We start from the raw sequence: 72,089 nt of genomic DNA, 5'->3' as shown, positions 1-72,089 counted from the left end.
TTGTATCAGAGTCCCTGGAAATACCAAAGTATAATTTTTCAATAAAAGCATAAGATTAATTCAAATATAAAAAATTTAAATTTAATTATTATCATTACTGTTACTTGATTTTTACCAAGCATTGTGACCCTAATTCCCATGTGACTAAAATCACTCTTACTGAGGGGTGATCTTGAAAACGTGCTGCTTTCTTGGAAGCATACAAAAGTATTGGGTCTAGAGAAAGAAATTACCTTGATTTCCGGTACAATCATAGAAAACAAACATCAAGATGCAAATCATTTTAAGAACCAATCATATATTATAACCAAAAATCCCACAGGGTTGTGGGAAGAGAAGACTAAAACCTGAGCAAGTTTTGTCCTGAATGACTTGATGGACAAGTTAAAAGACAGGTTGGAGCAGGTTAAATTCCCAAATGATGTTCCAAAATGGCTACGTAGTGATGATTTTCATCATCATTAGAATATTTAACACGAGGAGCTGATCTATATCTAATTCAGAGATTCTCTAACACTTAAAAACTACATAGTGTTTGCATGCTATATCAGATGATGGTCATGAAGACGAGGATAAGGGTATCCAACGTATTTGTTTCTGATTCTTGATGTACTGAAAAACACCTCCGCTTCCCTATCAAAACTAATGATCTTAATTGGTATCACTAAGTATAATAGGGCTTTTGCTTTGTAAAATCTAATTTTTACATAACTCAAAGCCCCTCTTCTTTCTTATATCCTTATAAACTTAGAATGTGCTTTCAACAAACAATAATCAGCCATGAATTGTTTGAAATTAATTTTTCTTCATTCCTTTCTGTAACATTTCCAAAATCCTCTGAAATCCAAAACATCTAGGTTTGCATTTGAAAACCTCAATAGCCCAAGCCTCAACCTCTCTAGTTTTTGTTGCTTAGCCTCCCTCATTTATTCTGCTTTCCCTGGTGTATTTTTCAGATGCTGGTGCTTCATGTCTTTAAAATGCAACTCGATTTTTAAACCTAGATCATCCCTCCAGAGATTCCCTCAATGAAGACTTATGGAGCCTGTACTGGGATCAGTACAAAAGACATGCTAATCAAACCGAACAGGCTCAAGACTCCATTAGGGCTGCAAGTGAAGAGGGCACATAAACTCTTACTGGAGAAGTCATTTGGGGTGTGTGTGTGGGGGGTGGGGGGAGACAGTTACAGCTCCATGCAAAGAGGGAGAAAAATTGAGCCCTCAAGTCAAGGAAATACAAGATGTTCAAAAAAGTAACACAGGCAGATTTGAACAAAATACATCAATTAAGTTTGCATGTAAACCAAAGGTGGCAGAAAATGTTAAAAAAATTTTTTTTTGATGTTTATTTATTTTTGAGAGACAGAGACAGAATATGAGTGGGTTGGGGCAGAGAGAGAAGGAGGCACAGAATCTGAAGCAGGCTGCAGGCTCCGAGCTGTCAGCACAGAGCCGGACGTGGGGCTCGAACGTGAGATCATGACCTGAGCTGAAGTCGGACACTCAACCGACTGAGCCACCCAGGCGCCCCGGCAGAAAATATTTTTTAAAAAATTTCTACGCAATACTGGTGTAAAGCTTGAAAATACAACATTCAGTAAAAATATTTACTTGGCCCATGTGAGAAAAATGATACCTGTCAATTAACCCTTTTATATAGGTAAAGTTGAATTAGGCATTAAATATTTCCATAGGAGTTATATTCTTTTTCCATGGTTGTATTTTTAAGTAATCTCTACACCTAATGTGGAACTTGAACTCACAACCCTGAGACCAAGAGTTGCATGCTCTACCGACTAAACAGGCCAAGCACCCCCCATATGAGTTATATTCTTAATATAATATAGATGAGTGCCATAGGCCACAAAGAATACCCAAACAAAGCCATTTTACATTTATGAGACTGATGTAATCTAATCCAAGGATGAGTCTATAAAAAGTCTAGTATGGATTATAAATAAATCTTTAAATTGAAACCCGACAAACTGTATTCTAATGATCAGAGTGCTTTATTTACGTACAAACTTCAAATTTTTTACTTTTTCTATGTATGACATAATATTTTTATTCCCAGGCCTCATCTTCTGCAGCAAGGGCACCTGGGTGACTTGGTTGGTTAAATATGCAACTTCAGCTCAGGTCGTGATCTCACAATTCCTGAGTTCAAGCCCCATATTGGCTCTCTGCTGCTGTCAGCTCAGAGCCCTCTTTGGATCTTCTGTCACCCTCTCTCTGCCTCTCCCCCACTCATGGTCTCTCTCTCTCTCTCTCAAAAATAAAAATAAACATTAGAAAACTACAAAAATTAAAAAAATCTTCTGCAGCACTTGACGTAAGTCTCTTCATTCCAATTTAACAATTACTATCCACTTGCTGACATACATTTATTCCTAAATAAAATAAATTTTTCAATGACTCTCAATTTTCTTTGTGATAAAACAACAGCAACAATGACAACAACAACAGTGAGCTACCAATCTGTTAGGGCAATGCATCATCTTAATGATAAAACCAATTACTGTCCTTGGTAAATTCAATGAACACCAGTTAAGTGGAGGACAGAAGCCAGATAGAAATCACTAATAGAGATAAAGCACAGAGTTAGCAATGTCCTTTGAAATTGAATATGTGCACTTTAATGGGCATTATCCGCCTTCCATGTTTTTAAGAAAGATATATTAGGCACCACTCAGTACTCCAAGAGAAAATCTTTAAGGAGTTTTATAAAGTATGATTTGTCATACCTAGTTTTATTGTAAATATTTATCATGAAGTGCTAACATCATGTTTTAAAATAATCACAAGAGAATGAAGCACACTGGCCCATCAACATGCATATATTCAGCAACTGTAATGTGTAAGGCACCGTCAAACTCAAAGCCTGTTCAGATCTTAAGTCTGAAATTTGCTCTGTGTTCCCTCACGTAGTTCTTCATCATGTTTTAGGACCTCAAAAACTATGAAGTTGGTAATCACAAGACTTTGCCCTTTTTAAAATTCGTTATTGAAGTATATTCCAACAGACATCCAAGAACGTATTTTGTAAGTTTACATTTCAGTAAACCTTCACCAAGTATACAACTATATAACCAACGTCCTGATTAAGAAACAGCTTTACACACAACCCAGAAGCTCCTTCTTCTCCGTGCCAATCATTCCACCTCCACAATTCACTACTAACCTCTAACAGAAAAGGTAAGCTTTTCCTTGATACTGCACTTTATGTAATAAAATCATATGGCATGGGTTCTTTTGTTACTGGCTTCATTCATGTGACTCCATGTAATTATAGATTGTTCATTTTCATTGTGAGGACAGAAAGACAAAAAAGGAAGACAGAAAGAAAGAAAGATTATATATATATATATAATACATATATTATTATTATATGTAATAATATATACATATATTATACAATAAATACAGAGTGAGAAATATATATATATATATTTCTCACTCTGTATTTATTCATTTCTCTTTTTTGGAAATTAGAATGGCTTTATTTTGGGGCTATGTAAGTAGTGATGCTAAGAGCATTCTAATGTATATCTTTTGGTGAATATATAAGTATATAATTAGAAATGGAATTGCAGGGTCACATATCCTTATGATATTGTAAATACATTTTCAAAAATGGAAAAATAGAGGAAAAACCAGAGCAGTAAAAAAAAATCACTTAAAAGCTCACCATTTAAACACACGAAGTAAGAATTGAAAGGAACCTAACTCTAAGCTATTTCTTGCCCCATGCCAGACAACCACATTTAGCAACCTGATATGACTCATCCAGACTTTTTTTGTGCTATGGAGAATTTAAAAAGGCAGAACAACCATTAAAAGTGACAGTCAGGAGTGAAATTGTAGCGAGTGTTGAGTGAGAATGTTAATTCGCATTTCAAAAACACCTCATCACCAAAGTACAGGCAATATTTCTGACCACATCTAAGTAATTGAACTGAGAAGCATACACCGTAAGATTGGGAGGCTATTGCTATCTCCACTAGCAGATAGCCAACAGCTCAAGAAATGAGTTTACTGACATTTTAAGGTGCTTTCAATGAGCTCATAATTTGAATTGCATTCAACTGTGATCTCTGACAGCTATAACAAACTTTTACAGTTTTATGGGTCTTTATCATACAAGCATCTAAATGAAAGCACTTCAGGTTCAAATTCTAGCAGATACACATCACCAGAAAAAATAAACCTAAGTTCATCATCCTTAATTCTGTGTGCATTCATATCCAATTTTTTTTAATACTGAAATCCAAATATTTGGCACTATCTCTTCATATAAAGAAATACATACATTTTCACAATGACAGCCTTAAACAAAACAACAACAAAAAAACCACTTGCTTTTCTGGTAGACAATCGAATATTTTTAAATACACCTTCCACTGTCAATGTGCAATGACCTTATCACTGTCATCTGGGTTTCTTGCTTATAGAAAAAGCAGTTCTGTTTTCTGCCACTATTGAAATCTGAAGTAAAACCAGTGGCTCTTCCCTTAGTTTTCTTACTCCCCTATACTATGAAATTCCATGAAGCTCTTGAAATATCATAAGAAAATAGATGGTAATACCATACTTTGTAATTTAAGACTAAACTACAGATATTTTGAAACATCTTTGCACTTTTAGATAAAACACTGCATCAAGCAAAAGGTTAATTCCCCCAAAGACCCTTAGAAGTCTCTTAGTATCTAAGGTAAGCACCCCATCTCTTTTTCTCAAGTTACTTGCACATACAAATTTTACCTGAAAATAAAATTGACATCAGAGAGTTTTAAGAACAATTCCCACTTAAACCTAATTGAACAATGCTTTTTTAAAATTTTTTTTTAATGTTTATTTATTTTTGAGACAGAGAGAGACACAGAATGAGCAGGGAAGGGGCACAGAGAGAGGGAGACACAGAATGTGAAGCAGGCTCCAGGCTCTGAGCTGTCAGCACAGAGCCCGATGCGGGGCTCGAACTCACGAACTGTGAGAACGTGACCTGAGTCAAAGTCGGACGCTTAACCGACTGAGCCACCCAGGTGTCCCCCTTTTTTTTTTTTAATTTTTTTTGAACAATGCTTTTAAGTAAAGTACATTTTCCTTCATACTCAAAATTTATTGAGTGTTTACAAACGCCACATCCTAGCCCAAGTGCTTTATATCTATAATCTCATTTGATCCTCACTGCAAAAAAGGAAGGAAAGTTTTAAGATAGAGACTCCTCCTGTGGTAGTTGATGTTCTTGTTTAGTAAGTAAGGAAAATAAGGAATAGTGCAGTTAAGTAGCTTTGCTAAGACCATGCACTGTCAAATACCAGGGCCAGGATCTGATCGCATGCAGAGTGACAACAAAATTTACCAGTCTAACCAGCAACCCCTGACTATAGCTGCCCGATTCAAACATATGTCTGTATATTCAAAACACTTGTCATTTGCTTACTGTTGCCACACAGGACTCTGAAAAACAATAAGAAATATCTTCAACACTTTAGATGTAGAATAATTATGTTTAGGAAGCTCCAAGGTCCCTAGAGACTGCTTTGTCAAAAAACCTAGATGACCCATTGACAGCAACATCCCAACACTGATAGCCCCTACAGGTGGATCCAAAAGGAAGAGCAGACAATTTAGGTCCCCATAGTCCAAGAAAAAGATCAAAACATGCAGAGGTGCAGTACTTAAAGGGGAAGAACAATATGTGCCAAGATTCAGGAAAAGCACATACAAAAAAGATAGGAATTAGAGCATGGGAAGCAAACAAAGTAATGAACGGACCATCAGTACTTAAAGCTCAGAAAAGGATGCTTGCTAACTTACTACAAGAGGCCTACATTTCCTACTCAACCCCTAAGAGCCAATGCTGAACAAGCCCACCTTAACACTGATGGGAGGTAATCCTATCCTTTCGATATGTGTGGGCAGGAAGCCAATCCCATTTAGGAAGTTTTCCTAATGCCAGGCTAGCATGGGTGTCCTGGAAAACAGATGGGACAAATCAATCACTCCAACACACTTTGAGTGGAAGAAAGGCGCAAATTCAGGTGTCAGACCCACTCCAGGTAGACTTCCCCTATTTAACAGTTTTACCTGGGGCCAGCCCTGAGCAATACTCCATGTTGGTGGGATCCCATATCAGTGGAAGGTCAAAAAGTATAGGAATGCCTGTCTGTATAAATAGCTTGGCTACCTGTCCCTTCCACTGCCTTTTCCCTCCCTTTTCCAATCAGAAATGAGTAGAGGAAGGTCTGAAAAGAGGGGTAAAGGTTGAGAGGCTGAATTTCTGGTGTCGTCTGGAACAGCTACGGGAGAATGAAGAAGGACTACAATATGGAAATGAGATGTGTCCACTGAACAAAAGGCGTCTATTCAGATCACCCTTTCACTGTGTGCAAGCTGCACAATGTTCTAGGGCAAATGACTTCATAATTGCATGCCTTAGCTCTCTCATTTGGAAAAATAAATACAACAATGCCTTCTCCACAGGGTTATGAGAAATTTAAATAAGACATGACAGTATCTGGCATGTCTTAGGTACTCAAAGACGGCAGCTGGCTCCTGCTCTTTCTCTGAGTACTGTGCCAATGTTTACACCTGTCTTCAGGCAGAATTCACTTCCTCCTCTGCATCACACTTATTTCTACATGCATCTTATCTCCAGAACTTGTGTCCAAACTCACCCAGAGCAGGATATATGCCCTATTCATGAATAGCTTTCTTTACTGGCATTTAGTCAACATTTCTTTGGATGGATTAAGTAGGAACCATTGAAAGACAATGTGGAACTTAATCATAATCAGGCAAATGACGATTAGGAATGGAGATGTTCACGGCAGGCAATATCTGGCCACTTAAACCAGAGGAGATAGAGCGAGAAAGCCCTTGTCAGGGATGAAGGTACCCATGGATTGTGTTCATGGGAAGTAGGCAAGATGCTAGGGAGAGACACTAGACTGGGTTTTAAGTTTGTGACTTGAGTATACTTCAAAAAGTAAAAATAAAATTACTGGGCAAAATGGGAGGAAATAAATGAACATATGCATAACTTTAATGTCAACAAAAATAAATAGTTTTTAGAAACAATGACTGTAGTTCTCGAGTTAGGGAATTCTGGGTTTGAATCTTTAATCATTTATCGTAAATGATATTCTTTCTCATGTATAATATATGCAGAATAATAGTACTTATTTCAGGGGGATAATGAGGGGATTAAAAAGATAATTTATGCTAAAGCACTTAGCACAGTGGCAGCAATGTAAGTGCTCAACAAATGTCAGTTTTAACAATCACACTTACCATTACTGCTTTCATTTTACCAATGAAAAATACAGAATCTCTAAGAAGTAATTCTCCCAAGGTCACATAGCTAGTAAGTGTTGGAACCTGGAATGAAGCCCAGGTTGGGCAGTGAGCAAAGTCTGTTCTGTTTCTACCATATTGTGTCAGACTTACAACAGAAGCTTGGGGTTTGGACACATGAACAAAAGAATAATTCTTAGAAAGGCAGAGTTGGCACAGGACTGACCTTGTTGGCAGCGTGTATTCTTCTGAACTGCTCTGCCTGACAGAAGGATTAGTCTCATAGTTGGCGTGAGGATGCCTTCAACCTGAGGTCTCTGGTCCTGGCCCTGACCATGAGGGCTAGAAAGAGGTAAAAACAGGGAGTCAGCCTGGTCACTTCAATCTTCCTTAAATGTTCATGATAATCAGGAAATCTATCAGTCAGGACAATGTAGTTTTTTAATCTTTATTTATTTTTGAGAGACAGAGCACGAGTAAGAGAGGGGGACAGAGAGAGAGGGAGACAGATGATCTGTAGTGGGCTCCACACTGACAGCAAAGAGCCCAATGTGGGGCTCAAACTGATGACCTTTAGAAATGGGAAAATGTTAATGAATTTGGCTATTACTTTGGATCTATTACCTACTGTCATAATTAGCTGCTGCTCTTCATCCACATATCACCTGGACTTAGACATATGGGAATGCCATCATCTGGAGGTCTTCAGTTATTTTGACCTTGACTTACTGGGAGTGGAGCCATTGTTTTTAAGGGAAAAAAAAAAAAACATGTCCTGTAGGTTGACTAAAATAAAAATGTATTTAAATTAAAAAAAAAAACATATCAGGTTGCAAAATAATCTCTTAAGAAGTCTAAACTGTACATATGGGCAAAACGCACATTCTCAAATGGAGTAAATTTACTTGAAATATTGATTTTACATAAGCTTAAAAATTTATTCCTAAGATACAGAATAAGCTCACTTTATTTTACAGCTGCTATTGAAAGCTTACAGTGAGTAATGAATTGTGTTGGGTGTTGAATTATATACAGTGATAATTACAGTAAAGGCCCAGACAAATGAATAAACTTCATACCATTCTTACAAGACAGTTAAGTGTTAAACCGAGGGGTAAGAAGAAACAAGATGCAAATAAGTTTATGTTAGATGTTTAATTTTATCTAATGGTATCAAAGGTCAGCCATCATACTACCTACTGTTGTATAATATCTGCATCAAAGAACACCAGATGCTTCAGAAAATAACCCCCAAACCTCAGTAACTTACCCAGTCAATGTTCACTTCTCACTCATGTAAAGGCCAATGTAGATGTTCCTGGTCAGGAGATTCTCCTCCAAGTGGTGACTCAGGGATCCATTTTCTGACCATGTAGCAGCTCTGTGTCTTGTTGGCTGGTAAAGAGAAAGATCATGCAGAACAGTGAGAAAAAAATTAAGAGTGCAGGCCTAGAAATGTAGCCCAATATAATGCCCAGGGCAAGCCAAATGACTCCATCCATACGCAAAGATGTTTAAATTAACAATACGCATTAATATACAATGAATATATATGCAGAAATTAGAATTTTACATTATTAAATATAGCTTTAAACTTTGAAAAATGAGACTAAGAGTCCTCCCAAAATATAGAACAAATGATAACATCCTAAAAAGCATGGGGAAATGTCAAGTGGAATGTAGAATAAATCCAGAACTTTCAATTTCCATATATTTCCAAAAAGACATCATAGAAAGAATTGAGCGAGAAAATATAATGCTTAGGAATTTCTCCAACCTGAGAATATTTGCTATATTCTAGATTGAAACAACAAAAAATTACAGAGCAAAGTAAGGTTAAAAAACCCCATTCCTAGGCATGTAAGAGTGTCATTTCAGATCAACAATAGAAGGGAAAGCCAGATTACTTATAATAATTTTTAAAAATTAGCATTAGGCTTCTAGTCAGAAACATTACAAATAAAAAGTCTGTGAAGAGAGCTTAAAATCAGAGAAGATAAAAAGAGAAAAACTTTGAACATACGCTTGTATGTCTCATTAAAGAGAGAAACAAAAATATTTTCATACATACCAGAATTCAAACACATTACCATTTATGAACACATTTTCAAAGAGCTAATAAAAGATGTGTTCCAACAGTAACAACAACAAAAAACTAGAAATAAGTAAGAGGATGCAAGTAGCAACAGTAAACAAAGCAGAACAAAAATCAGGAACTCACTGTGAAATCTAATTTAAAATAGCATGCTTACTGGGGCACCTGGGTGGCTCAGTTGGCTAAGTGTCAGACTTCATCTCAGGTCATTATCTCATGGTTAGTGGGTTTGAGTCTTACGTCAGGCTCTGTGCTGACAGCTCAGAACCCGGAGCCTGCTTCGGATTCTGTGCCTCCCTCTCTCTCCTCTGCCCCCTCCCCCATTTGCACTGTCTCTCTCTCTCTCAAAAGTAAATAAACATTAAAAAAAATTAAAAATTACAATTAAAATGACATGCTTCTAAAAATCTGGAACTAAAACACTGAGTAGTAGCAGCATTAGATTTCAAAATGTAAGAGGAAAGAGTGGACAATAATGAAACCATGTTGAGTGTTTTGACTTTTTGCTGGAGAAGTGTAATTACATATTTATTAGAAAACTGCAAGATTTTAAATATTTGAAAATTTAAGAGAAATGTGCAGAATAAATATTAGAATATTAGAAAATTAGAATGGAAAATTAGCAATTTGAAAACAGGAGATGAAAATCAACAAATTCACAAAGTCCCAACAAAAGGCCAAAAAGGGAGGAAGTAAAGAATACAGAAAGCATACTGCTCCAAAGAAGGAAATAATAAAAGTTAGCAAGATTAAATTAAAAGCACAGTCTATATGAAAGTTTCAAAATCTCTCCTTAAATCCCCATAATGGATTTAAAGCAAACAGGGGAAAACAGCTTTGAAAAGTTACATATAAGGGAATAGGAAAACACGCACCAAATTTAAAAAAATTAAAAATTATTATTAGGCAAAACAAATTATCAGTATAATGGAGAGAGTCAATGCACACTGACAAATGGAGTGATTTATCTAGAAGATGAGACAAGTATAAATTTTATTCACTAAACAAAATCATTTTTTAAGTTTTTATTTATTTATTTTGAGATACAGAGCATGAGAGAAGGGAAGGAGCAGAGAAAGAAAGGGAGAGAGAAAATCCCAAGCAGGCTTTACACCGTCAGCACAGAGCCTAACAGAGGGCTCAGTCCCAGGAGCTAGGAGATCACAACCTGAGCCAAAATCAAGAGTCAGATACTTAACCAACTGAGCCACCCAGGCGCCCATAAACAAAATCATTTCTCAATGTGTAAAGCATCAACTCTTACAACTGCAGCCACAACTTAGTAAATTCACAGTAACCATCAGACACATTAAAACAACTCTATCACAACTCATTACGTCAGGGGCACAAAAAAATAAGAAAGCTCAGAAACTTGGATTACAACATTAACAAGCTTGACTATGCACATAGTTACAGAACTACAATCAAATCATACATATTCTTGGGGCGCCTGGGTGGCGCAGTCGGTTAAGCGTCCGACTTCGGCCAGGTCACGATCTCGCGCTCCGTGAGTTCGAGCCCCGCGTCGGGCTCTGGGCTGATGGCTCAGAGCCTGGAGCCTGTTTCCGATTCTGTGTCTCCCTCTCTCTCTGCCCCTCCCCCATTCATGCTCTGTCTCAAAAATAAATAAAATGTTAAAAAAAATTTAAAAAAAAAAAAAAATCATACATATTCTTTTCAAATGTGTGTATTTATAAAAATAGACTAAGAGCTCAACTACAAAAAAAAAGTAAACCGTCCTGAAAAATAAGTATCCCACTATAGAAACCAACAATCAAAATGGCGGTCAAAAACATATTACCTACATATGTGACCACTTACTTCTAAATGATTCATGAGAACCCAAATAGAAATTTAAAATGACTTAGAACTGGGGTGCTCGGATGGCTCAGTCAGTTAAGCATCTGACTTTGGCTCAGGTCATGATCTCATGGCTTGTAAGTTCGAGCCCTGCATTGGGCTCTGTACTAACAACTCAGAGCCTGGAGCGTGCTTCGGATTCTGTGTCTCCCTCTCTGTCTCTCTCTGCCCCTCCCCTGCTCATGCTGTCTGTCTCTCAAAAAATAAACAGACATTAAAAAAATAAATAAAATGATTTAGAGCTGAATGACAACCAAGACTGCATATATCCAAAATTGCTTGATATAACAAGTGATACAGGGGAATTTATATCCCTAAATATGTAAATGAGAAAAAATTCTGGAGAGTATAAAGTAGTTAATTACCTAAGCTAACTTGAGGTGAAAAAAAATTCACCAGATGGCTTTTAAAGTCAAAGCTTGTAAAGAGGGTTTTTTGTAAGAAATATTGAGAGCTTTATCCTCATGTACTCTCAATGTACTCTATTAATCCTTTATTATTCAAGTCATGCATTTCTGAAGGGCTTTTGCAATTGTTTTCAGTTGTGATTTCAATTTATCTTTGTAGCCCATGACTGTCAGGGAGCATCAACAGAACAGACACTAGTGCTAAGCAGAGAAGGATTTGGGAGGTTGGGGAGAGCTAACAGTACAACTCTTCTTTTTTTCCTATTTTATTGAGATATACAACATTGCATATGTTTATGGTCTACAACATAAGGATTTGACAGATGTATATATTGCTAAATGATTAGTACTGCCCATCCTTCTCAAACTCTTTCAAGAAACAAAGAGGAGGAAACACTCCCAGACTCATTTTTATGAGGCCAGCATTACCCTGATACCAAAGCCAGATAAGGATACTGCATGAAGGAAAAAAAAAAAAAAAAAACAAAACTACAGGCCAGGATCCCTGATGAACACAGATGTTAAGATTCTCAACAAAAACACTAGCAAATCAAAATTCAACAGCACATTTAAAAGAAAAAATGTATTCCATGATCAAGTGGGATTCATTCCTGGGAAGTGAAAATGGTTCAATATATGCAAATCAATAAACGTGAAACACCACATTAACAGAATAAAAGATAAAAATCATATCAACTTAATATATGCAAAAAACCATTTGACAAAACTCAAGATCCATTTATGAGAAAAATCTCTTAAGAAATTGAATAGAGAAGGAATATACTTCAACATAATAAAGGTCATATAGGCATAACTATTTATTTATTAGCAGACATTTTAATGTTGCAGTGACTTTCATTTTCCTATAATATAACTAAGGAGGGAACTCTGATGATGAACACTCAGAAAACTAAGACCCACTATACTCAGTTACCTTTGGCACATTTATATACTGCTAAAGGTACAGAATAGCATCTAGAAAAACATCTAGCACTAGCATATATGTAGACACAAATGGGCTAATTATCTGTCAGCTCTGTGTCAGTGTTGATTTATCTCCTCCTCATGGGTCTTGTTTTCCCATACATTTGCATGCCTGGTAAATTCTGACTGTATTATAGACACTGATTTTTACCTTGCTGAGAGCTGGATATTCTTGTATTCCTTCAACACTCTTCAGCTTTCTTCTGGGGTACCATTCAGTTTTCAGAATAGTTTGATCCTTTCAAATTTTCCTTTTAAGACTAGTTTGGCAGGATGAGATTAGTGCTTAGTATAGGGTATATCCTGGCTCCCTACCAAGACAAGAATTTTCTGTGTATTCTACCTAATGCTGTATTCATCAGTCTGATGGCAACAGGCACTGCTCCCAACACTGAGTATGTATCAAGCCCTTTCATCTTTAATTCTTTTAGCTTTTTTCTCCCCTGTCTTGAGTAGTTTCCTCACATGCATGTGAGGATCAGTGCTCAGCTCAGTACTTCAGGGGGATCCTTCGCAGATTTTTGCGGAGTTCTCACTCAAAGAAGCTCTCGCCTAACAGTCTATACCACAAACTCTCATCACCTTGGTCTCCCAGGACCCTCAAAATCACCAAGTCCACTGGATTCTGCCTGGGTTTTCGGTCCCAGAGTGGCACCATGGCCCGGAAACCCTCTGAAGATACTAAGCTAGACTAATTATATGGCTCTCATCATTTGTTTCTTATTCTTTTGTTGCGTGACCTCGAGAGTTTCATTTTTTTCCTGGTTACTGTTGTTTCAGGCATAAGGATAAATCAAGTCCCTGTTATTTCTTCTTAAGTCCTCTGTATTCAGTTTTACAAGAGAAGAAAAAGGAGAATACCTATCTACACATTCATCTGTTAGTGTGTGTGTGTGTGTGTGTGTGTGTGTGTGTGTGTGTGTGTGAGAGAGAGAGAGAGAGAGAGAGAGAGAGAGAGAGAGAGAGAGGAGGGAGAGAGAGAGAGGGAGGGAGGGAGGGAGGGAGGGAGGGAGGGAGGGAGGGAGAGGGAGAGGGAAGCAGGCACATTTTAAACCAGAATCCCACAGGTGGCTTTGTTTTCTCTCAGATACTGTTAGAGGTTTTAAATCAGCTGCTAATGATTCAGTCCTGGCAGCTACAATCACCTCCTGCTTGGGGACCAACTTGTGTGTCCTTTTCTCTTTCTGAACTTGATTGTTGTTTTAAGCTTCTCCCAAGAGGAAAACCTGGATGTAGCTTAGAGTTTGGACCTGGCATCTCTAGGATGTACTAGAGGAGAAGCACATGAGATCACGAAGCATCACACAATAATGCCAGGATTCTCATTCCCCAGAGACCCCAGCCAACTTTCCCACAGAGGTGAGGAAGCTTTCTTTTACTTTGTTTAGGACTTTCTTAAATTCCTAGAATCCTAGCATCGTGATCAAATAATTAGTCCACAGACTGTATCTTCTGATTAAACATCTTGCTCCCTCCACCTTTCATCACCCAAGTTCTTCAATGTGCTTAAAGTAGAAAATTATATACATTAAAACCTTGGATTGTGAGTAACTTGTTCTGTGAATGTTCCACGAGATGATCAAACATTTCTAATAAACTGTAACTTGATAAAGGAGTGATGTCTTGCAATAAGAGTAGTACATGATGCCGAACATCCCATGATCACAACTGAGCCAATGGTTCTTGAAATTCACTTTGATATAGAAGTGCTTTGGATTACAAGCATGTTTCTGGAATGAATTATGGTCACAAACCAGGGTTCTACTGTATTTTAAATTCCTTATTTCTTCCTATGTAAATGGATACTTGCCACATGTGAGGTATTTTCCTGATGAATAATTTAAGTTTTTCCCATGCGAAAGGGAGATTCTAACTCTACTGAAAATTTAAAGTCTCCTTATGATCACAATACATGTAGACAGCATTTTATTGCTCTGAAAAACGAATGGAACACATTTAAAATTTCCTGTGTGCAATGTATCAATTCACCTTCAATAACATAATTGGAAATTTTATCTTCTGTTTGTCCCTTCCTTCCCAGGTTTGATTCCTTTCTACCCTTTACCCCTTTAACTTTCTTGTGTGTTTGAAGAAGATTTAGTTTACTTGTATCATCCTGTCCCCTTTAACTCCTCAGCTTCTTCACCCACCTCTGGGATGCCTTTGAAGGCACTTGGTATCTCTACAGAAAAGTACTGGTAACAACTGAAGACTTTATGTTATTTAGCTTACCTTTTCCTAACCCGCTAATAATTGCCTACTAGGCCCATAAAACTGAAAGCTGTGAGATTGAATAGCACATTCTTATTTGTTTTATCCACGGAGAAATAAATCTACTTCTAAGAGTTAATCCTAGAATCCGATAAGAAATTGGTTTAAATGTCGTTGGCTTCTCACAGTGAAGTCAATTCTTTCAATGTAGGAAGATAATGCACCGAATATCATGAGAAAAATCTTTTTTCACTTTTGGATTAACAGTATTATCAAGAAATATCCATTTAAAGCATACTCAATGACAGATTCTAGTTTAAACAGGAAGAGCTATTCATCCCAGATTCGTGTTATATAACCTTTTAGACTATGTAAGTGTGTGTGTATGTGTGTGCGCGCACATGTGCGTGCATGAGTGTGTGCATATTGGGTATTACTTATAGGGGAAATACAATGTTTATGAGAATATCCTTTATCAATGGATGGATGGCACTGGAAGAAAACATCAATTACTTTCATATAAAAGGCAGTACACACAAAAGCTTGAAAATATTTACATCAGGCAACATACGCAGCAAGTTTAGTTTTACCACAATCTTTACTATTGATTAAACTGGTAACCTCACTTTGGTGAGGCTAGCGTAAGGGAGATGAGCAGCCAGGGACCAGGCCTGACAGTCAATCTATTAACAATGATGGCTAAAAAGCATAGATTCTGGAAATAATTAAAGAAACAAGTCTTTAGGACCTGGCTAGGAGTCAAAATATGTGTGAAAGCAAGGAAATGAGAAATCAAAGAAGAGCCTAAAATTAAATGTTGGAGTACAGTAACAGAAGGAACAAAGAATAATGAAGATGAGACTTAATGAAAATGTGAAAAGTTCAATTTCCCAGGGAATCTTTGTGAGACCCTGGAAAAGAGAACAAGTCCTTTCATGAAGATATTTAAAACAGACATATTCATTTACCTGAAATGGTTTCAAAGAAATTCTACCCAGAGCCAAGAAAGATTAACTGGAAAATATTTACATTTTATTTTCATGTGCTTGCTTTTATTATGTTTTGTAAAATCAAAGTATAATGGACATGTAACACTTTAGTTTCATGTGTACGACATGATTCGATATTTGTACATACTGAAAAATAATCATCACAGTAAGTACAATTTTTTTATTAGGGTAAGAAATTTTAAGATCTACTCTCTTAGCAACGTCGTTTCCTTCATAAATGTAGCAATACACCAGCAGCTGTAAGCATATGGACTTAGGTTTAGGCTATGTAAAATAAGTTACTGCTTTATCCCTGCCCCTTTAAACATGGCACCGCTTACACCCCATCTCCAGGCACACAAACATACACACCACTATTCATTCCAGCAAAACCCCTAGCAATAGTAGAGGTAGGTTTCCCTAGGAGTTGTTCAAATGTAAGGAAGGGCAAGACCCAGTCCTTCTCTACTCTCTTGGGTGCAATCCCCTGAGGACAATATACTATTCTAAAGAGAAAACCCAAATGCAGTTATAAGCTATGAGAGGGATAGAGTATGGGTTAACAAGGACATCAAACATATCCTTGGAATTATGAGAAACTCTTAACACGAAAGCTAGTGGAACACAGAGAAGGAGATCAAATTAAAGTGTTCAGAATTGAAATGCCTAATGATTTTATTCATGATCAATAAGATGGTCCATTTCTAAGATTCCATTTTCATCCCAATAGTTTAATCTCTTTAATAAACCAGCAGAGGATAATCTCTCAGAAAGAGGACAGAAAAGATGGTAAAATGAAATGTAATCCCTGGCTATGTGCATGATTGCGTATGTTCATGTAGGTATCGCTTAGAAAGTAGACATGAGAAGTAAAGCTTACTTGAAGATTGCAATCTTAATCACATAAAAATTAGCCTCAAGTTTTGTTTCCATTTATATTTAAATTATTCGATGGAAGTTGTTGTGAGAAGGATTGTGTAGTCCAAAGGAATTCCTGCTGTTTTTATTAAAATGCTTATTAGGCTCTGCTATAATTTTTCCAGGGGCATTTTTTTTTGTTTCCAGGTAAAATGCCTGTAAGAGGGTGACAAAGTATCACCATTGTACAAATATTTGTTTCACAACTGTGAATAAAGTATAATGAGAGGAGAAAAGCAAAATAAACAGAAGAAATTAAGATCACATGAGACTCCATTATGTGTTCCTGCCATAAACAAAATACATACTCTGTGACCCCCTAATTACCATGACTGAAAACGTAATATACATAGAAAGGTTTGAAACCTATTGCATATACTGCAAAATAAATAACTTAGCTAATATAAAATTATTCATTTTTCCAAAAGAAAATTGTGGGAATTTTTTTATCAATACCTTTTTTATTCTTTGTTATTCTGCATATGCATCATCATACACTGAAAATTTTGAAAGAAAGCATTTCCCACTTAGAAGGAGAACTGTTAAGTGGCATTAGCAAGTTAATTTTTAATGAATTTTTTGCAAATTATCAGATAAGCGCAACTATACTGGTAATTACAAAAAGCGGCACCCACCCTCAAGACACATACAACTACATACCACTGAACATTCCAGCAAACCACCTAGCAATGGTAGTGGTAGGTCTCTGTTCTGGATAGAACTTGTTTGTGTGACTTGTCATGCATTTCTGCCCAGAGCCACATGTCAACAGTCATGGGGGCCTTAGTTGGCTTGCGCTCCTTTTCTGGCCTCGGGATCAGAGTTGGTCCTTCAGTTCTTGACGCCAAGAGGGATTAACTTGCCTCACCTCCTTGAGCCAGACCAGGCTGGCCCCCTGGAATGGATCAGGGAGGGAAGCGAAATATGCAGATGCCCAGGAACCTAAGATTGTGACATACGATAAGAGAAACAGAGAAAAAAAAAAAAAAAAAAAACAGCTTGCTCAGGACTACACTTAGGCAAACTTCAGGACTAACCAGAGATCACACACGAATAGTATATATATTGTCCTGGCGGGAAGAGATAGTTGGAAGCCTCACCTGAGGAGCAGATGCTCTGCCCAGGACCCTCAATCTGGGTTCCAATCGGGCTGTTCACCACAGGGCTTCCCCAGCCTGAAGGTTGCATGCTGTGAGTACCCGAGTTGATGTATTAACCCTTCTTTGTTGTTCTCTATACACCTCTTCCTCTTTATGTTTACTATAAACGTTTAAATCCATATATTCCCTTTCCCTTACAATTAATAAAACTTTGATCCACCAAACAGCAAGTGCAGCTATCATGAATTACTATTACTATTACTAATAATTACTATTATTCAGAACAGTCTCCCAGCAAAGTGGTGCAAACTGGTGCCTGGCTCAGGTCGTTTTTATTGGCGCACCTCCATTCTTATGACAGAGTAGAATAGCTCCACACACCTGATGTTCTGCTACGCCTCCATCTTCACAGCAGACATTCCCTAGGCCTTTGTTCCTGCCTAGGTGGATATACGCCAATCTAAAAAAGCACCTACTTTAATTCACCAAGTAAATATTTCCCATATTTTGCCCTCAATCCTCTCACTTCCCAGTGGCTTTCTACCATTCAGAGATGGCCTGAACAGCAGTTATGGTCTGCCATCAGATAATTTCCAGGAGCTACCGATAGTAGGAGCTATCTGGTTTTATTAACCAGATTTTAAGAAGAAACTGAAGATGAGAAAGAACAAATATTTTACCGAAAATCACACAAATGTGCAGATGTAATCCAAACCCCTTGTGTGTCCCACTGAAGAGACCAAGTACTTAATTACCATTACTCTGCTTGGTGTGTGCATGCAACTAAACATACACTGGCTATGAGCCAGTTTCTGATGGCCTGAGGCTAAACAGAATATAGTGAGGATGACTAAGAAAATTCTAGAATTACAGAATACCCTAGGACCTAATTGGTTGCTAGACATTTCAAGTAAGGGGTCTCAAAATAAGCTTCAATAAGGTGGCATGAGTGAGAAGTAAAAATTCAAGTAAGGACCTGTGCCTGGCCACAGTGAGTGACACTTAAGGAGCCTTAACAGCACGTGGCTCAGTGGGCATGTGATGATGGCACTCAGCTCCAGTTTCAACTGTGAGTTTAATATATGTCTATGTGAAGTCAGGCAGTGAAATATTCTTAGGTCACTCTGGGCACATAGATCATTTACCTCCCCTCTTACGTCTCAGTATTTAAAATATCCGTTATTGATACAAATTCAAGTTCCACACCAGACACTTGCCTAACTTTAAACTTTGTGAAATGTTTATAATATGCTGGCTATTTTCTGAAAAATGCAGAAGATTTCAGTTTTGTCTATTACTATAAAATCCTTTCTTATTTTACTTAGAAAAATACATTCTTTGCAGGAGCACTAGTCAAATAGAATCTGATATACTTCGGGACATTTTGGAAGACGTTCAGATATGGAAGAAATATCTCAATAAATTCTTTCCTGCCTTCTGAAATGGCACCTGAATAAACAGAGCTGTTCTTAGTCATTCATCTTGCCATCATCACAGATACCAACGTAGCACCGAGGTGTGACTAGTCCAAGTAGGTTCATCTATGCACCCATAGGATGTTTTTTACTCATAGCACAAAAATGTCACAATACAGACACATTTTCAATGCTATACAGTAGAATTACCATGCATGAGATAATTTTCTTACCAATGAGTGACCCTGAAAGCTCTGAAGACCTTCCGACTCCACACTTCTCACAGAATATAAATGGCAGATAGATGTCAGTGAGAAAAGTCAATTATATTTTCCTGCAGGTTCACCATCATATGTTTGTTAAAAGTCCATTGCCAAGACTAGTTGGTTGCTAGTCATTTTCCAGGTGTTCTAAAGAGGGACTTTATTCAGTTTCTTTTTTTAAGTTTATTAATTTAAGTAATCTCTACACTCAATGTGGGGCTCAAACTCACGACCTAGAGATCCAGAGTCGCATGCTCCTCTGACTAAGCCAGCCAGGCACCTCTATTCATAGTTTCTATATTGCTAAAACTTAATCACTCAATCTTTTACCAAGTCCTGAGAAGGCAGAAAGTAAATAAAGGCTTTACTGAACAAGAAGAAAGTTAATGAAAGGTTAGGGAGGGGAAAGAAAAAGAACAGGACCCCACAGAGAAGAAACAGAGTTGCATTTCCTGCATTTAGTTCTGATATATCATGAAAAGTAATGATATAACTCCCATGAGCCGCATGCAAATCAGAGCATTAATCTCTAGCAAAATGGTTTATGTTATAGGAACCCACAAGCAGATTTCCTTCAATGGCAGTAAATCAAACATGGTGGGTAGTTTCTGTTTGACTGATGAGTACACATGTCAGTGGCAGGAGGGCAGTGACATATGGAAGAGCAATAAATATTTTTTCTGACACTTCAGCAGCCCTTGTTCAATGACACTAAAGGAAGATAGAAGACTTCAGGAGAAAATGCAAGCCTGTCTCTATTAGCTGTTGTGCCACTGCCGAGGCAGCAACTCCAAGGTGATTTGGTGTTCTGTGGTGTAGCTTGCACATTTCGTCTTAAACAAATGAATAGCCTGAAAGCAAAGAATCGATAGTTCTCTCAGAACAGTGTTTGCATTTTCCTTCCAATTATGGCATTCTACCAGTAGCTAAGATATCCTTCAATGACAGCAATTTGAGCAATCTTTACATTCTATGACCAGTGCCCAACCAAATTTTGTCGAAGCTTTTGTTCTTTGTCCTCCTTGACAATATACTTCATGTGCTTTCTGTCTGCACAATTTCCCATTTCTAAAGGGAAGAAAATCGGTGACAAATGTGTGAGAATACATTATGTTATAACCCATGTCCAAGACATCTGGAGGTATTTATTTCCAAACACCGTGTAGTAATTTTTTAATGATCTCAGTTATTTCTCTAAACCTCCCGAATGTCATGATTTTGGCACCCACCAAGTACAGTTATCAATGGCTACTATGTTTCCCTCCAATAGGCAAAATACAATAGGTATTAAACATGTAAACACAATGGTTTCCAACTTGACCGACGTGGCTTCAAATTCTTTTTGAATACCTACTGCCATGTACCAAAACTCGTACGGTTCAAACACATTCCTGGGCCAGGACTGGAAAGACCTGCCACTCAAGACAGATCCAGGGAGCCAGGAAAATTCAGGGATGCTGGGCAAATCATTCATGTGGATGTGGGCAGCAAGTTACTAGTAAGAGACAAGATATTCATTTTCAGATCCAAGAAAAAGAAGTGTGGGCGACATAGATGCCACATCATGGTAAAAGCAGTGTAAGGTTCTTTGGTCATGTTTCTAGTACCTGTGTTGCTTGCTGAATAAAAGCCTTTATTCCAGCCTCCTGATTGCACTAAAGAGAAAATAAACCATTCTGGCCTGGCCTCACATTCATTCACAATCTGGTTCTTTATATGTAGGAAAACAGTGGAGTACTGTCCATTAAAAAAAAAAAACTCAGGAAAATAAAATTCAAATTTTCTTCTACCACTAATTATCTTTATGACTTTGGGGAAATCACTTAACACTTGTAATTTTTTATAACATGTCTTGGTTGTGTTAAATTAAACCTACGGTTGTTCTGGTTCTCAATTTCTGACTTTCTAATTCTACTACTTATCGAACAGATATATTTACAACCATCCATTTCTATTTAGCTGTTGTGTCATCATCACAATTCAAAATTCACAAACCATTCTTGATTATAAATTATGTTATATAGTCTCAATTTTATAAGATATTTCAAGATTGAAAGTTGACATGCATTCCAAGTATCTTTTTTCTATATACCTAATATGCAACTATTAAAGAACTAGACTAACATTAACAACTCAGGCAACAACAGATGTTAGCGAGGATGCGGAGAGAGAGGATCTCTTTTGCACTGCTGGTTGGAATGCAAACTGGTGCAGCCACTCCAGGAAACAGTATGGAGGTTCCTCAAAAAATTAAAAATAGAACTACCCTATGTCCCAGCAATTGTACTACTAGGTATTTATCCAAGGGATACAGGGATGGTGTTCCAAAGGGACACATGCACTCCAATGTTTATAGCAGCACTAGCAACAATAGCCAAAGTACGGAAAGAGCCCAAATGTCCATCGATGGATGAATGGATAAAGAAGATGTGACGGGGCGCCTGGGTGGCGCAGTCGGTTAAGCGTCCGACTTCAGCCAGGTCACGATCTCGCGGTCCGTGAGTTCGAGCCCCGCGTCGGGCTCTGGGCTGATGGCTCAGAGCCTGGAGCCTGTTTCCGATTCTGTGTCTCCCTCTCTCTCTGCCCCTCCCCCGTTCATGCTCTGTCTCTCTCTGTCCCAAAAATAAATAAACGTTGAAAAAAAAAAAAAAAAGAAGATGTGGTATATATATGTAATATATAATGGAGTATATACAACGGAGTACATATAATCGAGTAATGCTGCAATATATATAACGTAGTATTACTCGGCAATCAAAAAGAATGAAATCTTCCTACTTGCAACTATGTGGATGGAACTAGAGGGTATTATGCTAAGCAAAATTAGTCCATCAGAGAAAGATAAATATCATGTGACTTCACTCAGACAAGGCCTTTAAGACACAGAACAGATGAACACAAGGGAAGGGAAGCAGAAATAATATAAAAACAGGGAGGGGGACAAAACATAAGAGACTCTTAATATGGAAAACAGGATTACTGGAGGATTCATGGGAGGCGGGATGGGCTAAATGGGAAGGGGTATTAAGGAATCTACTCCTGAAATCATCTTTGCACTATATGCTAACTAATTTGGATATAAATTAAAATAATAAAATTTAATTTAAAAAAAATCAAAATAAAAAAATCAAGAACTAGAAATTAAAAATTAAACCTACTATGTAAAAGTTAGAAAATCTGCAATAGATAAAACTAAAGAGATGAACCTTCACCATAGTAAAAGTTAATGTGTCATTCATATGTTCATACATTCATTCAACAGACAATTACTAAATGAATACCACGAGCCAGATGTTATAACAAATGGCTAAAGACAGAGCAGTGAATAAGAATAACATGGGCCTGATCTTCATGGACCAGGCATTTTGGGGGAAAATGAAATCAGTTAGAGAAAATTAACATCGTCATTTATAAATGTCTTGTGTAGCATAGTCCCTTTCTTCATAAAACTTTCAGTCTAGCTGGGAGAAAATGTTAAATAATTATATGAATACTTTCACTTGTGACAGTTGTTACAAAGAAGTACAAAGTATTGCATGATTCTTCTCTCTTTTGTTCAGCTTCATTGTTGTCCATTATCTTTTAGCTCATCAATTCATTTCCTCTGCTTCTCGCGGCCTGCTCTTCATTGCATCAAGCCTATTTCCAGTCTCATTTATTGCATTCTTCATCTCTGATTCTTTTTTAACTCTTCTCTGTGGTAAGGGTCTCCCCAACGTCTTCCATTCTTTTCTCAAGCCCAGTGAGTATCCTTGAGATTTTTGCTTTAAAATCTCTATCAGGCAAGGGTGCTGCCTAAATTTTGATAAAGATTGCCATTACTTTTTAGATGTTTGGTAGAATTCACTAACGAAACCAAGTAGTCTTGGGCTTTTCTGTGCCAAGAGATATTGATTCGTCCATTCTTATTATTGGACTAAGAAAATTTCCTATTTCTTGGATTCAAGATTCATGATTCACTCTTGGAAACTTGTGCATTTTGGGGAATTATCTTTTTTCCCTAAATTATCTGATTTGTCAGTATATATTTTTTTATCGTCATCTGTTATCACATTATGCATTTCTGTGGTTACGTGCTGCTTTGGTTTTTTCTTCCATTTCTCACTTCGGTTTTTGAGTCTTCTTTATTTTCTTAATGTTGTTAAAGCATTGCCAATTTTGTTTATACTTTTGGAAAAACTGATCATGACTTTCAACATTATACTATTGTTTACTCTGGTCTCCATTTTATATATATCTCATTTTTCTTTGTCATTTCCTTTCTCTACTAAATTTCAGCTAAGTTTCCTCTTTTTCTAGTTCCTTGTAGTACAATGTTTATTTCAAGTTTTTTTCTTAACACAAGCATTTATAGCATAAATTTCACCTAACATTTGTTTTTTATTTATTGGTTGATTTTTGAGAGAGACAGAGTAAGAGGGGGAGGGGCAGAAAGAGAGGGAGAGAAAGGATCCCAAGTAGGCTCTGCTCTGCCAGTGCACAGCCCCACACAGGGCTCAAACCCACGAATCATGAGATCATGACATGAGCTGAAATCAAGAGTTGAATGCTTAACCAAGTGAGCCACCCAGGTGCCCCATATTCATAGCATCTGCTTTTGCTGCATCCCATAGGTTTTGGAATATTGTGGGGTTTTCTGTTTGGTTTTGAGACATATTTTGATTTGCCATTTGATTTCTTATTTGGCCTATTTTTTTGAGCAGTAGTATGTTGTTTACTATTTACATACTAAATATTTAATATTTACATTGCAGATTTTCCAACTTTGTTTTATTATTGACCTTTAGTTTTTATCACTGTAGTTAGAAAATATACTTGGTATGATTTCAATCTTCTTAAATATGCATTATTTGTTATGTCTCTTTTTATGCTATTTAACCAGGGGATTCTTCTTGTGTGTACTTGAGGAAAATGTGTACTCTATTTTTCTTGGATAGAATGTTTTATATTTATCTTTTTCGAACCATGTACTCTGAAGTATGCTTCAAGTAAAAAAAATGTTCTTAATGGGGAAAAAAACCACTTTGATTGAGGGTAATTATTTAAAATAAAGAAGGGACACCTGGGTGGCTCAGTCGGTTAAGCACCCACCTCTTGATTTTGGCCCAAGTCAGGATCTCACAGTTCATGAGATGGGTGAGATGAAGCCCCGTGTCAGGCTCTGTGCTGACATTGTGGAGCCTGCTTGGGATTCTCTCTCTCTCCTCTCTCTTTGCCCCTTCCCTCACTCGTGCTCTATCAAAAATAAACATTTTAAAACGTGTATTTAAAATAAAGCACATCAGAGGGGAGGTGGATGCAGAGATGGATGAAATAAGTAAAGGGAATTAAGAGTACACTTATCACGATGGGCACTGAGTAAACACGTAGAGAACTGGTGAACAGTGATTCAACTATATCGTACACCTGATACTAATTTAACAGTGTATGTTAACTATACTGGAATTAAAATTTCAGAATTTAAAAAACCTTAAAAAAAGAAGTGCAAAGAAGCAGGAAACATATAAAACAGTGGAAATAAACTCACTCTGGGGATCAAAGGATGCTTTTCCAAAAAAAACGGCTTTATCCTATAAGAAAAAGAGGAAAATTTGTTTCTTAAAAGTGAGAAGAGAGTGAGGCGGGATGTTTTGGGTCAGAAGCATATGCAAAAGGCTGCATCACCAAGGGCTTAGCTGCCTATGTCACACTTCTTTGATTTTTACAGTAACACATTTTAAATATAACTCAACTTACTTAAAATACCGAGTCAAAATATTTTCCACATATATCTAGTTTATAAAGTGAAGAAAAGTAATAGGTAAAACTAATAATAAAAATGATTGAAACACTGACGTTCAAGGGAAGTTCCAAGCATTACATTTACATAGCTCATAGGCTAAAGAGCCAAGAAAAATAATCTAAGGTGTGTAGCCCAGATTCTGACTTAAACACTTTATTTTTCTTCATCCAGGAGCTTAAGCCAAGTGAACACAATAAGGAATCCAGTCTTACTTCTTATAAGTTATCTTGAATAATAATAAATTACTCATATACACAAGGGAAATAAATTAGCCTCCCCCAACGGTGCATCATGAAGACATATGCCTTTTATATAGACGAACTCTCTGCAGGATTGACCGTAAAATGTACTTAGATATTCCAAGGTTTAAGCTTTTAGACAGGACACTTGCAAAACTAGATTCAATGATGAGGACTGGCATGAAAAACAAAGCAGTGCTCCACCAGAGTAGCAGGTGCCTCTAGATCATTCTATTTTCTAGCATGTCCCGAAAACTTAACTGCTATGACATGAATTTACACCCCTTCCTTACATTAAGCGCAAGGTAGGAACACACAGCCATAAATTGATGACGGAAACAGGGCACTTTGAGTGTAAACATTTCTTTCCAAGGTTTTTAAGCTTCCCATTTCCATTCCATTAAGTCTAGCTATATTTCCACTTCTTTTCTTCCACAGTTGTTCTTCTGATTCATCCCCTCTAACACTGGTAAGTGTATGAAGTAAATAAATTTATTAGTTTATTTTTGTGTAATATAATGTCATGCTGTATAAAATATGGGCTCTAATTCCAATTCTGTGTCTAGCACTATTTTCACTCTTCCTATTTTTTTTCCAGAACCAGTAGCAGGTAAAGTCAATCTAACACATTTTAGACTCGGCCTGTACTCCTTAGGATTAAGGTTGGTTTTTTTTCTCCTCAGATTTTCATTCTCCTTATCTCAAAGAGAAAATTAGGGATAAAAAAAAACAGTTTTTATCCTCTATATAGCAACATGTTAAAGAAAACTGGAGTTTCCAACACCAATGCACAATAAATGTCGAATACCAAAGTGAGGCATCAGATTATAAATCAAAGATAACTGTTTTTAACTCATAGATGCACACTGGCATCACCTGAGGACCTCAAGAAACTATTGATGCCTGTATTCTACCCTGAGTAATTGTTATTTTGTTCAACAGGGTGTGTGAGCCAGGGAGGGGCATAGAAAGAGGGAGAAAGAGAATCCCAAGCGGGCTGCATGCTCATCACGGAGGAAGATGTGGTGCTCTATCTCACAAACCACGATATCATGACCAGAGCTGAAATCAAGTGGGATGCTTAACTCACTGAGCCACCCGGGCAGCCCCAGAATTGGAATTCTTAAAAGGCTACCTAGGAGATTCTAATGTTCAGAACTGCTATTTTAGCTAATATGAATGATTTAGAGAACATTTAGGGGGTCACACTTTCCAGATAATTAAACACTGTACTTGTTCATGTACTTGTTCAATAAATATTTGTTGGATTAAATCAGTGACATGATACTTTAAGGCATTAAGTGCGGTGAAACATTAATGTAGAAATTATGTTTAACCTATTAAAACCGTATCTTTCAGCTGATACTGCTTAAGAATTTGCTAGGAATAAAGCCGGCTGTCTTTATGGAGTCTTTTTCCCATAGGGATTCCAAAACTAGAGGTAATTCCTCTCATTTCTTGAATCATATATACTGGAGGCTTATTAACGTCTAGTTTGGTTATAATTTGATCATGTGTATGTACTTTCATTAAAGTCTAAAACACACTATTTTTGAAGTAATTATTATCTGGAACTTCCGTTTCCAAAATAGATCCTATTAAATTTGTAGGTATTGTATGGCAAAGAAGTAAGGGGTATCTTCCTGATATGGACCACAAAATAACAGCTGCATGTTGAGATTTGGGGAAAAAAATTAAGATTGTTAGAAATCCCTACTATTGACTGGTTCTAGTAAAACAAGTTAAATTAAGTCCAATTCCCTTCAAGGCTTTCTACAACTTACTGTGTACCCTCTTCAAGTGTGTGTATGTGTGCGCACGCACATATGTATGCACACATGTATGCATACCTAACTGTAACTTTATGTATTTATATATAATTCCTTTTGGGATTTGACCGAAGGACAGGGAATTACTGAATATTAATACCTCCTATGTAGGAGCTTTACTTGACAGATTTTGTATAGTTGTACTTTTCCATAGCCCAGAGTGGTAGCAGTTCTTTTGATGGTCCTTCTTATAGTGTCACACATACCTCACCAATATGCTCTCAGTTCTCAAGAGAACAGAGGACTTTTGAGTTTTTTCTTTTTTTCTTTTTTCTTTTTTTTTTTTGAAGGAATGGTCAATTTATGCCATCACTGCTTAATTCCTGCCTCTCAGTGAGGAAACAAAGTACTTTCTGAGTTAGGTGATACTTGCTATGTCTAAGCATGTTCTCCAATGACCCTGGTTAAAGACCAATAAAATACAGCAGTGCCTACTCCAGGTAAGATTTATGTATTATTACTCATGTTAAGCAACTCTTCACATTGGGTCTCCCAAAATGAAAATGTTTCTACTGAAGTAATAACCCCACACTCTAGAAATACTGAAATATAATGATGAGAAAGCACTATGTTGTAATGTGCTTGGTGCAAATATCCCCATAACATTTGTTAATAATTATGTATTTGAAGTATCTACTGTCTGCATCCACCTCACCAGAGCTCTGTGTATTCATAAATAAGGACCAGGGCAGAGGAGATAGCTAACTAAAAAGGCATTTTTCTCTACCCAGAGTCCTCCTAGGATTCAGGAAAGGTGGCATACTCCTAGAATGGGGCAGAGCTAATAAGATAATGTGGAAAAGGCTGAAGACAGGAGAGGGAACTAGCCTCATGACTCCATACGCTTTCATACTGATTTGCCAGACAGATTTGGTCAGGCAAGGCACATGAACCCCAGAAATGAAGCTTAAATGCGTCTACAGGGAGATCTTAATAGAAGTATAGTTAACCAATAGAGAATTGGTCCCCTAAAGGAGGAATCAAACATTCTGTAATATCAAATGCTAACTTCTACCACATACTAATAATTTAACGTGGCTAAACCTCTTATTATCACTGAGAAAAAAAAAAAAAAAGAGGAGCTGCTGAGGAGTACGAGAGGAATTTACTTGGGTTGGACTGTTATTCAAGAAAGAGCTATAGGACATTTGCTGTATTTCAGCTATAAGAAGATAAAACTAAAAAGGCAGACCCTGTGTTTAAGGGGACTTATGGGTGGTAGCGATATGGAGTCATAAATCATTATAATAGAATACGGTAATCAGTGTAATTACAATGTGCGGTAGGAAGAGAGGGGAAAGAAATCTAGAAATGCCTAAAAGAATCAAGGTACTCCTCAGAAAGAATATAACCTTGGGCTGAGACTTTAAGGATTCAAATATACATTTATTAGAGATACATAAGGAATACATTCTAGACAAAAAGAAGAGTATAAGTGACATGAGGTTGGAGTACTGTTGGAGTAAGAGAATACTGAAGAGCAGTAACAGAAAATTAAGTTCATCAGGTAGGCAAGAGCCACAGAACAAAGAGGCTTGTCTGTCATGCCAAGGAGATTTCTTTCCCCTAAAGGTGATGAGAAGCCAAGGACTTATTTTGAGCAAAGACCTGATGTTATGTCTGTTTTACAAAGACCATCATCAAGGGGCACCTGGGTGACTCAGTCAGTTAAGTGTCCAACTTTGGCTCAAGTAATGATCTCACAGCTTGTGAGTTTGAGCCCCATGTTGGGCTCTGGGCTGACAGCTCAGAGCCTGGAGCCTGCTTCCGATTTTGTGTCTCCCTCTCTCTCTGCTCTCCCCCTCTCTCTCTCAAAAATAAACATCAAAAAAAAATATCTAGGGCTCCTCATCCTGTTAGCCACTAGGCTTGTATACTCATCATTTCTTGATTCTGTTGCCTTCTCTCTCCCCATAGCCACTTTCCTGTGTTCAGCCTTTGTTATTTCTCTCCAGGGCTCCCTGACCCTGCCTTCAGGGAACAGATCTAGGGAACATTTAAAAAAAACAAAAAGCTGTGTGCTTGAAATGGGCTGCTTTCTTATCTAACGGAACAAGTATCTTAATTTCTTGTTCACTACTGACAAATGCCCCATAACCCTCACAGACTTCTTTCCCACACATAAAATGATAATCCAATTAAGCAAAAAAAAAAAACCCAATAGCCTATTAAGAAAAGTAGGCAAAAGGTGTGAAAGGACAGTTCACAAAAATTCAAATGGATATCAAACATGTAAAATACGCTGAACATTACTCAAAATAGAAGGAATACAAATTAAAATGCTGAGATACCACTTTTCATCTTTCAAATGAACAAAACTAAAAACTTTTGTAACCCCTCTGTCTTGAAGTCATAGTAAAATAGGCATACTCATACTTTCCTCATTTAGAAATACTTCATCCGACAATTCCATCTCTTGGCAGTGATCCTACATATACACACATGCACATGCAAAATGAGGTACAAACCAGGTGTTCCAGGTCATCCTTCATCCAGACCCATCCTGCAGTTATGAATGGTCACACCTCTAAATTCTTCCCAATGACACATGGGCAGATGACATGGACACCACACCCAAGAACCTGTCACTCTGCTCTATTCTTTCACCTCCCCTCCTGACTGCAATGGCCATAACCAGAGTGAACTGGGAAGCCACTCCTTGATTCTGTAAATGTACTTCATTAGTTGTGAAATTTTTGATTACAATCAACTAAGAGCTTGAAAGAATCTGAATGTACAAGTCACATTAAAATGGATAGGAAGTGAGAGGTGGAAGAGGAAGAAGAACTGGGGAGCAGCAGAGTGTCTACCTTCCTCATTTCACATTGTGGAAAATCAACATGTACCTCATAAAGTTGTTAAAGAGACATGTGCTTGTGCAAATTATTAAAAGTAATTTGGGTAATCAAAAAATTGGTTTAAAAATTTTTTTAATGTTAAAGAGAGAGAGAAAGAGTGAGAGAGCGAGAGACAGCGAGCTTGAGTGGGGGAGGGGCAGAGAGAGACACAGAATCCAAAGCAGGCTCCAGTCTCCGAGCTGTCAGTACAGAGCCTGACACGGGGCTCGAGTTCACGAACTGGGAGATCATGACCTGAGCCAAAGTCGGACGCTTAACAGACTGAGCCACCCAGGTACCCCCACCCCCCGCAAAATTGATTTTTAGTTAACCCAAATCTACAAGAGGAGGGTGATACACCACATAAGGAACCTCATCCTCCTCTTCCCTAACTTGGGAGTCAATGCATATTGATCGCCTAATGATGAAAGACCACAAAACAGAGAGATAACCAAATGTATCCTTTAAAGTTAGTAAGGAACATCATGAAATACTATAAGCAGTCAAAATTATTAGCTGTGGTTTGTAACATCGATGGGACTTGAAAACATTATACTATGGGAAATAAGACAGGGAAAGACAAATACTGTACGATCTCACTTACATGTGGAATCTAAAAAAGACAAATTCATAAAAACAGAGAATGGGAATTGCGAGAGTTAGGGGTGATAGATGCGGACAAATGCTGTCAAGGGTACAAATGTCCAGTTATAAGATGAGTAAGTTCTGGGGATGTAATGTACAGTAGGGTAATTACTGTTAATAATATCATATAATTACAAGTTGCTAAGAGCATATATCTTAAGTGTTGTCCCCAAAAAACAGAAATGGTAATTATGCGACATGATGGAGGTGTTAGCTAACCCCTTGGTGGTAATAACTTTTCAATATACATGTGGATCAAATCAACAGGTTGTACCTCTTAAACTTACATGATGTTTTATGTCAATTACACCTCATTATAGCTGGAACAAAAAAAAATTATTATCTGTGAGGTGTAAACTTATCAAATACCTTATCTTCTTTTGTCCTCTTACTGAATTCAAATAAAATTTGATGATTTTATTTGAAATCTATATGCACACTAAAATCCTACCTTAGTATTTTTTAAATTCTAGCTATTCTTCTCTCTATACCTATTAATAAGGAGATATTTAGAATGAAAATCAAGTTATTATAGTTTGATTCTAATAAGAAAATTTTAATTCTTCTTTGTATTTTCGATGCGACTTCATTTCTTGTAGTTTCATTTTTAACATGCATAATTTATTTAAAAATTAATGTCATTAACATAAAAAGGCATATTCAACATTTTTAATGATTTTCATGCTTGCAAATTTATGTGAATGAGATTTTAATTTCCTTTAGCTTTTCTATAAGGTTTTTTTTTTTTTCAAGTTTATGTATTTATTTTGAGAGCCAGCAAGAGAAAGAGAGAGACAAAGAGAGCGAGAGCGAGACAGAGAGAGAGAGAGTGCACACGCACAAGCAGGTGAGGGGCAGAGAGAAGCAGAAACAGAATCCCAAGCAGGTTACACACCATCAGCACAGAGCCTGATGCGAAGCTTCAACTCACAGGCCACGAGATCATGACCTGAGCCAAAATCAAAAGTCACATGCTTAACCAACTGAGCCACCCAGGTGCCCCTTCCTTACTTTCTTCTTCTTTTTTTTTTTATTTTTCTACCCATTTACTTTTTGTTGTATTTCAATTTTGAGTATAGCTGACACATGATACATTAGTTTTATGTGTACAACAAAGTGATTCCCCAAGTTTATACCTTATGCTGTGCGACCATAAGTGTTGCTACCATCTCTCCCTACACAGTATTATAATACCACTGACTGTATTCCTCATGTTGTACCTCTTAATCCTGTGATTTGTTTGTTCTGTAACTAGAAGCCTGTACCACCTATCTCCCTTCACCCATTTTGCCATACACCACTCCCTTTCCCCTTTGGCAACCATCAGTTTGTTCTCTGTATTCATGCATCTGACTCTGCTCTTCTTTATTCATTTATTTATTTTTTTAGATTTCCAATATAAACGAAATCATGTTATTTGTCTTTGACTTATTTCACTTAGTGTAACTTTAAAGTAAAGATATTGTTAAAAAGGGAGATATAAAATGTTACATATAACACAAAAAGTATTTTCATTCTTGAAAGTGCTGAGGATGTTAACGGCACCTAAAAATCATTTCTTAATATAACCTCCATTCTATCATTTAACATTAGAATGTTCTAATATATATTAATTTCCTTGCAAAAATAATCTAGGTTACTAGTCACTGAAATCCCTAATATTTTATCTCACTAGGATACTTACCATTTATGAAGGAAGCATCTTAATATCACTTAGAACCCTGACAGGACAGAGATTTATTATAAAAAATAAGATCAGAAGAAAATGGAAAATCCTGAAGTTAAGACAAGATGAAAGGAAATTTGACATCTGAAAGTGCAAGAGAAATTAAGTAAAATAGATGTTCTGTTCACAGTCATCCATACAAGTATGTGAGAAAGCCCAGAGAGCATGCAGGTTAAAAAAAAAATCATGAAAGTAAAAGGAAATTCCACTTTTACTGAGTTCTAACTAGTTCTTTGAGGTTCAGTTTAATGAATGAATCCAAATCTACACTGAGTGTGGCCGGAGATCTCTGGTTAGTGAATTGTGGAGGGCAGGATGGTGAACAAACTCACCACTCCACCAATCCCGTGGTCTTGCAAAGACCACCTGTCCTCAGACTATGTTCTCATGCAATAAAATAGCCCTTCCTAGGTCAAATGAAGCTATTCAGACCTTAGCATTATGTGTTTTGAAGATGAGCAGCATCTTAAAAAGGTAAAAATCCACTATGATTGCATTACTGCCTGGGGCAAAGTGCAAATGGAACTTTCCAAGTCCCTAACTTCATGCAATGGGCCATTGTACCAAATGTTATTTCTCTTTCCCATTTGACGGTCAGCAGCCAACCTCCAAATAAAATAGCCCTTAAGAAACCCAGTAAAACATTCAGCTTCCATTTCAAACTTATCAGGGAAATTTAGGTCCATTACACTACATATGAAAATCAGTACTGTTAGGAGGGAAAGAGGTACAGGTTGATTAGTGTGTTATAAGACAAATGACTGATTTTTTTTTCCACTTTTGCTCAACACTGCACTGGCAAGGCTATTAGTTCACATCAAGTCCCTTTACGGCTATTAGGAAACTTGAGAGAAAGCAACCATCACCACCTTCAATGAAAACACTGAAATCCATGGTAGTATCAGTCAAGATTCTCATCTGGCTAACAAGGCAGCAATGAGAGGACACTTTTTCAAAGTTTCCAGTTTGGGGGCGCGTGGGTGGCTCAGTGGGTTAAGCGCCCAACTTTGGCTCAGGCCATGATCTGACGGTTGGTGGGTTCAAGCTCCATGTCGGGCTCTGTGTTGACAGCTCACAGCCAGGAGTCTGCTTTGGATTCTGTGTCTCCCTCTCTCTGCCTCTCCCCTGTTCATGCTCTGTCTCTGTCTCAAAAATAAACATCAAAAACTTTTTTAAAAAGTTTCCAGTTTGCCTCAGTGAACTACACAGGTAACCATCAAGGGCTTATGAGGCAGCACTCAAGGCCAGAGCCCCTGATCAGACAAAGTGGAAAGATTGTGGGAAGGGGTGTTGGTTAAATTCTGAAATTTGTTCCAACTGTGGTCACGTGAAGAAATACCCTTGAATCATGCTGCATCACATCTTATGGGGACTTAGGATGGCTCATTCAGACTTTGTCTATTCAGATCCAGCATGATTATTTGATGTGTTGTCTACTTCCCACTAGAAACCTACTTCCCTTTGCTCCTCAAAACACTATTCTCTCTTGATTTTTCTCCAGCAGCTCTTTTAACTCCTTTGGGATTCCTCCTCTCTCTGCTACATTATTAAATTTTTGTCTACACCAGGCCTAGATCCTCACATCTCTACTAACTCCACCCTCCCTTCTTTAATGATCATATACATACCCAAAGCTTTTAAATGCCCCCTAGTCTCATTTTTTATATATGTAAAAGACCTTGGTTTTCTTGCTCAACAACTGTATACTTTAATGTCATTTTTCTTTTAGTTTCAAGTTAATTAGTCTTACTAAGAAAGTAAGTATTCTTGGGGCACCTGGGCTCAGTCAGTTAAGCAACTGACTCTTGATTTCAGCTCAGGTCATCGATCTCGCAGCTCATGAGTTCAAGCCCCATATCAGGTTCTGTGCTGACAGCAGGAAGCCTGCTTGGGACTCTCTCCTTCTCTCTCAGCTCCTCCCCTGCTTGTGCTTACATGCTCTTTCCCTCCCTCCCTCCCTCCCTCTCTCTCTCTGTCAAAATAAATAAACTTAAGAAGTGAAATTGTAAATTTTTTTGTAAATTTACTTTTTATTATTAACAGGCTTTAATTCACTTTATATTTCTTGTATAAAACTGTATGGTGGCCACACGTGGAGCCTGGGTTCCCTGCATGGAGACTTTGATGTGGGTCTTTCCAAAGATGGTCAGTGAATTCCTAATAAAAGACTTGGTGAACACATTCTCTTTCCAGAGTTAAGAGGTAAAATAACTGTCGGGGCACCTGGATGGCTCAGTCGGTTGGGCGTCTGACACTGGCTCAGGTCATGATCTCCCAGTTTGTGGATTCAAGCCCTGCATCAGGCTCTGTGCTGACAGCTCAGAGCCTGGAGCCTACTTCTGATTCTGTGTCTCCCTCTCTCTGACCCTGCCCCACTTGTGTTCTCTGTCTCTCAAAAATAAAATAAAAATATTAAAAAAAAAGAGGTGAGATAACTGTAGGTCTTAGAAATGGCATCAAAAGAAGCCTTGGTGAAGTCACCCAGGGTGACAGTGCAGGCCCTAGCTGACGTGTAGGAGGCGTCAATACTGGTCATCATCAGTAGCTTCTTGGGCAGTGCCTCTGGGGGCACGCACGATGAGTCCCAAGAGCAAAGAGCCACAGTGTCTGGTCACCTTGCATGGAACAGTGTGGGGCCTGCTGATTGTGTTCCCCCAGTAGTCTTGTCCCACAGGGACCATGGAAAGCTTGCCCAGGATGATGGCTCCACAGATGGTAGTGGCTACCTCCTTTGGAGTACTTAACACCCAAGAACGATTCATCCATTGTAATCTCTGATGTCAAGAAATGCCTTGAACCTGGTCCACTGGCCAGCATGGGTCTGCTTTTACACAGGTATAATCTTCAAAACACCATCCTTGCGGGATGCCCCCAGTTGAAAGTCAATGATGGGCAGGGAGAAGAGACAGATTTCCTCAAAGAGACTTGATCTTTATGTCCTTGACCAGGCAGCCCAGCTTGGTGATGGGGATCCACTCCTTGTTCTTGGCCTTGCCTCTGCGAGCTCCATGGCCTTGGCCCCAGATGGTGCTGCTGCTGGAGCCTCCTCAGAAGCCACCCCAACACCCCATTCCAGGGCCCTTGCAACCCCCCCCCAGGCCTTCCTACAGCACCGACATCATCCACCATTTAGTGTTTTCTCAAAGAAGAAGTGAACTCTTTGTAAATTTAAATTATTTGCCTTCTCCATTATCATCTCAATCATTCACTCTGGACTGCCAGCTACAGAAACATTATTGAGACCAACAAAAGATAATGTAAGATGGTTATAGTTACTTAAGAATATAAGAATACTCAGTGCAGTAGGTCATGCAATATTTTTCCTCACATGGCTCCGTTGTTTCTGTAAGTATCTCCAACATCACACTAAACTCAGTATGCTTAACACAGAACTGATGCTCCTCTTTACCCCAAAGAGCGACTCCAATTGACCTATCCTTTTTCTACTAACTAGTCCCAGGCATACAAAGTTTAAAAAGCTCATCGACAGCTTTCTCAACCTCCAACTACTCCACAAATTCAATCAATTCCTCCCTCTCAATGCATTTGAAATCCACCTCTGAATTTCCTCTTTAACTACCAGCATCCTAGACAAGGTTCATGTTACAATAGTCTGTTTGGCTTAATTCTAACACTTCAACACAAAAAAGTAAACACTTTTACTTTCCACATATAAGTTTATCCCTATCCCATTTTCTGGGACTAATTTTCGTACAGGAGGAATGTTAGTAGTCAAGCCAGTAAATGAGCATCAAACTTGGTTTGACTCTTCGTTTCCTGTGAGTCCTCAATAACTGGATTCCTTTCCTTGTTCTCTATTCATATTTGATTACATTCTGCCACTGTTCTGGAGCCTCTCTTCTAACTGCAATGACTTCACATACATCCTAGCTTCCTAGAGTCTGCTTCTCCAGAACACACCATTGGATAGGCCCCAAATGAAGACAACTGCCTGAGCTTCTGCCATCCCGGAAGTGCTCAAGTCTCTGCCGAGCACCAGTACCTCTCCGCCGTGATCTTTTATTTGGTTTGGATTCTAACATGGCCTCTTCGAAAAAATATCTGAGTCTAGTCCCATATTCAGAACACTGACCTTGGTTCAGCCTACAGATGTTCCCAGGTCACCTGAGGAACACACAGCAGTTACTAAAAACGAGTAATTAAAGAAAGCTGACATGTTTAAAACAAATGGTTCCATGGCAAAGCTAACCAGATTGAAAAACAAAAAACAAAATATCAGTTTTCACTTTCCATAAATAGGCATTTCTCATGATTCGACCATTAAAATCAGTCAACCAAATGCTTTCATTTATAAATGTCATAAATGTGCAAATTTGTACTTCAAAGTAAGTGCTTTAAAACACTATTGCTAATTGAAAACTGAAAATGTCAACACTTTCCATTGTGTTTTATTATTTGAAACCATTAGTGTTTTATGTCAGACACATAAATAAAACAATGCGGGATCTTTCCATTTCTAAGGTGATACTTGAAAATCACCCAGAATTTAATCATGCCTGCAAGAATACTTGCTGCAAAACTGACCTCGACGATCACGAAAGCTCTCTCATCTGACTCTTTGAGGTTTGTGTTGCTTGCATTTTCTTCTGAATGACAGGACGGAAAGTCTTCTCTAATAATTATCAACGTTGACAGAAGATGTAGTTAGTGCCAGGCTTTTTACAGCAGCGGGAAAAGCATGTAGCTGCATTTTTTGATACACTTAGGTGGTATTCAGTAGTGGTACAGAATAGAAAGATACATAGAGGACAGCCAAGTAACGCTAGTGTTTGAAATAAAACTCTGTGCTTCGAATGATATTTTTCCTTAAGGGTCAAACATTTATTTTGATTTAAAAATTCTATTTTTCCCCAAGAGTAACTGAAGACTGTTAAGGTAATGATTCTGCATGTGTTCAAACTTCTCACAGAGCCTTAATGAATACTCCCACCTCTCAATGCTCTTTTGCATTAGCTGAATCCTCTGGCCAATCAAGCCAACCTGTGGCTGGTCCAGCTCATTAGAGCCAGGGAAACTGATTCTGAGGGAATCATTGTACTCAGAGTGCTCTCAAGAGCTTCCTGTCCAATGTCAGGCCAAAGTCCTTGAGTGAAAGCCAAGAGTCAAAGCCAGGTAGACCAGAAAGAAGCATCACATCCAAAGAGGGAAGCAGGGTCACTGATGGCAGAGAGAGAGCCAAGAGTCAGAAGCCAGACGGATATTGGGTTTGAGTGTGATCAAGTGGGAAGCAAACAAGACAGCTTTGGCACAACAGCCTTCCAAAAAAGGCAAGATCAACATGGTGGTCCTTCCAGCTCAACCACTGATATGTGTACAAAAGGCAGTCCAGCAGTACCTTTCAATATGATATGCTCCATTTAGATCATCACTTATGGAAAACAAGTCACTAACAAAACGAACACTTCACCTTCCAATAATTAAAGTCAGAATTTGTTTCAAGAATTAAAGATGAGTCAATCAAACACAATACAATCTATCTTATCCAAAACTCTATTGACTAACATTCTCTATTAATTGATTCATCTACACAAGCATAATGCAATTATAACAGATGGTTTTAAGAAAGACCCTCAGGCTTTACAGCATTCTGAAGTACTTTCTTAGTGATGAATAAATTATATTTTGAATGGTTTGGAAGTCAACTGTAATCTATTTTTTTCTTAAATGAGAAATTAACTCAATTAAGCATTTTAACTACCTACTTATTATGCACAAGAGTCTATGACTAGACAAAAATGTAAACAGAACACTAAACAGGAGAAATAATGTTTCATTTCTGCTCTAAAGTTGTAAAATTAATACCTGACAGTTGTTAAACACACAATAAGTTCCTGGTACCACTTTTAATGCTTAACATGTATCACTTCCTTTAATCTAAATACCAATTTTAATACCTACTATTATGTTATACTTGAACACCGAGGCTTAGAGGTGTTAAATAACTTAGTCAAATTCACATGGCAGGTAAATAAAGGATCCACCATTCTCGATATACAGATAGGTAGCAGATACACACACAGGGACAAAAGGATAGAGAAAAGTAAATATTTCTGCTTATCCCTACAATTTTTAAATGACAAACTACATCACACTCAATTTATAATTGAGAAAGTGAGTCATAAAGAGAAATTAAAAGTCTTAGGGCATAGAATGGAAATGGAATTCATTCCTGGCCTCTTAGGTTAAACTAAAAATGAAATATGAAACATATATAATAAAACATGAAATATATGGAACTCCCAATACTTCAAAATTTTTGACATACAAAAATGACACTCTCTTATGTCTCAATTGATTACATCCTTCTACAAAACACTTAAAAGCACTATTGTATTGCCACAATATTAGAAGTCATATTACCCATACTGCCACTCCCTGTGAAATCCCTAATTTGGTACTGCTATCTAAATGATGTGTTTAGGCATGCACATAATATTCAAATCTATTTTAAATTTAGAAAGTATCAATTACTACAATGGTTTGATTCAAGTGGTACCTTAGTAACAATGTTTAAAACCTTAACACTTTTTATCTAAAACTTCCAAAATATTTTTTAACTAATACTTTACAAATCCCAGATCTTGGTGATGTGGGTAAGCTCTTTAATTACCCTTCAACAGCTTAGAAATAAAAACATACAAAACTCAAGTGGCTTTCCACTGTCATTCAATGAGCTGGCAGTGATAGTAACAGCTTGACTTACAGGACATTATTTATTCCGGGCCATACAGTCAACCTCACAATGTCACATCAGGGGACATATTTTGTTTGCCTTTCATATAATACATGATATACCTTCAACACTATTCCACCTCAGCAAGAATATTAAAAATAATTTGGTGATTAAACGTAATGAATGAACCAGATGAAAACGATAAAACACTAGCAATTCCAGTTGGCACATACAGTGGCACCACAGCTGGTGTCCAGCAGCACCATTCTCTCTCTCAACGCACAGTTCCAGTCACTGCAACATCCCTGGCTCACTTCACTTGCCATCTTCCATCTGGCTCCCTTCCTTCTTAGACCTGTTCCATGGTCAGTCAGGTGAAATCTCTCGGTTCCATTAACGCTCACAAGTCATTTCACATTTATGGACTGTGAAGTGTCTGATTTGTTCTATATGTCATGTGGCCAATACTGCACTCTAAATTCTGTGCCTCATTAAATGTTAGCTGAATAAAGGAACCCCTCATTATGCAAAGAGGACCTACAAATACTGAGATGCTGGCAGGCCAGAAGACTTAACCAACTGAACTTGTCCTCTGGTGAAATGCCTGATCCTGAGAAAAGCCCCTCCTTATGGTGACTCCCCCAGCCTACGTTTTTCATGCACGGTAAGAACTTTCCACAAGTAGAGGATGCTAATACGTACAGCTTCCCCTCTACATGGTCCTACATGCACACACTTCAGTTATCCCAAGTTAGTTAAATATTAACAGTCCTGGACAATTTGATTCACATTTTGATTACCACAGTTTAGTAACTAGGAGAAATTGCTTCAAGTACAAAGACTCTAGCTCTTCAGTTCACAGATCATTCTGTACGCAACAATCTTTGATCTCAATCAGCGACAAATCAAGTGCTTTCTTTCGAAGTCAGCCAGCGATTGGTCAGGGGGTGTCTATTATTCAGTTCATACATAGACAACAGAGGGTACAGTTGTGCTGCCCCTTAGTTCTCCCATGATAAATCCATGTGGCATCACTCAAAAATGGATAACCCAAATAGGAAAGTGGACAACAAATGTAAGTGCAACAAGAAGTCAAATTCCAAGAGAACAAAAGTAGATTAAAAATAAAAATAAAATCGCTGATCATGACAATGTTAACACCCCCATCATTCAAGGGACTCCAGCTAAATATGAAGGCACAGGAACTTGGGGAAAGTGATCTTAGTGATATAATTTAAGAAAGTGGCTGTTAACAAAAAGGATGAAGCTGTACTCGAGGAAGTGATGCCAGCAACAGAATGTTCCCAAGAAAGGAACTCTGGATATATTTCATGACAGTGAACAAGTAACAAAATATTAGAAGTTGATCCAATCTTTGAAAACAATATGATAATTCACCAAAGCATTGACAAGGTTCTATTGTATTCTAAGTTACATGGTAGGAAGAAAGCAAGCACTATTCATACTACTCTTGATAGGCTGTCTAAAATGAAATCGAACACTTTATCAGTGTTTCTTTTAAATTACAAAGTAGCATATAAACATTAGTTTTATTATTTTATTTACCTGTACATTAGCCGAAAATTAGAGAGTTGTAATATTTTGAAAGAATTTTCAAATGTCACACAAAAAAATCACAATTTCCCCCGCTGATTATAAAGATCATTTTGCATGATTTGAAACCACAAAGTCATTTTTACCTCTTGCAGTACCTTCAAAGTGAGTACTTCCTGTTGTTTATTATGGGTCAAAGTTAATCTCCTGCTAAAAACTACAAATTATGTCCTAAACCAAAGAGATAATGAATAATTATGTAGTTGAAGGCATTAGACAGCCATCAAGGCAGTGAAGACTACTGTGACCCGGTAAGAATAATCCAAGCAAAATCAAGTTCTAGAGAACCAGAGTCTCTGGAGCATCAAAAGTGTTCAGCACCTAAGTGTCAAGTGAATTAGTAACTGGATAATAAATAAAGGAACGAATTCAGTTTCCAACTAATCTTTTTTTTTTTAATTTTTGTATTTCATTGGGGCGCCTGGGGGGCTTAGTCGGTTAAGCGTCCGATTCTGCGTCTGTTGTCCGATCAGGTCATGATCTCACAGTTCAGGACTTCTTAGGAATTGATTTGATATATTCAAATGCCCCATTTCTATATTGAACTTATTAAGACGGTAATGCAGAAGTATAGTGAAAATCACCTATTTTATAAAATAACATATTAAGAAATGCAGCATTTCTTTTTCTATCACATTTTCGGAAGCAACTGATGCTGCCATACTTTAATATCACCATCTTTAATTCACTGGAGCCAGGGCTGAGGCATCTAATGCAGCTTTCTGAACACTTTGTTGGTACTTTCATTCACCAAGATCGTTTGAGCCAAATCACCTTTTCACTCCGTCTGTGATGCCGTCACGAATAACTATCACAACCCACAAACAAGGATTCTCGTAACTACAGGGCTGCGTTTGCTTTGTATTCATCCTGTAAGAGGGTAGTTGTTGATATACAGCCACGAACTGCAGATTTTTAGTGTTCCTTAACAGGCTTGTTTTCTATTTGAGAATAGTTTAGAAATAATGTTACATTAGTTTCAGGTATATAACATAGTGATACGACATCTCTATACTCTGTTACGCTCACCAGAAATGAAGACACCACCTGTCACCATACAACAAATGCTATTACAGTATCATTGACTATATTCACTATGCTCTACCTCTTATTCCCTTAACTTCTTGATTGTATAACTGTCAGCTTCCAAATACGATTACTGCCCAGAATAGGAAAGTAATGTTGATTATTATTCTTTGTATGATAGAAAAATCTTCACAAGCGTTCTCAACTTGCCATGATTAGAAGTGGCTGGTGAGTTAACTGACAGCATAGATTATTATTTTTTATTAATTTGGGTCAGAGAATTCTTACCTAAAAAGTGTTAGCAATAGAGAGAGAAAATGACAGTTTGAGTTCCAAATTCTCACCTGATATTCTGATTGCCGTCTACCATCAGTATGTTTTACACAAACAACATACTGCATTTGAAAACACAACTCATACCCATATGTACACATAAAAGAACCTTGCATATCAGTGTGGAACCTGCTGCTGTATGCCCCTTGCATATTCCAAACCCTTAGTAGTGAGATATACTGAAATGCCCTTTGCTTCCTACAACCCGGCTGGGGAGATCATAGCCTCTGATGCCACTACTTCTGAATACAGTTCAGCACTCTTCCTAGGACTCAATCCTAAGTTCAGGGTTTGGGCCTAAGAATCAATAAACAGCTAGTGAAATTTGGTTCTCCATCCTATACCCTCCCTGTATAAAATCTGGCTTTTTCCATCTAATCTGTTAGCAACCCTATTATTAATGGTTTAATTCCATTGTTATACACCCCAGATATGCCCATTCCAAGTGTCAGGTGCATATCAGTCCAAAGATGGAGATTCATAACACATTTGAAATAAAAACACAGTAAGAGTCCATGCCAAGTTTAGTTATCACTTCCGTAACAGTCAACAAATTTTGAAAAAATAATCACACAGCATATCCCATCTTGAGACTGTATGATAAACTGTGGTTTTAGAGTCTATGTATTTTGATGATACTCTCTGGTTAGTTTAGAAACAAAGGAACATAATTCTATTAGGGAGGCAAGTGAGGGAGGATTTTTTTCTCATTAGTTCCTAGGCGTGGACTGCAACATTTATCTGTGAAAACACTAGGGAGAAATTAGAGGAGCACAAGTGTCCTACAAGAAGACAATAAAAGGTTATACTAAAACTACAGGTTTTGGGGCACCTGGGTGGCTCAGTAGGTTAAGTGTCCGACTTTGGCTCGGGTCGTGATCTCGTGGTTCTTGAGTTCAAGCCCCACATCTGGCTCTGAGCTGACAGCTCAGAGCCTGGAGCCTACTTCAGATTCAGTGTCTCCCTTTCTCTCTCTGCACCTTCCCTGCTCGCTCTCACTCTCTCTCAAAAATAAACATTTAAAAATTAAAAAAGAAAAAAACTATAGGTTTTAGTACAATATGTAATATATTGCAGAATATACAGAAATTAATGTATCCTATAAAAATATTACAATACAAATATTCAGATTTTAAAAAAATTTTTAATGTTTATTTATTTATTTATTTATTTTTTTGAGAGAGAGAGAGAGCAAGCAAGCAAGCAAGCAAGCAGTTGACGGGCAGAGAGAGAGGGAGACACACAATCTGAAACAGGCTCTAGGCTCTGAGTTATCAGCACACAGCCCAACATGGGGCTCAAATTCATGAACCACGAGGTCACAACCTGAGCCAAAGTTGCATGCTTAACTGACTGAGTCACCCAGGTGCCACCTGAGATCTTTTTAACAGATGAAAAAACTGATTATTGTCTTCCATTTACCATTTTACCTTAATAATCTCATTGATTTTGATTCTTTATTAAGTTTAATATCATAGATTTGTGAATTGTAGCAGTGAGAAATAGGTTCATTCAGATCAACTCTTACAGTGACAACAACTAGAAAATATAGATAAAATATTTTACAAAACACCCACATCTATTTAATGGCAGCAGAAAGCCATCAAGGCAGTGAGCATCTGTAGACCTAATATCCAGAAAGGAGTTGAGCCTAGGATTTTGTGGCTCAGAGTAAGGTACAGAGGACTGGATAAGATGTGGTACTGGAAAAGAGAATATCTGAGAATTTTCCTAATCTGATAAAAAGTCATCAAGTCCGGGATTAAAGAAGAAAGATGAACATCCAGCAGGATAGATTCAAAGAAAACCTTATAAAGAATAATTGTAATTCAAGTGCAAGAAACCAACAGTGAAAAAGAAAATCTAAAATGTGTCCAGAGGGGCAAAGTGTAATTTATCTTCAAAGGAGTAAAAATAAGACCAAAAGCAGACTTCCCCCAAAAGATGAAGGAAACCAGAAAACAATGGAATGAAAAAACCAAAGCACTGAAATAAATGACAGCTAATTTATATTTCTGTTTCCAGTAAAACAATCTTCCAAAATTATGATAAAAACACTTTCGAACAAATAAAACACAACTCATCACAAAGATTCTCACGTAAAGATACAAGTGCCAAGGGTTTGGTGGGGCAGGGCACAATAAAAATGATGCCAATGGAAGGCTTAAAGATGTAAGAAGGAAAGAAGACATTTAAAAAACAAGAGGTCATTATGAAAATTTTCTATCAGGACATGCACATGGTTTACCTATAAAGCAAAACTTACTGCAAGCGAATCCCTAAGTAGAAAACCTGAGTATTCCTCACCAGACTGAATCAAAACTTCCTATTTTCCCACAAATAAAATCTCTGCATCATGTAACTTCAACCAGTAAATTACATCATACATTTAAGAATAAATAACATGCATCTCAAACCAAGTGTTTCACAAAAGAGGGGGAAAAGAGAACATTCTTGAACTAATTTTATGACCAACATGACCAAACCAACACACCAAAACATAATAAAGGCTTCACAAGAAATGAAAATGAAATGCAACAACGTCAATGTACACCAAAAAAACCCTAAACAATGCATGAACACATCAAATCCAGAAATAGCCCAAAAAGATAAAGAATATGCTGAATTTCTTAGAAGAATGCCACGTTGGTTTAACTTTGAAAATCAATCAATATTAGCCAGTATCTTAAAAGAATAATTACACAGTTTCTTAATAGAAAAAAGATATAAGACCAAAACAAAAACCTCTGGCAGCTCAGATACAGAAGGACACATCCTTAATTGGATAAAAGTTTGTTTTTGGAACAAGTATATTTAGTGCAAAAGCGATAAAAGATTTTCTTCTGACACAGGGATAAAATAACAATGCCTGTTAGCACTGTATCTAGTCAGTATTATGCTGGAGATCTTAGTACTAACCAAAAAAAGAAAAAGCATAATAATTGGAAAGGAAAAAAATCAAATACTTGCTATGCAAAATAATGAGATTATTTAGAAAATCCAAAAGAATATGCAGCTAAATCATTAGTATAAAGTATGTTTGTTAGTGTAAACTATAATTTATGTCCTGAATATAAGATTAAAAAATAATTTCTATTTTTATATAGCACAATAATAAGAAAGTGGAATTTAAAAACTTATACTGTTTGAATTTCCATATAAAATTTAAACTAACTTTTTCAATTTTTATAAAAGCACCCACTGGATTTTGATTGGGATTGTACTAAACCTACAGATCAATTTAAAGACATTTTGTATGTTAACAATGAGTTTTCTAATCCACGAACGCAGTACATATATAATTTTTTCAAGTAATATATTATTACTATACAAAAGAATCCTATTTTATATAGGTATTAAGGTTATTCATACAGAGGCATTTCACAACTTGTATTAAAATTAATCCTAAGTATTTTATATTTCTGGGTGTTGAAAATATTTTTACAAATTCTATTTTTTAGTTGTTCAGTCTACAGAAACAAAATTTTTGTATATTGACTCATTGTGAAACTCTATTGAACTCATTTATTAGTTTTGTTCCCTATTCTGTAGATTTTCAAGATGTTCTACATGGTGTAATGATTTTGGACAAAAGCACCAAAACAATTAAATAGGGAAAAGATACAGTTTTAACCAATGACCCTAGAGTAACCAAGAATATATACACATATATATACTGGAAAAAATATCATAAAGCTTTGTTCTACCTTATATAATATACAACAAATTCACTACTGATCACATACTTAACTTATAGGCTAACAAATATAATTTCTAGAAGAAGTTCTAACAGAAGAAATTGATAAATTAATAATTTTTAAAAGACTTCTCTTTATCACAAGAAGTAAGAAAATAGAGGCACCTGGATGGCTCAGTGAGTTAAATTTTTTTTTTTTCAATGTTTATTTATTTTTGGGACAGAGAGAGACAGAGCATGAACGGGGTAGGGGCAGAGAGAGAGGGAGACACAGAATCAGAAACAGGCTCCAGGCTCTGAGCCATCAGCCCAGAGCCTGACGCGGGGCTCGAACTCCCGGACCGCGAGATCGTGACCTGGCTGAAGTCGGACGCTTAACCGACTGCGCCACCCAGGCGCCCCGATGGCTCAGTGAGTTAAGTGACTGATTCTTGATTTCTGCTCAGGAGATTGAGCCCTGCATCAAACCCCATGCTGGGTGTGGAGCCTGCTTGGGATATATTCATTCATTCATTCATTCATTCATTCATTCATTCTCTCTCCTTCTCCCTCCTTCCCCCCTTGCCTTGCTCATGCTTGCTCTCTCACAACTAAAATAAAATATTAAAAAAAAAGAAAACATATAAGCCATACACTGAAACAAAATATTCACAAAGCACATAGCAAACAGAATTTTAGCCAGAATGTATAAAGCATTCTACACTCCTACAATTCAAGGAAAAAAAGCTGACAGAGGACTTCAATTTGCAAAAGTATTTATAGAAGTATATAGCAAATAAGCACATGAAAAACAATATCATTACTAAAGAAATGGAAATTTAACCCACAATGAAATACTACTCCAGGTCAACCAGATTGGCTAACATTAAAAACACATACACAACCTAAAAACTACTAAACATGTATCAACAGAAAAATGGATAGTTATATTGTAGTGTATTTCATGACAAATACTACATAACAGCACAAGTGATCTACAATTACATGTGTTCATATGCATGACTCATTAACACCATTACTGGGCAAAATAACCATCAAGAAGAGTACATATTATAGGATTCTACTTTCATAGCAAAACTTATCTCTGCTGGTAAAGTTCAAGATACGGGAGGTACGTAGGGCTCTAGTTGCTGAAAGAACAATGAGGCCTTTTGAACTGGTAAAGTTCTAATCCTTGGCTTGGGTGCTAGCTACACAGGTGTGTTCGGTTTGTAAAACTTCCTCAAGCTGTAAGATATAAGATATGATCACTTCTATTTATCTGTATTTTATTTAAATGATGAGTTAAAACACTGTTTTAAACCAATACTGCTTACAATAGGATAATAAAATAGGAATCAAATATATTCAAGACCTCTGCACAAAAAACACTCTATTACTAAGAGAAGATAAGTAAGATGTAAATAAATGAAAGAATACACCACATTTATCAAGTGGAACACTAAATACTGAAAGATGTCAATTCCCCTTCAAAGTGATCTATATTCAACAGAATTTCCATTATAGACCTATCGTCAGTGGAAATCTATTTGTGGAAATTAATAAACATTCTGTACTTCATATGGAAATGTAAAGGTCAGAGAAAAACCACAAAAATCCTCAGGGGTTCAAACAAGTTAAGGGAATTACTCCCCGTGCTATCCAGACTTGTAATGAAGTTTCAATAATTAAGGGAGTGTGGTATTCTCCCACTGATAGCCTAGAAAAAAAAAATAGAACATAATAGGAAGTAAATAGCAGACATACACATATATGGACACCTGAATCAGAAATGTACAAATGAAGAGCAGTGGGAAAGGGATCATCTTAAAATAACTGTGATGTGGGATCAATTAAACACATAGAATGCAAATTTAACTGTGAAAGATAAAATAAATTTTAGAATATGTCTTCAGTCACTGCAAAGCTGTCTTAAATGGATACATAAAGCACTAACCATAAAGTAGATTAATAATCTGTACTAGATTAAAATTAAGATACTCCATTAATGAAAGTGGCTCAATTGCTTCAGCTCAGCTCATGATCTCACGGTTCATGGAACGGAGCCCTGTGTTGGGCTCCATATTAACAGCACGGATCCTGCTTGAGATTCTTTCTTACCCTCCTCTCTCTGCCCCTCTCCCCTGCTCTGTCTCTCTCTCTCTCGAAACAAACCAACTTAAAAAAAGACATTAGGAAAACAAAAAGTTCAGACACACACCAGGAGAAAATGCTTGCAATATACCTAAGTGACAAAGATCTCAAGTCTACAATATGTAATATATAAAGAATATAGAATACATAAAAAATCTTTAAAAAATGTTTTGAGAGAGCGAGAGCGAAGGAGTGGGGGAGGGGCAGAGAGAGACAGGCAGACACAGAATCTGAAGCGGGCTCCAGGATCTGAGTGAGGTTTCATCACAGAGCCCGGTGTGGGGCTCAAACTCACCAACTATTGAGAACCCTCAGCCGAAGTCTGACACTCAACCAACTGAGCTACCCAGGTGCCCCCAAAAATCTTTTTAAAAGAATCTTTATAATACAAAAAGAATTCCTATAAATCAAAAAGATATAGACCTAGCAGCTTATGTTAAAATGAGAAGGAGACATGAATGAGTCCTTTTAAAATAAGGATGCCCAAGTAGCAGATGAACATACAAATGTTTCTTGACTTGTAGTAATCAGGGAAGTGGAAATTTCAAGTACAATGCTATACTATTACACACCCACCAGAATTACTGAAACATAAAATTTGACAACATACATATGTGCTAACTAGACTCTTATACACTACAGGTGGGAGTATAAATTGGTACAACTTTGGGTATCTACCAAAGCTGAACATACTCATACAATTTGATTTAGCAATCACATTCCTGACGATATATGCAACAAAAATTGGTACACAACTGCACCAAAAGACATGTTCAAGACCATTCAAAACAGTAGTATTCACAATAGCCCAAGACAGGAGACAATCCAAATGTCCATCAAAAGTAAAGGTAACAGTGCATCATGGTGTAATCATTTAATGGAAAACCCTAAGATAAAGAAAGTGAATGAAATATTTGCATGTGCAGTATCATGGATGAATCTCACAAAGCCAAAAAAAAAAAAAAAGTACACATATCCAAAGGTCCAAGGTAGGCAAAATTAATCTATGGAGTCAGCAAAGTGCTCACATATTGATGGGGAGAGAGGAACTAGTGACTAAGAAGAGATAAGAGGTAGGTTTCATGGGTGCTAACAATTATTTCTTGACTTCGGTTGTGTTTACCTGAGTGTGTTCCCTTTGTGAAAACTCACTGAGGTAGGCAGCTACTTTCTTTTTGTACATTATAGTTCAATACAAGTTTATTAAAAATATAATAAACTAAATTAAAAATATAATTCAAAAATTAAAACAGAAGTTTTTGAGGTGCTTATCTTATGATTATTCATAAAGACAATTTTCAAAGCAAATCAGTAGTGTTAAAAAATCCAGGGAAGTATTTAACATATGAAAGAGAATTAAAAAAAATTTTTTTACTATGTATGGAATAAATCACTACTTTGTAACTATTCTGATTTGAGTAGATTTGGTGCAATAAAAAATAAAACACTTTACTTGATGACTACTCTGTTTACCTGTAAGTAATAAAGCTCCATTAATTTTAATTATATTTTAGAAATCAGATTTTCCCTTCTATCAAGCTGGCCTCTCTCATTTGCCAGAATTAAATTTTGATGCATTTGGGTATTTCTACACATCATTAACATGGTGAATGGAATGAACTCTGATAATATTTAGACAAATTAGCCTGTTTATGCATTTCTGACATGAGTTGTACTAATATTTCTATTCTTTTCTCTTGATTTACTCTTTCTAAATCTTTGCTTATCTTTGTGTGTACATCATTTATGTGGGGGAAACTGTTAACTTACCATTTAAAATGTCACGTTCATATCACACATGAACTTAGTTGGTATTCGTTAACACCACAGCAGCTCATAACAGGATACAGAACACTGAATAGAAAAGCCATAGGGCATGCTCTTCCATTAAGCATCGGGGTGATCTTGATGACTCATTTTACCACATCAGGCCTCAGTGATCATGTATGTAATATGAGGAGATGGAACTTTTAACTTGTCAACATTGAAGGATTAGCCTTTTGGATTCTGAGAGTGAGAATTTCCTCAAAGATTTTGTAATTATTCTTTCCCTGTTCGGTTCCAACCTATCTTGACTGAGAGGACTCAACCCTAGTGGAGTAAAACCTTGGAAAGCAAACTTGATAAACGAGCACTTTCTTGCAATACAAATAGAACGTGACGCCAAATGTCACATGATCACAACTGAGCCAATGGTTCTTGAAATTTTCTTTGATATGCAAGTGCTTTGGATTACAAGCATGTTTCTGGAATGAATTACACTGGCAAACCAAGGTTTTACTGTACTTGCTTTTATTACTCTAAACTTAAGCTAAGGCACCCAGTCTTTGTCCAGGCTGAGTTCCTAAGGGATTCTCCCAAGCAGCAAAGCCTGCATGTGGATCATCTAAGACAATACAGATAAACAACATTATTTGAAAACTCCACTAATTTGAGCAGCAAGGAGAAGCAGCAGGTCTGCAGAACCTAGAAGCCTTATCAAGTGTGCTACTTGATGTTCATCTTTTTGTATCTAATTCAGATTCCCCATATGGCATCATTTTTCTATCTCCCACACAAATCTTTGCCAAACTTTACCCTAGACTTTCCATCTAGGTCAAAAAATTTAGACAATGTTTATTCTCACTTTTCAACAGACACCACTTACATGTGATTTTTCCTTTAATCATGTTTCCATTAGCATGGGGATTGGGACTCATTGCCACTGTAACAAAATTGGAACATGTGCAGTTCATCTTCAATCTGGGTAATAACTCCACTTAGTTTGACCTTCACTATGTTCTTCATTGCCTTCATTTCGTGGCCAAAGAATGTAAATTATTCCATAGTTTTACTTATTTTTTCCTCTCTCTCTCCCTCCTCCCAAAGTTCAGCCTAATCTCTAAAATTTATTTTGAATGTATTAAGTCACTCCTTTTCATTTCTTTAAGAGAACATTTATACTATCCCTGTCTCCTATACAATAGACTGCCCTTTTAAACCCCCTGTTATTATTTCCCTTTCAACATTTCCCTTCTACTTCCCAATCAGCATTCTCATTATTCAAGTTTTTATTCCTCTATTTTTTTAAAAAAAATCAGTATTTTATACCCTAATTGTCTATCAGTGATCCAGTGTAGGTATGATCTAACTTAGGTTAACTGATATGTAACATATTTTATAGACATTACAAGAAATTCATAAGCTACAGTTTATGCATTATAATCACATTTAACAAGTTCTAGATTCCCCTCTCCTTTGCAATATCAACATGAAACCAGAACTTATTGTCAACTCATTGTCCTTATTCCCTTTTTAATGTCAATTTTTCACTACTTGGCAACTAACAGCCCTCTTTCTATACTGACCTCTTTGTCCTTGTAAACAACCAATATTTCTCTAAATGAATCCTAGCTTTGCCGTGATAGTAAGATATTCCAAGTTCACCTTTATTTCTTCTGCCCCAAGCAAAAAATGTTTCCTTTTAGAGGAATATAATGGTGGGTTCAAAAACAGGGGAGGGGTGCCTGGTGGCTCAGTCCATTGAGCACCAGACTCTTGATTTCAGCTCAGGTCATAATCTCATGGTTCGTGAGTTTGAGCCCTGCATTGGGCTCTCCACTGACAACGCAGAGTCTGTTTGGGATTCTCCCTCTCTCCCCTGCTCTCACTCTCTCACCATAGAAAAAATTTTTAAAGAGCGGAAACAGAATGCACAGTGGTTTGCTTTAATTACTTAGTACTCTTTACTGAAAAAGAAAGAGCTCCCTTAAAAAGGGAGGATGGTCAGAGAGGGTCAGGAGTTCATACTGATTTTTCCAACTTAGTTCTACTTTGACTTACCTTTATACTTTAATAAGAGAGCTCATTACATCACTGTAATTTTCCTCTTTTAAGTTACCATCTTTCGAGTTATCCACTCTTAAAAATGTCATGCTATGTTCTGTATACATGATTCCATTACAATGATTCCCTGAACCCCAGCCCTGCAATCCAGAAAGACTTTAAATCTATTTTCTTAAGTATTTTCTTTTTGTTTATCTGGACATGTGGCTAAACTAACCTGAAGGTGGCTTGAAACTGTACTAGTCTACTTGATCTACTGTGCCGACTTCACCTGAGACCAGCCTCTGTAAAAAGAAAAAGAAATCCATACTAATGCCAGAGGAACACCAAAATATTAAAGGCATACAGCAATTAGATCCAAAATCAAACCCATGCACTTATAACAATAAATGAGTTGTAACGTTTTTGCATAAAATCTTCCAGTTTTCATTCCCATGAACCAAAATAAACACTTGAACCCTCATATTTGATTAAGATCTATTTTAATCTAATTTCCTTTGCCCTAATCAACGTTCATTTGGGGCACAAGAATTCTAAGAAACCCTGATTTTTACAAAAACCTTTAGATATATACTGATCACCTCAAGTTTTCCCAGCCCAGACAAAAGATATATGAAAAAAATCCAAATTAGTATTGAGAATTATCAGGAGTGCCTGGGTAGCTCAATCAGTTTAGTATCTGACTCTTGCTTTCAGGTCAGGTCTTAATTCTAGGACTGTGGGATCGAGCTCCTCATTGGGCTCTGTACTGAGTAGGAAGCCTGCTTAAGATTCATATTCTTTCTTTCTTTCTCTCTTTCTCTCCCTCGCCCCTCTCCCCCCCCCCACTCTCTGTCTCTAAAATAAAAAAAAAACATAAATAAAAATATTAAGAATTATCAGATATGTATGGGGCACCTAAGTGGCTCAGTTGGTTAAGTGTCCAACTTCGGCTCAGGTCATGATCTCACAGGTGGTGGGTTGGAGTCCCAAATTGGGCTCTGTGATCACAGCTCAGAGCCTGGAGCCTGCTTCAGATTTTCTATCTCCCTCTTTCTCTGCCCCTCTCCCACCTGTGTTCTCTCTCCCTCTCCCTCTGTCTCTCTCAAAAATAAGTAAACATTTAAAAAAAAAACTATCAAATGTGTAGAAAATCTACATTGCTTGTTGTAAATGCCTATTATCCAAGTCAGAAAGCTAACATACTAGCCATCTAACACACTTTTATAATTACTCTATAGTGTCCCACAAGATTTAACCTAAAAAATAAAAAAGCACAAATAATTACAGCGCATTTCAGTACGAATTCCATGAAAGCACCCAATTCCATTGGCCCTTTTCCAGACTGGTTTAGTCTTCACAAAACAAATGCTGAGTGCTGATAAATCTACATCTTTAGGAAAGCTGATTACTTATGTTGTCCTACATTTCTAGATTTCCTTCTGAGATGAAAATAAGTATTAGAACCTGTGCAAAAATACAGAAAATCTACATTACTTATTACTACTGACCAAAGCTGGAGAATTAGCAGATCTGCAGTTATCCAAAATTGTCCTATGTATACCAGTTCACATAAATCCTTTAATATATGATCCAATTTACACTCCTGATTCCTTTTTTTTTTTTTTTTTTTTTTTCCCATACAGGCTTCTTTCAAATGTCTGGGAAGACTTTCCCACCTAACTGGAATTAGCGAGAACATATGTGACCCTGCCTCTCATTATCTTTTATTTCATTTGTATAGAATTGTTCATGTTATAATTCTGTCCCCATATGATGTGATCTCACTGAGAGCCCACAACGGACTTAATCACTGCTCTGTGAACGAGGTCACTTGAAGGCTAGGCTAGATACAGGAAGGAAGGAGAGAAAAAAGCAATACTTCTCATTTTACACACCCACATTTCAGCTCTCTAACTACTGTGACAGGATGAACATTTTTAAGCAATCTCAACTCTGAAGTTCAAAATCTGTCCTGTCCAAAACAACTGGGAAAAAAAATATACCTAAGATATCCTGGGATGGATAATGCCTTTTGTAATAATTAAATGATTCATAAATTAATTGTGATGATGGTTATTCATAAAGTAACCCACAGACTCCACTGTTTACTGTGGAATAATACCTCACATATTCTTAGCCACATGAAAACAAAACAAATACAAAAACAAAAAGTGCCTCAGCAAATTAGACAATGTGCCAAGTATTACTAACTGCATGTTCAAATCAGTAATTTCACACAATACCTCAAAGAACAGTTATTTTGTTGATTTTCATGAGTTGTTAAATTGGTTTTTTTTCTTATCAAAGTCTAAACCTCAACCTTACAGACATGACCTGAATTTTTCTTTTTCTACATTGTTTAAACTTCGGCTGAAAAAGTTTCTATTTGTGCCAGCTGAGTATAATTGCAAAGCCCCCATCCATCTCCATTATGGCCTTTGTTTTGAAGACAAATTCTAAACAAGTTGTGCTATGCCCCATGTCACAGCTTATGTAATCACTATTTGTTATCAAATCTTTTTTTATACCAATCTTTTTTTTGGCCTAATAGCTTTATTGAGATATAATTCATATACCATTAGCCTCACCCTTTTAAAAAGTACAATTCAGTAGTTTTTAGTATATTTACAAAGTTGTGCAAACACACTGGCTACTGAATTTCAGAATTTTCATCACCCCCAAAACGAAGCTCTGTACACATTAGCAGTCAACCTCCATTTCTCCTCAAGCATCACCCCTGGGCTCTAAGCTACTTTCCAGCTCTACACATTCACCTATCAGGTGTAGATTTCACATAAAACAAATCATACAATATGTGCTCTGTTGAAGCTGCCTTCTTTTCCTTAGCAAAATGATTTCAAGGTTCATCTATGTAGTATGCACCAGTATTTAGCTCCTTTTAAGGATCGAATAATATTCTATTGTACAGATATTCTCTGTGTGTGTGTGTGTATATATATATATATACACACAATATCATACATTTATATATATGTGTATATATATGTGTATATATATATATACATATATATATGTATGTGTGTGTGTGTATGTATATATATATATATATATATATATATTTTTTTTTTTTTTTTACCTTTATCAGTTGACCAACACTTTGGTTGTTTCTTTTTTTGGCTATTATAAATAATGCAGCTATGCACATGCATGAACATGTTTTTGTGTGGAGTTATATTTTCATTTATTAGGTATATACCTAGTAGTGGAACTGCTGAGTTATATGGTAACTCATATTACACCATGTAAAATGGTGTAATAGCAATGAACAAGAGTTCCTATCTTTAGATCATCTTTAATTAGTAATTAAAACTAATCATTTTCTCATTAATAAATGTTGATTTCATTAATATCAAAATTTTAGCTTTGATCATGTCTTGGGCATTTATTTCCCCCATCTCTTTTTTCAGGATTTTTAAAAAAAATCTAGGTTGTTAACATACAATATTATATTCCTTTCAAGTGTATGATATAGTGACTCGAAAATTCCATATATTACTCGGTGCCTATCAAAATAAGTGTACTCTTAATCCCTTTCACCTGTTTCACCAGTCCCCCGCCCCCCCCCCCACCCCCGCCATCTCTCTCCTGGTAACCTTCAGTTTGCTCTCCATAGTTAAGAGTCCGTTTTTTGGTCTCTTTTTTGTTGTTGCTAATTTGTTTTATTTCTTAAATTCCACCTACAAGTGAAATCACAAGGTATTTGTCTTTCTCTGACTGACTTATTTTGCTTAGCATTATACTCCCTAGGTCTAACCACACTGTGGCAAATGGCAAGATTTCATTCTTTTTATGGCTGAATACTCCACTTTATGTCTATATATGTATGTATGTACATGTGTGTGTATATACGTATCTATGAACCACATATTCTTTATCCATTCATCTATCAATGGACATTTAGGTTGCTTCTATAAGTATACATAATTCTGCAATTAATACAGGGGCACATATATCCCTTCAAATTAGTGTTTTTGTATTCTTGGACTAAATACCCAGTAGTGTGATTACTAGGCCATAGGGTAGTCCTTTTTTTATTTTTTTGAGTAACCTCCCTTCTGTCTTCCACAGTGGCTGCACAGGTTGGCATACCTACCTGTCAGGGCACGAGGGTTCCTTTTTCTCCAGATCCTTGCCAACATTTATTGCTCCCGTGTTTTTTATTTTAACCATTCTGACAGGTGTGAGGTGCTATCTTCCTGTCGTTTTGATTTCCACTTCACTGATGATGAATTATGTTGAGCATCTTTTTATGTGTCAGTCATCTGTATGTCTGTTTTGGAGAAATGTCTATTCATGTATTTTGCTCACTTTTGAACGTGATTATTTGGGGGGGGGGGGGTTGGTGTTCAATTCTAAGTTCTTCATGTATTTTGGATACTAACCCTTTATCTGTCATTTGAAAATACCTTCTCCAATTCAGTAGGTTGTTGTTTAGTTTTGTTGGTTAATTCACTTGCTGTGCAGAAGCTGTTTTGATGTAGTCCCAATAGTTCATTTTTGCTTTTGTTTCCCTTGCCTCATGAGACTTATCTGATATGACGTTGCTGTGACCAATGTCAGAGAAATTACTGTCTGTGCTCTCTTCTAGGGTATCTATGCTTTCAGGTCTCACATTTAGGTCCTTAATCCATTTGAGTTTATTTTTTGTATGGTCTAAGAAAGTGATCCAGTTTCATTTTTTTCCATGTAGCTGTCCAGTTTTCTCAACACCATTTGTTGAAGAGATTGTCTTTTTCCCATTTGATGTTCTTTCCTGATTTGTCAAAGATTAACTGGCCATATAATTATGGGTTTATTTCTGAGCTTTCTATTATGTTCTATTCATCCATGTATCTGTGATTGTGTGAATCCTATACTGTTTCAGTTACTATAGCTTTGTAAGATAACTTGAAGTCTGAAATTGTGATACCTCGTTTTGTTTTTCTTTTTCAAGACTGCTTTAGCTATTCAGGGTCTTTTGTGGCTCCATACAAATGTTAGGATTGTTTTCTCTAGTTTGGTGAAAAATGCTGTTAGTATTTTAATAGGGATTGCATTAAATGCGTAGACTGCATTGGGTAGTATAAACATTTTATCAGTATTTGTTCTTCTAATCCATGATTATGGAATGTCTTTACATTTCTTTATGTTGTCTTCAATTTCTTTCATCAATGTTTTATAGGCTTCAGAGTATACATCTTTTGCCTCTTTTGTTAAGTTTATTCCTAAGTATTTTATTATTTTTGGTTCAATTGAAAATGGGATTGCTTTCTTAATTTTTCTTTCTGCTACCTCGTTATTAGTATATACAAATGCAATGATTTATGTTCAGTGATTTTGTATCCTGTAACTCCTGAATTCATTTGACAGTTCTAGTAGTTTTTCAGGGAGTCTTTTGGGTTTTCCGTGTAGAGTATCAAGTCATCTGCAGATGATGTAAGTTTTACTTCTTCCTTATAGACTTGGAAGCCTTTTATTTCTTTTTGTTGTCTGATTGTTTAGGCTAGGGTTACCAGTACTATGTTGAATAAAAGTGGTGGCAGTGGATATGCCTGTCTTGTTCCTGACCTTAGGGGCAAAGTTCTCAGGGTTTCACCACTGAGATATTAGCTGTTGGTTTTTCACATAGGGCCTTTATTGTGTTGAGGTATGTTCTCTCTAAACCTAGTTTGTTCAAAGTTTTCATCACGAATGGAGGTTGTACTTTGTCAGATGTTTTTTCTACATCTACTGAAATGATCACATGGTTTTTATGCTTTCTCTTACTATGTATCATGCTCATTGGTTTGTGAATATTGAACCACCCTTGCACCCCAGGAATAAATCCCACTTTGATTGTGGTGTATCATTTTTGTAACGTATTGTTGGATTCAGCTTACCAATATTTTGTTAAGGATGTACGTCCTATGTTCATCAGAGATATTGGCCTGTAGTCCTCTTTTTTTGTGGTGTCTTTATCTGGTTTTGGAATCAGGGTAATGCTGGCCTCATAGGATGTATTTAGAAGTTTTCTTTCCTCTTGTATTTTTTTGAAAAGTTTGAGAAGAATAGGCATTAACTCTTCTAAAAATTATTTGGTAGAATTCACCTGTGAAATCATCTGGTCCTGGACTTTTGTTTCTTTGGAGTTTCTTGATTACTGACTCAATTTCACCGCTGGTAATCAGTCTGTTCAAACTTTCTATTTCTTCCTGTTTCAGTTTTGAGGAGTTATATGTTTCTAAGAATGTATCCATTTCTTCTAGGTTGGCCAGTGTGTTTGAATATAGTTTTTTATATTATTCTCTTACAATCTTTTATATTTCTGTGGTGTCACTCATTATTTTTCCTCTTTTGCTTCTGATTTTAAGTCCTCTCTTTCTCTTTGGAGGAGTCTGACTAGAGGATTATCAATTGTGTTGATCTTTCCAAAGAACTAGCTCATGGTTTCAATGACCTGTTCTATCATTTTTCGGGTTTCTCTATCATATTTGTTTCTGCTCTAATCTTTACTATCTCCTTCCTTTTGGATTTGGGTTTTGTTTGTTCTCTTTCTAGTTCCTTTAGGTATAAAACTTAGGTTGCTTGAGATTTTTTTCTTGCTTCTTGAGGTAGCAAGAAACTTCCCTCTTTACAATGGCTTTTGCTACATCCCAAAGATTTTGGATTGTTTACATTTTCATTTGTCTCCATGTATTTTTTGATTTCCTCTTTGATTTCTTGGTTGATTCACTGTTCAGTAGCATGCTCTTTAACCTTCAGGTGTATGTATTCTTTCCAGATTTTTTCATGTGATTGATTTATAGTTTCATTGCACTGTAGGCAGAAAAAACGTATAGTATAACTCCAATCTTTTTGAAATTCTTGACACTTGTTTTTTGACCTAATATGTGATCTATTCTGGAGAATAGTCCATGTGCGCTTGTAAAAATGTGTATTCTGCTGTTTTAGCATGAAATGTTCTGAATATATTTATTAAATCCATCTGGTCCCATATGTCATTTAAAGCCACCATTTCCTTGTTTATTTTCCATTTAGATGATGGGTCCATTGATAGAAGTTGGGTGTCAGTCTCCTACTATTACTGCATTATTATTGATTGGTTTATGTTATTACTTTATGTATTTGGGTGCTTCCATTTTGAGTGCATAAATATTGACAATTATTATGTCTTCTTGTTGGATGGTCCACTTAATGCTTATGTAGTGTCCTTCTTTGTCTCGTTACCATCTTTGTTTTAAAGTACATGTTGTCTGATATAAATGTTGCTACTCTGGCTTTCTTTTCACATACAGTTGCATGCTAAATGCTTCTTGATCTCATTTTTTTGTTTGGTTTGTTTGTTTTCTTATTTATTTTGAGTGTGTGTGTGAGTGGGGGAGGTGCAGAAGGAGATAGAAGCCCAAGAAATCTCTGTGCTGTCAGGACGGAGCCTGATGTGGGGCTCAATCCCACAAATCATGAGATCATGACCTGAGTGGAAACCAAGAGTTGGATGCTTAAACAACTGAGCTACACAGGGGCCCAATTTGCTTTTTCCTTTCTTTTCTTTTTTTAAAATTTTTATTTATTTTTATTTAACTTTATTTTTTATTTTTTAAAATTTACATCCAAATTAGTTAGTATATAGTGAAGCAATGATTTTAGTAGATTCCTTAATGCCCCTTACCCATTTAGCCCATTCCCCCTCACACAACCCCTCCAGCAACCCTCACTTTGTTCTCCATATTTATGAGTCTCTTCTGTTTTGTCCCCCTCCCTGTTTTTATATTATTTTTGTTTCCCTTCCCTTATGTTCATCTGTTTTGTCTCTTAAAGTCCTCTTATGAGTGAAGTCATATGATTTTTGTCTTTCTCTGACTCATTTCACTTAGCATAATATCCTCCAGTTCCATCCACATAGTTGCAAATGGCAAGATTTCATTCTTTTTTGATTGCTAATACTCCATAGTATATATATACCACATTTTCTTTATCCATTCATCCATCGATGGACATTTGGGCTCTTTCCATACTTTAGCTATTGTGGATAGTGCTGCTCTAAACATGGGGGTGCATGTGTCCCTTCGAAACAGCACACCTGTATCCCATGGATAAATGCCTAGTAGTGCAATTGCTGGGTCGTAGGGTAGTTCTATTTTTAGTTTTTTGAGAAACCTCCATACTGTTCTCTAGAGTGGCTGCACCAGCTTGCATTCCTACCAACAATGCAAAAAAGATCATCTTTCTCCGCATCCTCCCTAACATCTGTTGTTGCCTGAGTTGTTCATGTTGGCCATTCTGACAGGTGTAAGGTGGTATCTCATTGTGGTTTTGATTTGTATTTCCCTGATGATGAGTGATGTTGAGCATTTTTTCATGTGTCAGTTGGCCATCTCGATGTCTTCTTTGGAGAAGTGTCTATTCATGTTTTTTGCCCATTTCTTCACTGGATTATTTGTTTTTTGGCTGTTAAGTTTGATAAGTTCTTTGTAGATTTTGGATACTAACCCTTTATCTGATATGTCATTTGCAAACATCTTCTCCCATTCTGTTGGTTGCCTTTTAGTTTTGCTGATTGTTTCCTTCACTGTGCAGAAGCTTTTTATTTTGGTGAGGTCCCAGTAGTTCATTTTTGCTTTTGTTTCCCTTGCCTCTGGAGACGTGTTGAATAAAAAATTGCTGCAGGCACGACCAAGTGGGATTTATACCTGGGATGCAGGGCTGGTTCAGTATCCGCAAAACAATTAACGTGATTCACCACATCAATAAAAGAAAGGACAAGAACCATATGATCTTCTCAATAGATGCAGAGAAAGCATTTGACAAAATACAGCATCCTTTCTTGATAAAAACCCTCAAGAAAGTAGGGAGAGAAGGATCATACCTCGAAATGATAAAAGCCATATACGAGCGACCCAACGCTAATATCATCCTCAATGGAGAAAACTTAGCTTTCCCCCTAAGGTCAGGAACAAGACAGGGATGTCCGCTCTAGCTACCATTATTCAACATAGTATTGGAAGTCTTAGCCTCTGCAATCAGACAACACAAAGAAATAAAAGGCATCTGAATCGGCCAGGAGGAGGTCAAACTTTCACTCTTCGCAGATGACATGATACTCTATATGGAAAACCCAAAAGATTCCACCAAAAAACTGCTAGAACTGATTCATGAATTCAGCAAAGTTGTAGGATATAAAATTAATGCACAGAAATTGGTTGCATTCCTATACACCAACAATGAAGCAAAAGAAAGAGAAATCAAGGAATCGATCCCATTTACAGTTGCACCAAAAACCATAAAATACCTAGGAATAAATCTAACCAAAGACGTGAAAAATGTATACACTGAAAACTATAGAAAGCTGATGAAAGAAATTGAAGAAGACACAAAGAAATGGAAAAAGATTCCATGTTCCTGGAGAGGAAGAAAAAATATTGTTAAAATGTCGATACTACCCAAGGCAATCTACATATTGAACGTGATCCCTATCAAAGTAACACCAGCATTCTTCACAGAGCTAGAACAAATAATCCTAAAATTTGTATGGAACCAGAAAAGACCCCGAATAGCCAAAGCAATCTTGAAAAAGAAAACCAAAGCAGGAGGCATCACAATCCCAGACTTGAAGCTATACTACAAAGCTGTAATCGTCAAGACAGTGTGGTACTGGCACAAGAACAGACACTCAGATCAATGGAACAAAATAGAGAACACAGAAATGGACCCAAAAATGTATGGCCAACTATTCTTTGACAAAGCAGGAAAGAATATCCACTGGAATAAAGGCAGTCTCTTCAGCAAGTGGTGCTGGGAAAACTGGACAGGGACACGTAGAAGAATGAACCTGGACTGCTTTCTTACACAATACACAAAAATAAACTCAAAGTGGATGAAAGACCTCAATGTAAGACAGGAAGCTATCAAAATCCTCGAGGAGAAAGCAGGCAAAAACCTCTTTGATCTTGCCCGCAGTGATTTTTATTTATTTTGAGAGAAAGAGAGAGAATAGGGGAGAGGCAGAAAAACAAGGAGCGAGAGAATCCCAAGCAGGCTTTGTGCTGTCAACATACAGCCCAATGCGGGGCTCTATCTCATGAACCATGAGACCATGATCTGACCCAAAATCGAGAGTTGGACACTCAACCAACTTAACCACCCAGGCACCCCACCCCTCATTTTAAATCTGCATCTGTCTTCACCTACAAAGTAAGTCTCTTCTAGGCAGCATATAGATAGGTCTTGTTTTTCCATCTACTCTGTCACTTTTTTTTTTTTGTCACTCTATGCCTTTTGATTGGTGTAGTTAGTACATTTACATTCAAAGTAATTACTAACAGGTAAGTAATTATTGCCATTCTGTAATTTGTTTTGTGTTTCTTTTTGTGGATCTTATCTGTTCCTTTCTTCTCCTGCTCTCTTTTCTCATCATTAGTCGGTTTTCCTCAGTAATATACTTGGATTCCTTTCTCTTTACTGATTGCATATTACTGGTTTTTTGATTTGTAATTATCATTAGATTTGCATACAACATTTTCTGCATAGAGCCGTCAATACCAAGTTTATGGCTGCTTAAATTTGAACCCATTCTTTACTTCTCTCCTCACCACATTTTAGGTATATCGTGTTACAGTTTACATCCTTTTATTATGTGAGTCCCTTAACTGATTTTTAGTGATATACTCATTTTTACTGCTTTTGCGCTTCCTACTTTTCTCACTCTTACTTATAGTCCTTCTTTTCTACCCAAAGAGTCCCCCTTAACATTTCTTATAGGGCTGGTTTAGTGATCATGAATTCCTTTAACATTTCTTTGTCTGGGAAACTATCCCTCCTTCTATTCTGAATGCTAGCCTTTCTGGATACAGTATTCATGGCTGATTTTTCCCTTTCAGCACTTTACATGTATCATGCCACTGCCTTCTTGCCTGCAAATTTTCTGGTGAAAAATCCACTGACAGCCGTAGGGGGTTTCCCTTGTATCTAACTTTTTTTTTTCTTTTACTACTTTTAAAAGTTCCTTATCACTGCTTTTTGCTATTTTAATAACTATGAGTCTTCGTGGAGACCTCCTTGGGCTGATTTTGTTGGGGGAATCTCTGTGCCTCCTGGATCTAAATTTGTTTTCTTCACCAAATTCAAAAAGTTTTCAACTATTATTTCTTCAAATGAATTTTCTGTTCCCTTTTCTCTTCTTCTGGGATTCCCTATAACGTGAATGTTATTATACTTCATGGAGTCACTGAGTTCCCTAAGCTCATTCTCATTTTGCATTATTTTTCCCCTCTCACTTCTTCAGCTTGATTACTTTCCATTACTCTGTCTTCCAGGTCAATGATTTGTCCTCCTCCTTCCAGCATGGTACCTAGCCCATCTAGTATATTTTTTATTCCTATTACTGTGTTCTTCATCTCTGTTTTTTTTTATCTCTTTGTTAAGAGTCTCTACTCTACTCTTGTTAAGAGTCCTCTACTCTATTCTCAAGCCCAATGAGTATATTTATCATTATTACTTTAAATTCCATATCAGGCATATTATTTATCTCCATTTCACTTAGGTCTCTTGCTGTGATCTGTACTGTTTTTTTCATTTGGGACATATTCATTTGTCTCCTCATTTTGTCTAACTTTGTGTCTGTTTCTGTATGTTAGCAAAGTCAGCTAAGTCTCTTGTTCTTCAAAGTAATGGGCAGGGCACACACTTTTCACAGGATAGAACTGGTCCCATTCCACAGGGGACATGCAGCTGCCACCGAGCCTAGAGCCAACCAGGGATGTTCCACAGAGCACATGCAAGCATGTGATGACTGCAAGTTGTGCACACTGGTCCTCTTCCACAGGGAACACAAAGCCTCGGCCAAGACTGGTCCAGCCAGGCTGCACTGCAAAGCATGCGGGTGGATCACACAGTTTTAACAAAGTATGCATGTTCTCTGCAGGAGGTGACCGCCACCACCTCCACCGAAACTAAAGCCTCACAAAGCATGCAGTTAGTAGACTCAACATTGGCAAGGTGTGTGCTGGTCTTCCAGGGAGAGGGCACCCCAGAGAGCTGGGACTGAGACAGGCCTGGCTGGAGGGAGCAGGGCATGGTGTAACCAAGTTAAGTGGTGAATGCCAGAGCCATGCTGGTTCCTACAGATGGCTGTGTGTTTATGCTGAGGGGGATGGGAAGGAAATGGTGCCTGTTGGCTCCTTTGTTCCTGGGAGAAGTCCCTTTGAGAACTCTAAGATTAGTAAATAACTCTCCCTCCAGTGTGCCCCCCAGTGTTTTTCAAACTGCTGCTTCTATATTGTATCTTCAGGGCAATTTGTTGTGCTGTCTCTTTAAGTGCAGGGAATCTGTTTCTTCTAACCCATCCTGGCCCTGCCAGAGCTGAACCTGCCCCTGCTTTTTTTTTTTTTTTTTTTTTTTTTTTTGACCCTGCTCATTTTTAAAGCTCTAGGCTCTGAGTCCTGCTGGTTCTAAGCACTCCTGAAATTTTGCCAGTATGTTTTTCAAAGCCAAATGTTATGGCGATTTGTTTTCCTAGTAAAGGCTCCTCGGTGTGATAGTATGTCTCTTTCCCTTCTCTGCACCCATGGCTCCCTACCTCCAGCAGCCAGACCCATGGGGTTTAGCTCCCCACCACATTTCCACCCTTTGTACCCTCTTCTATGTAACCTCTTCTCTACATTTAGTTGGGGAGTTTGTTCTGCCAGTCTTTGGCTCATTTTCTGGGTTATTTACACTAATGTGAGTGTTATCTAGTGGCATCTGTGGGACAAGGTGATCTTGTCCATTTACTCCGCAATCTTCCCTCGAAGTCTTCCCTTTTCAGTTTTTTTTTTTTTTCAACGTTTATTTATTTTTGGGACAGAGAGAGACAGAGCATGAACGGGGGAGGGGCAGAGAGAGAGGGAGACACAGAATCGGAAACAGGCTCCAGGCTCTGAGCCATCAGCCCAGAGCCCGACGCGGGGCTCGAACTCACGGACCGCGAGATCGTGACCTGGCTGAAGTCGGACGCTTAACCGACTGCGCCACCCAGGCGCCCCTTTCAGTTTTTTTAATAGCATGAAAATAGACCCCTAATTTTAATGCATAAAGCTTAATGTGCTCATCCAGACTTGGTGCTTCTCACTGTCACAAACCAGACTGAAAGGAAGCTTTCAACCCTCCTTTTTTCCATCCAATTACTACGGCTCTCTTAAAGTAATAAAGAACTATGAGGCTCATGATTCTTAGCAATGTCAGGCTTTTAGAAGCTGCATAAATTATGAGACAGAAACACTGAATGTTCCAGTTAGTGATGAATTTTAAATCACTGGGTCTATGAACAGGGATTCATAGTTTAAATTATATTCTGTCAGTTTGTCTTGTTTATAGATGCTTATGCTCGTATTTAATATGAGGCCTGAGAACCTAGATCTCAGTAACAATTGTTCCTGCTGTTTAAAGCTGGTTTCATACTACTATAAAAATAATGCCACTCAACAAAATAACTGCTTCTTGCTGGGGTTCCTTTGCTTCCCGTTTAATACTGAAGGTGTGAATGCTCAAAGACAAATTTCATTTCATAGTTTTACATTCCTGCTCACTTTTAGCCCAACAGCCAGAATGAGCAAAGATATCAGCGGCACAGTTCTAACCACATCAATTGGATTAGTGCTATTCTTTATGCATTCGGCCTCGACAGCATCATCTGGACAATTTTCGGGTGCTTATTATCTGTGGGAAAGGGGCTGAACGGCAGAGTATTTTTTGCCCTTTCAGCCAGTTGAGCCACAAATATTTTTTATTCTGAACAAATACTTTAGTTTTCCATCCAAATTTTCAGACTGGCCCCCTTGCTTCTAGTGTTGCTAATCAACATCTGGGCCAACAGAGAAATTGTGCTTCATGCATGCAAACTAAATCACATCCATTTGTCTACAAAGAATAGAACTATGTTGATGCCATGGAGATACTCCACTTATTAAGCAGGTCCCTTTGCACCTGTTCGGTGATTAGCCCAATTTAAACTAGGCTCTTCACTAAATATTAATGGAGTTAGGTAGGCAAAATTTTTCAAATCCTTGGCACCTTCAAGAAAGGAGTCCTCAAAGAATATTATAAAAAGTTAGCACATTTAGAGAATCCTAATTGTGTACGTGCTTAGTGTCCATGTTGTTCAGGAGAGACAAATTAAAAATGTGAATTCAATAGATAAAGAAAGGAAGCTATCAAGGACAGAAGGATTTTATGGTTGTCCCCCACCCTCTATATGAGTGTTTAACACTAGCTACATATTAGAATCATGTGAGGAAGCTTTTAAACATGCGAACAATTATGATGGTGTTCAGTATGTATATTCCATGTACGTTATCCTTCAACAAAGCATTAAAAAACATAATCATCAAGGGATGGGTCCTATTCCAAATAAGCTGAAATCTAATAAGTGGATCACTGGAGGTGGTTCACAGCACTTAGCAAACTGTAATGTGCATGCCAATCACCTAAAGATCTTCAACTGCAGAGTTCAATTCAGTAATTCCAAAGTATGGACCATGATTCTGGATTTCTAAAAAGCCTTGTTGTAATTCCTACAGTGTTTCAGCAAACATGACTTGAGTATCAAGGTTCTAGTCCAGTGGTACCAAGAGTTGCACAGGCCTCATAATTCCCTGGAGGGCTTGTAAAACAGAGTGCTGGGTTCTACCCCCACAGCTCCTAAATCATTAGATCTGGGATGGGACCTCTAAGAATTTGTATTCACAAGTTATACTGATGAGACTGGTCTGGGAGCAAAGTTTGAGAACCAGTGCTCTAGGCCATATCCAAACCCTACCATGCGGAAAAATCAAAGTTATGCAGACAGAAAAATAGCTCTCACAAAGTAAAGATACTGAAGCAGGAACCCTCTGAAATGCAATTAAGTCACTCAGCATATATTCTAAACAGATTATCAGATTTCCCATACACATAAAATGCAAGCTTTAATTCGAAGACAAGTTAACATCCTGCTGGAGACAGACACTGTTACGGTGGTCAGATCAGCAGTGAGGGAAGAGCAGAAATATTAAAAAGGAAACACAGAATTTAGGAAAGCACTCGAGAGTTCACTGACACATGTTGTGCTTTCCTAAATTCTGTGTTTCCTTTTTAATATTTCTGCTCTTCCCTCACTGCTGATCTGACCACCGTAACAGTGTCTGTCTCCAGCAGGATGTTAACTTGTCTTCGAATTAAAGCTTGCATTTTATGTGTATGGGAAATCTGATAATCTGTTTAGAATATATGCTGAGTGACTTAATTGCATTTCAGAGGGTTCCTGCTTCAGTATCTTTACTTTGTGAGAGCTATTTTTCTGTCTGCATAACTTTGATTCTACATACAGACATATACAGATATATCTGTTCTTTATCCTCACTCATTATGCAGCCAACAGTTCTCTACAATCAACAATATGTAAACACCTACATTAGGCTTATTCAGAGGTGACTCTCAGTCAAGTTTATGGCTGTGTGTGGCACACAAGGTATCCCCTTCTGCTAGTAACCTGTATCTGTATTTGCTGAAATCCCAGAACAGGAGCTGTTCAATACGTGTTAATATTCTAGTTTCTGTTATACAACTGCCAAGTGCTAACTTCCCAGGCCCTGTAACTCATTTCTGCTCATACTTACTGCTTTCCCTACCCCTCACCCATGTATAAACTTTTTTTAAAAAATTGCTGATCTAGCTGACCCCAAACTGAAGAGACCCTTTTATCCAATGTGACCATTTCCCCAGCCCTTGCTCCTTCTTTGAACCCTTAATCTGATGCCACCTTTAATCTGACAGGACACTCATTTGCAGCCAATCTGTGCATGTACAAGTTAGGTATATGGTCCACCTATACCAATGACCGCATGCACATGTCCTAAATTGTGTATACCCTAGGATGACATTTCTGCTGCATCATCCATCATGTGACAGTAGCACCATCGAACTCCTGACCCTTTATCCAGTTTTTCACTCAACACTTTTAGGAAAAGAAAAGAAAAGGATCATCTGATCCATTCAGGATCAGCCTGAAGCATATTAACAGTGGTGACTAAAAGGAAGACAGGCCACACTCCATCTTTCTCTTGTCTCTCAAACCACATACCCCCCCCCCAGCTTTTGGCAGGCCCAACCCAGGCTTCTGACATCTTTGTTCCACCCTCTTTGACCTGCTGATTGAATTGACAGTCAAAATAAAGTCCCAAGATCTAGGTTAAGAGACGGAGGTTAGAGGCTCTAGTCTGCTCTCCATTCCATTCCTGCTTTTCTTACATAAAACTGAAAAGACGAACCGTTTTTGGTTCTCTGTAACCATTTTTCAGTTTAGAACTTAACATCTAAAATTTTGGATTAGAGCTTAAGAAAGGGAAGGACCATGTCTGAGAGTTTGCATTTATTCACTCTCTGCTCTTACATATATTTGTTGCTTCTAGTATTTATTCCTTCATAATTGCATTAATAAAAAAATCAATTCTCATAAATCTTAGACATTCAATTTCCTCTTTATCATAATATAGGGTTTTGACAAGTGGGATGACTGACCAAAACAAGTATGAGCATTAAAAAGTACAAAATTCCACTTATAAAATAAATTCTGAGTATATAATGTACAGCATGGTGACTACAGTTAACAATACTGTAGAGTAAGTTTGAAAGTTGCTAAGAGAATACATCTTAAAAGCTCTCACCATAAGAAAAAATTTATAACTGTGCTAATATATGTAAACGAGACTTACTTGTGATCATTCGACAATGGATTGAAATATTCAAGCACTATGTTGTGTGTCTGAAACAAGTAGCATTTTATGTACTGATAATATCTCAGTAAAACAAGTATGAGGATTGTAAAGTCTTTGATACATACTGACCATGTCTTTCCACAAAGGATTTCATCATTTACCACCCTACAGCAATATATCCAAGTAGTACCTTATTTTATCCTTATCAGCATGGGTCTGAGTATTACCATGTGTAAATATTTGTCAATACTATAGGAGAAAATAATCTTATGTTCTCCTTTAATTATTAGTTAGCTTGAACAATTTAATGTGTTTATTATTTAGTTATCACTTATTTGTATTTCCTTGGTGAATTACTGCTCTATAGGTTTCGTCATTTTCACAACGGAAAGTGAAAACTGAAGATTTTAAAATTATTTTCAAGAGACATATTCAGGTACGATATGCTTTGCAACCACAGTGAGTTGGGTTACTACACCAGTATCTTCCTGTGTGCACAAGAAGCTTGTTTCCCAATCTTCACTGTACTCACACAGGGGTGACAGGACTACTAGGTCATCAATTGCAACAGGAGCCAAAGTCACGAATCACTTCTAGTCTGAAGCGATTCAGTGTTGTGAATTTCTCTCTCTCTCTCATCCATACGGCAAGAAGTAAAGAAGTCTTAAAATGATAAAATTGCAATAAGGATGCCTCAAGTTGCAATGCAGAGGTGTGCATAATCAATGTGGAAGCTGTCCTAGATATCCTTCCTTGGAGAACAGGTGAGAAGAAGACCCGATGGACTTGCAAAGGACTGTGATGGGAGTAAAAACATGTGATGTCTAGATCCTACATAACCAAATGTAACAAGCACGGCCTAGCTAAACCAAAGAGACTAACCCTAAATTAGTGGTTCTAAATTGGGGGTGGTTTTTGCACCCTACAAGGGACAGTAAGTAGTATGGTCTGTAGACATTTCTGCCGGCCACAACTGGGGATATACTCCTGGTGTCTGGTTAGTAGAGACCAGGAACGCTATTAAGCACCCTACAACGAACATGACTGGCCGTACAATAAAAGGGTATCCAATTCAAAACACTGATAATACTTAGGTTGAGACCTGTCTTATACCTGTAATATTTGCAGGAAATATTTTCCAAGTTTATCTGTGGCTCTTAAATTTTCTTTGTAGTAGGCTTTCTGAAGTACATAAAACTCTCGCAGTGTGTGTGTGTGTGTGTGTGTGTGTGTGTGTGTGTGTGTATGAATTTATTCCCACTGAAAGGACACTGTATGGTCCTAACAGATTATTTGGGAAATGGAGGCTATCCCAGCTACATGAGCCAGACTAAGAGTAAGGTGAGAAAAAGCTGATTTCTATGATCAAATGGGGAAAAAAATCAAGAAAACTCCTCCATAGAAGTTAAAGTAGAAAATAGTTTTAAATGTTTGACATGAATTTCAGACCCAAGAAAAGCCATTCAGGGACAATGCTTCTGTGGCCAAAAAGAAGAAAAGAAAAAGAATGCTATGTGGCAGGAAATGAGCAAAGAAAAAGCTAGAAAACACCATCAGTACCTCTGACCTTGGAACAATTCCAATGGGAAAGAAGATAACTCTGTTAGAGCACTTTCTCTCTCCGAAGACAATTTCATTCTGAGATTGCTCTAGGGGGACCAATTCACCAAACAGACAAATTTCTGGCAGTGCAGTTACGGAGACCCATCTTTTCAAGGCAATTAAGATCATTCTGATGTAGAGAAGGACTTCCTGGAATTAGGAGGTTCCCCTAATGTAAAAGAGCCAGTGGTAGAGGTAAAGACAGACTACAAGAGAGACAGGCACCACTGCAGAGAACCACTTTTACCTTGGCATTCGGAAGTAACGCAGTACCTGAGAAAATGATACAGCAATTACAAACCAGGAGCATGCAGGCTATGTTATGGGTATCTAGTGCTGAGCAAAAAACCACCCCAGATTTGTTTGACTTAAAACATTTACTCTCCTCATGAATTTTCAATCTGGGCAGGGCTCAGTTGAGAGAGCCTGTCTGCTTCACACAGCATCAGTTGGGATGTCTCCAAGGCTGGGATCTGGAATAATCAGAAGGCTTGCTCACTCACACACGTCTGGAGGTTGATGCTGGGAATGCACAAACAGCTGGGCCTAGAACACCAGTGTGCTGCTATCTGTCAGCCCTGAATGTCCTCTGGGATCTATTCAGCTTACAGCTTTTCTGGGACATGTTTGGCTGGTTCCTGGAATTTCTCCATAGATATCCAGAGCTCAGTTTTCAGGAAGATGCTCGAGGGTCCTCCTATACAGATGTCTGATGCTTTTTCTTCATGAGGCTCCCCCTCATTCGGTATTCTGCCTTGCAAGTTCTAGCTGCCCCAGTCTTTTGGTCTTTTTAACTCAGGGGAATTTGTACGCTCTGTTTGCCAGCCCCCTCCCCACCCTACCATGTGGCAGGACAAGAAATGCCACCAGGCAACAGGCCAGGGCATTCACAAAGTTCACCTCATTTGTTTCCCTTTTCAGAGAGGTCACAGTCCTGAATTTCCTGTTTTCCAATGTCCAAAACCTATTGTCTAATGTATCTTTTAATTTTCCAGTTGTTTATAGAAGGGGAAGTCTAGTCCTTTACCCTTTCATGGCCCACAGCATCACTTATAAAGGATAACTTTTTAAGCGCAGTAACAGATACATCAAGTCCATCACACTGTTATCTCTGCTATTGTATATGTTTGACCATTTCCACGTAGCAAAAAAGCAATATAAAAAAAGATGGGAGAAGAGACTTAAAATTTTTTTTTAATGTTTTTTTTTTTCAACATTTATTTATTTTTGGGACAGAGAGAGACAGAGCATGAATGGGGGAGGGGCAGAGAGAGAGGGAGACACAGAATCGGAAACAGGCTCCAGGCTCTGAGCCATCAGCCCAGAGCCTGACGCGGGGCTCGAACTCACGGACCGTGAGATCGTGACCTGGCTGAAGTCGGACGCTTAACCGACTGCGCCACCCAGGTGCCCCGAGACTTAAAAATTTAAATCTAACCAAGTTGCTAATCCCATGTTAAAAAAGCAGAAAGGTACCCTCAATATCTGATATTCACAGGTACAGAGGGTGACTGCTACAGATACCTTGTCTGAAAAGAAATTTGAACGCATAGCTGATGCTCCAAAAGGAAAGAATCTAAAAATTTAAATATAAAACTGTATTCAGTGATAACTATTGGAAATATTATATGAAAGAGTTAAGGATAGAATCTTAAATTCAAAAGGTCACACTAGTAAAAATTTGATGAGGTTCTCACACAGACGTGCAATGAGCTTTGAAATATAAATAAATAATTCTTTAGGAATCCTGGCAGAAAAAATGGAGTCACCTAGCAAAGGGGAAATGTACACTGGCGTCGGACATTCCACAGGAGTAGTTAATGCCAGAGGGCAATGGAACACGGTCTATGAGTTCTGAGGATCAAGCATAAGATAG

General features: G+C 37.4%; 1 pseudogene; it reads right to left on the bottom strand.

The window, feature by feature from the left end:
• Window positions 1-35,035: 35,035 nt before the first annotated feature.
• Window positions 35,036-36,644, bottom strand: LOC123595225 (annotated as a pseudogene).
• Between the last annotated feature and the right edge of the window lie 35,445 nt (window positions 36,645-72,089).

Source organism: Leopardus geoffroyi, chromosome X, assembly GCF_018350155.1.
Source record: "Leopardus geoffroyi isolate Oge1 chromosome X, O.geoffroyi_Oge1_pat1.0, whole genome shotgun sequence".
NCBI classification, from domain to species: Eukaryota; Metazoa; Chordata; class Mammalia; order Carnivora; family Felidae; genus Leopardus; species Leopardus geoffroyi.
The sequence above is the reverse complement of the archived record's forward strand: the minus strand, read 5'-3'. Positions and strand labels throughout refer to the sequence as shown.